The sequence below is a fragment of the Solanum lycopersicum genome, chromosome 7, assembly GCF_036512215.1.
Source record: "Solanum lycopersicum chromosome 7, SLM_r2.1".
NCBI classification, from domain to species: domain Eukaryota; kingdom Viridiplantae; phylum Streptophyta; class Magnoliopsida; order Solanales; family Solanaceae; genus Solanum; species Solanum lycopersicum.
Genome location: NC_090806.1, coordinates 3,595,339 through 3,667,316, shown reverse-complemented (window position 1 = coordinate 3,667,316; position 71,978 = coordinate 3,595,339). Strand labels below are relative to the sequence as shown.

Below are 71,978 nucleotides of genomic sequence, written 5' to 3'. Positions count from 1 at the left end.
CTTGTCTATGTATACGGTTGGCCATCACGGCTTGTCCGACCCATTTGGAAGGTCTAACGAGATCCGAAGCGAGCATACCCCTCATTTCGACGATTTTCGTGTGCTATAGCAGATTATTTTTTGGGTGATCCGGATTCTAATGTCAAAAATGCCAAATTTTTTTGTGGACGTCATTCAAGACCTTGTCTATGAATACGGTTGGCCATCACGGCTTGTCCGACCCATTTGGAAGGTCAAACAAGCCTCGAAGCGAGCATACCCCTCATTTTGACGATTTTCTTGTGCTATAAAACACCATTTTTTGGGTGATCCGGATTCCGACGTCAAAAATGCCAAATTTTTTCGTAGACGTCCGTCAACACCTTGTCTATGAAAACGGTTGGCGATCACGGCTTGTCTGATCCATTTGGAAGGTCAAACGAGCCCTGAAGCGAGCATACACCTCATTTCGATGATTTTCGTGTGCTATAGCACACCATTTTTTGGGTGATCCAGATTTCGATGTCAAAAATGCCAAATTTTTTCGTGGACGTCCGTCAAGACCTTGTCTATGTATACGGTATGCCATCACGGCTTGTCCGACCCATTTGGAAGGTCAAACGAGCCCCGAAGCGAGCATACCCCTCATTTCGACGATTTTCGTGTGCTATAGCCCACCATTTTTTGGGTGATCCGGATTCCGACGTCAAATATGTCAAATTTTTTAGTAGACGTCCGTCAAGACCTTGTCTATGCATACGGTTGGCCATCACGGCTTATACGACCCATTTGGAAGGTCAAACGAGCCCCGAAGCGAGCATACCCCTCATTTCGACGATTTTCGTGTGTTATAGCACACCATTTTTTGGGTGATTCGAATTCCGACATCAAATATGCCAAATTTTTTCGTGGACGACCGTATAGATATTGTCTATGCATACGGTTGTCCATCACCGCTTTTCTGTCACATTTGGAAGGTCAAACGAGCCCCGAAGCGAGCATACCCCTCATTTCGACGATTTTCGTGTGCTATAGCACACCATTTTTTGGGTGATCCGGATTCCGACGTCAAAAATGCCAATTTTTTTCGTGGACGTCCGTCAAGACCTTGTCTATGCATACGGTTGGCCATCAGGGCTTGTCCGACCCATTTGGAAGGTCAAACGAGCCCCGAAGTGAGCATACACCTCATTTCGACGATTTTCGTGTGCTACACACACCATTTTTTGGGTGATCCGGATTCTGACGTAAAAAATGCCAAAATTTTACGTGGATGTCCGTCAAGACCTTGTCTATGCATACGGTTGGCCATCACGGCTTGTCCGACCCATTTGGAAGGTCAAACGAGCCCCGAAGTGAGCATACCCCTCATTTCGACGATTTTCGTGTGCTATAGCACACCATTTTTGGGGTGATCCAGATTCGGACGTCAAAAATGCCAAATTTTTTCGTGGACGTCCGTCAAGACCTTGTCTATGCATACGATTGGCCATCACGGCTTGTCCGACCCATTTGGAAGGTCAAACGAGCCCCGAAGCAAGCATACCCCTCAATTCGACGATTTTCATGTGCTATAGCATACCATTTTTTGGGTGATCCGGATTCCGATGTAAAAAAAGCTATATTTTTTCGTGGACGTCCGTCAAGACCTTGTCTATGCATACGGTTGGCCATCACGGCTTGTCCGACCCATTTGGAAGGTCTAACGAGATCCGAAGCGAGCATACCCCTCATTTCGACGATTTTCGTGTGCTATAGCAGACCATTTTTTGGGTGATTCGGATTCCGATGTCAAAAATGCCAAATTTTTTCGTGGACGTCCATCAAGACCTTGTCTATGCATACGTTTGGCCATCACGGCTTGTCCGACCCATTTGGAAGGTCAAACGAGCCCCGAAGCGAGTGTACCCCTCATTTCGATGATTTTCGTGCGCTATGCACACCATTTTTTGGGTGATCCGGATTCCGACGTCAAAAATGCCAAATGTTTTCGTGGGCGTCCGTCAAGACCTTGTCTATGCATACGGTTGGCCATCACGGCTTGTCTGACCCATTTGGAAGGTCAAACGAGCCCCGAAGCGAGCATACCCCTCATTTCAACGATTTTCGTGTGCTATAGCACACCATTTTTTGGGTGATTCGGATTCCGACGTCAAAAATGCCAAATGTTTTCATGGACGTCCGTCAAGACCTTGCCTGTTCATACGGTTTGCCATCACGGCTTGTACGACCCATTTGGAAGGTCAAACCAGCCCCGAAGCGAGCATACCTCTCATTTCGACGATTTTCGTGTGCTATAGCACACCATTTTTTGGGTGATCCGGATTTCAACGTCAAAAATGTAAAATATTTTTTGGGACGTCTGTCAAGACCTTGCCTGTGAAAACGGTTGGCATTCACGGCTTGTCTGACCCATTTGGAAGGTATCACCAGCCCCGAAGCGAGCATACCCCTCATTTCGATGATTTTCGTGTGCTATAGCACACCATTTTCTTGGTGATCCGGATTTCGACGTCAAAAATGCCAAATTTTTTTGTGGACGTCCGTCAAGACCTTGTCTATGCATACGGTTGGCCATCACGGCTTGTCCGACCCATTTGGAAGGTCAAATGAGCCCCGAAGCGAGCATACCCATCATTTCGATGATTTTCGTGTACTATTGCACACCATTTTTTGGGTGATCCGGATTCCGACGTCAAAAATTCCAAATGTTTTCATGGACGTCCGTCAAGACCTTGCCTGTGAATACGGTTGGCCATCACGGCTTGTCCGACCCATTTGGAAGGTACCACCAGCCTCGAAGCGAGCATAACCCTCGTTTCGACGATTTTCGTATGCTATAGCACACCATTTTTTGGGTGATCCGGATTCCGACGTAAAAAATGCCAAATTTTTTCGTAGACATCCGTCAAGACCTTGTCTATGCATACGGTTTGCCATCACGGCTTGTCTGACCCATTTGGAAGGTCAAACGAGCCCCAAAGCGAGCATACCCCTCATTTCGACGATTTTCGTGTGCTATAGCACACCACTTTTTGGGTGATCCGGATTCCGATGTCAAAAATGCCCAATGTTTTCGTGGACGTCCGTCAAGACCTTGTCTATGCATACGGTTGGCCATCACGGCTTGTCAGACCCATTTGGAAGGTCAAACGAGCCCCGAAGCGAGCATACCCCTCATTTCGACGATTTTCGTGTGCTATAGCATACCATTTTTTGGGTGATCCAGATTCCGACGTTAAAAATGCCACATTTTTTCGTGGATGTCCGTCAAGAGCTTGTCTATGCATACGGTTGGCCATCACGGCTTGTCCGACCCATTTGGAAGGTCAAATGAGCCCCGAAGCGAGCATACCCCTCATTTCGACGATTTTCGTGTGCTATAGCATACCATTTTTTTGGGTGATCCGAATTCCGACGTTAAAAATGCCAAATTTTTTCATGGACGTCCGTCAAGACCTTGTCTATGCATACGGTTGGCCATCACGGCCTGTCCGACCCATTTGGAAGGTCAAACGAGCCCCGAAGCGAGCATACCCCTCATTTCGACTCTTTTCGTGTGCTATAGCACACCATTTTTTGGATGATCCGGATTTCGACGTCAAAAATGCCAAATTTTTTCGTGGACGTCCGTCAAGACCTTGACTGTGAATACGGTTGGCCATCACGGCTTGTCCGACCCATTTGGAAGGTACCACCAGCCTCGAAGCGAGCATAACCCTCGTTTCGATGATTTTCGTATGCTATAGCACACCATTTTTTGGGTGATCCGGATTCCGACGTCAAAAATGCCAAATTTTTTCGTAGACATCCGTCAAGACCTTGTCTATGCATACGGTTGGCCATCACGGCTTGTCTGACCCATTTGTAAGGTCAAACGAGCCCCGAAGCGAGCATACCCCTCATTTCAACGATTTTCGTGTGCTATAGCACACCATTTTTTGGGTGATTCGGATTCCGACGTCAAAAATGCCAAATGTTTTCATGGACGTCCGTCAAGACCTTGCCTGTTCATACGGTTTGCCATCACGGCTTGTACGACCCATTTGGAAGGTCAAACCAGCCCCGAAGCGAGCATACCTCTCATTTCGACCATTTTCGTGTGCTATAGCACACCATTTTTTGGGTGATCCGGATTTCAACGTCAAAAATGTAAAATATTTTTTGGGACGTCTGTCAAGACCTTGCCTGTGAAAACGGTTGGCATTCACGGCTTGTCTGACCCATTTGGAAGGTATCACCAGCCCCGAAGCGAGCATACCCCTCATTTCGATGATTTTCGTGTGCTATAGCACACCATTTTCTTGGTGATCCGGATTCCGACGTCAAAAATGCCAAATTTTTTTGTGGACGTCCGTCAAGACCTTGTCTATGCATACGGTTGGCCATCACGGCTTGTCCGACCCATTTGGAAGGTCAAATGAGCCCCGAAGCGAGCATACCCATCATTTCGATGATTTTCGTGTACTATTGCACACCATTTTTTGGGTGATCCGGATTCCGACGTCAAAAATTCCAAATGTTTTCATGGACGTCCGTCAAGACCTTGCCTGTGAATACGGTTGGCCATAACGGCTTGTCCGACCCATTTGGAAGGTACCACCAGCCTCGAAGCGAGCATAACCCTCGTTTCGACGATTTTCGTATGCTATAGCACACCATTTTTTGGGTGATCCGGATTCCGACGTCAAAAATGCCAAATTTTTTCGTAGACATCCGTCAAGACCTTGTCTATGCATACGGTTTGCCATCACGGCTTGTCCGACCCATTTGGAAGGTCAAACGAGCCCCAAAGCGAGCATACCCTCATTTCGACTATTTTCGTGTGCTATAGCACACCATTTTTTGGGTGATCCGGATTTCGACGTCAAAAATGCCAAATTTTTTCGTGGACGTCCGTCAAGACCTTGTCTATGCATACGGTTGGCCATCACAGCTTGTCCGACCCATTTGGAAGGTCAAACGAGTCCCGAAGCGAGCATACCCCTTGTTTCGACGATTTTCGTGTGCTATAGCACACCATTTTTTGGGTGATACGGATTCCGACGTCAAAAATGCCAAATTTTTTCGTGGACGTCCGTCAAGACCTTGTCTATGCATACGGTTGGCCATCACGGCTTGTTCGACCCATTTGGAAAGTCAAACGAGCCCCGAAGCGAGCATACCCCTCGTTTCGACGATTTTCGTGTGCTATAACACACCATTTTTTGGGTGATCCTGATTCTGACGTCAAAAATGCCAAAATTTTTCGTGAACGTCCGTCAAGACCTTGTCTATGCATACGGTTGGCCATCACGGCTTGTTCGACCCATTTGGAAGGTCAAACGAGCCCCGAAGAAAGCATACCCCTCGTTTCGACGATTTTCGTGTGCTATAGAACACCATTTTTCAGGTGATCCAGATTCCGACGTCAAAAATGCAAAATGTTTTCCTGGACGTCTGTCAAGACCTTGTCTATGCATACGGTTGGCCATCACGGCTTGTCCGACCCATTTGGAAGGTCAAACGAGCCCCGAAGCGAGCATACCCCTTATTTCGACGATTTTCGTGGGCTATAGCACACCATTTTTTGGGTGATCCAGATTCGGACGTCAAAAATAACAATTTTTTTCGTGGACGTCCGTCAAGACCTTTTCTATGCATTCGGTTGGCCATCACAGCTTCTCTGACCCATTTGGAAGGTCAAACGAGCCCCGAAGCGAGCATACCCCTCATTTCGACGATTTTCGTGTGCTATAGTATACCATTTTTTGGGTGATCCAGATACCGACGTTAAAAATGCCACATTTTTTCGTGGACGTCCGTCAAGAGCTTGTCTATGCATACGGTTGGCCATCACGGCTTGTCCGACCCATTTGGAAGGTCAAACGAGCCCCGAAGCGAGCATAACCCTCATTTCGACGATTTTCGTGTGCTATAGTACACCACTTTTTGAGTGATCCGGATTCCGACGTCAAAAATACCAAACTTTTTTGTGGACGTCCGTCAAGACCTTGTCTATGCATACGGTTGTCCATCACGGCTTTTCCGACCCATTTGGAAGGTCAAACGAGCCCAAAGCGAGCATACCCCTTATTTCGACGATTTTCGTGCGCTATAACACACCATTTTTTGGGTGATCCGGATTCCAACGTCTAAAATACAAAAAAATTTTGTAGACGTCCGTCAAGACCTTGTCTATGCATACGGTTAGCCATCACGGCTTGTCCGACCCATTTGGAAGGTCAAACGAGCCCCAAAGCGAGCATACCCCTCATTTCGACGATTTTCGTGTGCTATAGCACACCATTTTTTGGGTGATCCAGATTCCGACGTCAAAAATGCCAAATTTTTTCGTGGACGTCCATCAAGACCTTGTCTATGCATACATTTCGCCATTTCGTCTTGTCCGACCCATTTGGAAGGTCAAACGAGCTCCGAAGCGAGCATACCCCTCATTTCGACAATTTTTGTGTGCTATAGCACACCATTTTTTGGGTGATCCGGATTCCGACGTCAAAAATGCCAAATTTTTTCGTGGACGTCCGTCAAGACCTTGTCTATGCATACGGTTGGCCATCACGGCTTGTCCGACCCATTTGGAAGGTCAAACGAGCCCCGAAGTGAGCATACCCCTAATTTCGACAATTTTAGTGTGCTATAGCACACTATTTTTTGGGTGATCCGGATTTCGATGTCAAAAATGCCAAATTTTTTCGTGGACGTCCGTCATGACCTTGTCTATGCATACGGTTGGCTATCACGGCTTGTCGACCCATTTGGAAGGTCAAACGAGCCCCGAAGCGAGCATACCCCTCATTTCGACGATTTTCGTGTGCTATAGCACACCATTTTTTGGGTGATCCGAATTCCGACGTTAAAAATGCCAAATTTTTTCATGGACGTCCGTCAAGACCTTGTCTATGCATACGGTTGGCCATCACGGCTTGTCTGACCCATTTGGAAGGTCAAACGAGCCCCAAAGCGAGCATACCCTCATTTCGACTATTTTCGTGTGCTATAGCACACCATTTTTTGGGTGATCCGGATTTCGACGTCAAAAATGCCAAATTTTTTCGTGGACGTCCGTCAAGACCTTGTCTATGCATACGGTTGGCCATCACAGCTTGTCCGACCCATTTGGAAGGTCAAACGAGTCCCGAAGCGAGCATACCCCTTGTTTCGACGATTTTCGTGTGCTATAGCACACCATTTTTTGGGTGATACGGATTCCGACGTCAAAAATGCCAAATTTTTTCGTGGACGTCCGTCAAGACCTTGTCTATGCATACGGTTGGCCATCACGGCTTGTCCGACCCATTTGGAAGGTCAAACGAGCCCCGAAGCGAGCATACCCCTCATTTCGACGATTTTCGTGTGCTATAGCACACCACTTTTTGGGTGATCCGGATTCCGATGTCAAAAATGCCCAATATTTTCGTGGACGTCCGTCAAGACCTTGTCTATGCATACGGTTGGCCATCACGGCTTGTCAGACCCATTTGGAAGGTCAAACGAGCCCCGAAGCGAGCATACCCCTCATTTCGATGATTTTCGTGTGCTATAGCACACCATTTGTTGGGTGATCCGGATTCCAACGTCAAAAATGCCAAACTTATTCGTGGACGTCCGTCAAGACCTTGTCTATGCATACGGTTGGCCATCACGGCTTTTCCGACCCATTTGGAATGTCAAACAAGCCCCGAAGCGAGCATACCCCTAATTTCGATGATTTTCGTGTGCCATAGCACACCATTTTTTAGGTGATCCGGATTCCGACGTCAAAAATGCCAAATTTTTTTGCGGAAGTCCGTCAAGACGTTGTCTATGCATAAGGTTGGCCATTACGTCTTGTCCGACCCATTTGGAAGGTCAAACGAGCTCCGAAGCGAGCACACCCATCATTTCGATGATTTTCGTGTGCTATAGCACACCATTTTTTGGGTGATCCTGATACCGACGTCAGAAATGCCAAAATTTTTCGTGAACGTCCGTCAAGACCTTGTTAATGCATACGGTTGGCCATCACAGCTTGTCTGACCCATTTGGAAGGTCAAACGAGCCCCGAAGCGAGCATACACCTCGTTTCGACGATTTTCGTGTGCTATAGCACACCATTTTTTGGGTGATCCGGATTCCGACGTCAAAAATGCCAAATTTTTTCGTGGACGTCCGTCAAGACCTTGTCTATGCATACGGTTGGCCATCACGTTTTGTCCGACCCATTTGGAAGGTCAAACGAGCCCCGAAGCGAGCATACCCCTCATTTCGATGATTTTCGTATGCTATAGCACACCATTTTTTGGGTGATCCGGATTCCAACGTCAAAAATGCCAAACTTATTCGTGGACGTCCTTCAAGACCTTGTCTATGCATACGGTTGGCCATCATGGCTTGTCTGACCCATTTGGAAGGTCAAACGAGCCCCGAAGAGAGCATACCCCTTATTTCGACGATTTTCGTGTGCTATAGCAACCATTTTTTGGGTGATCCGGATTCCGACGTTAAAAATGCCAAATTTTTTCGTGGACGTCCGTCAAGACCTTGTCTATGCATACGGTTGGCCATCACGGCTTGTCTGACCCATTTGGAAGGCCAAACGAGCTCCGAAGCGAGCTTACCCCTCATTTCGACGATTTTCGTGTGCTATAGCATACCATTTTTTGGGTGATCCGGATTCCGACGTTAAAAATGCCAAATTTTTTCGTGGACGTCCGTCAAGACCTTGTCTATGCATACGGTTGGCCATCACGGCTTGTCAGACTCATTTGGAAGGTCAAACGAGGTCTAAAGCGAGCATACCCCTCATTTCGACGATTTTCATGTGCTATAGCACACCATTTTTTGGGTGATCCGGTTTTCGACGTCAAAAATGCCAAATTTTTTCGTGGACGTCCGTCAAGACCTTGTCTATGCATACGGTTGGCCATCACGGCTTGTCCGACCCATTTGGAAGGTCAAACAAGCCCCGAAGTGAGCATACCACTCATTTCAACGATTTTCGTGTGCTATAGCACACCATTTTTGGGTGATCCAGATTACGACGTCAAAAATGCCAAATTTTTTCGTGGACGTCTGTCAAGACCTTGTCTATGCATACGGTTGGCCATCACGGCTTGTTCGACCCATTTGGAAGGTCAAACGAGCCCCGAAGCGAGCCTACCTCTCATTTCGACGATTTTCGTGCGCTATAGCACATCATTTATTGGGTGATCTGGATTTCAACGTCAAAAATGCCTAATGTTTTCGTGGACGTCCGTCAAGCCCTTGTTTATGCATACGGTTGGACATCACGGCTTGTCCGACCCATTTGAAAGGTCAAACGAGCCCCGAAGCTAGCATACCCTTCATTTCGACGATTTTCGTGTGCTATAGCACACCAATTTTTGGGTGATCCGGATTCCGACGTCAAAAAAGCCAAATTTTTTCGTGGACGTCCATCAAGACCTTATCTATGCATATGGTTGGCCATCACGGCTTGTTCGATCCATTTGGATGGTCAAACGAGCCCCGAAGCGAGCATACCCCTCAATTCGACGATTTTCGTGTGCTATAGCACACCATTTTTTGGGTGATCAGGATTCCGACGTCAAAAATGCCAAATTTTTTCGTGGACGCCCGTCAAGACCTTGTCTATGAATATGGTTGGCCATCACGTCTTGTCCGACCCATTTGGAAGGTCAAACGAGCCCGAAGCGAGCATACCCCTCATTTCGACGATTTTCGTGTGCTATAGCACACTGTTTTTGGGGTGATCCGGATTCTGACGTCAAAAATGCCAAATTCTTTCGTGGACGTCCGTCAAGACCTTGTATATGCATAAGGTTGGCCATCACGGCTTGTCTGACCCATTTGGAAGGTCAAACGAGCCCGGAAGCGAGTATACCCCTCATTTCGACGATTTTTGTGTGCTATAGCACACCATTTTTTGGGTGATCCGGATTCCGACGTCAAAAATGCCAAATTTTTTCGACGTCCATCAAGACCTTGTCTATGCATATGGTTGGCCATCACGTCTTGTCCGACCCATTTGGAAGGTCAAACGAGTCCCGAAGCGAGCATACCCCTCATTTCGACGATTTTCGTATGCTATACCACACCATTTTTTGGGTGATCCGGATTCCGACGTCAAAAATGCCAAATTTTTTCGTGGACGTCCGTCAAGACCTTGTCAATGCCGACGGTTGGCCATCACGGCTTGTCCGACCCATTTGGAAGGTCAAACGAGCCCCGTAGCGAGCATACCCTTCATTTCGACGATTTTCGTGTGCTATAGCACACCATTTTTGGGTGATCCAGATTCCGACGTCAAAAATGCCAAATTTTTTTGTGGACGTCCGTCAAGACCTTGTCTATGCATACGGTTGGCCATCACGGCTTGTCTGACCCATTTGGAAGGTCAAACAAGCCCCGAAGCGAGCATACCCCTCATTTCGACGATTTTCGTGTGCTATAGCACACCATTTTTTGGGTGATCCGAATTCCGACGTCAAAAATGCCAAATTTTTTCGTGGACGTCCGTCAAGACCTTTTCTATGCATACGGTTGGCCATCACGGCTTGTCCGACCCATTTGGAAGGTCAAACGAGCCCCGAAGCGAGCATACCCCTTATTTCGACGATTTTCGTGTGCTATATCACACCATTTTTTGGGTGATCTGGATTCCAACGTCAAAAATGCCTAATTTTTTCGTGGACGTCCGTCAAGACCTTGTCTATGCATACGGTTGACCATTACGGCTTGTCCGACCCATTTGAAAGGTCAGACGAGCCCCGAAGCGAGCATATCCCTCATTTCGACGATTTTCGTGTGCTATAGCACACCATTTTTTGGGTGATCCGGATTCCGACGTCAAAAATGCCAAATTTTTTCGTGGACGTCCATCAAGACCTTGTCTATGCATACATTTCGCCATTTCGTCTTGTCCGACCCATTTGGAAGGTCAAACGAGCTCCGAAGCGAGCATACCCCTCATTTCGACAATTTTTGTGTGCTATAGCACACCATTTTTTGGGTGATCCGGATTCCGACGTCAAAAATGCCAAATTTTTTCGTGGACGTCCGTCAAGACCTTGTCTATGCATACGGTTGGCCATCACGGCTTGTCCGACCCATTTGGAAGGTCAAACGAGCCCCGAAGTGAGCATACCCCTAATTTCGACAATTTTAGTGTGCTATAGCACACTATTTTTTGGGTGATCCGGATTTCGATGTCAAAAATGCCAAATTTTTTCGTGGACGTCCGTCATGACCTTGTCTATGCATACGGTTGGCTATCACGGCTTGTCGACCCATTTGGAAGGTCAAACGAGCCCCGAAGCGAGCATACCCCTCATTTCGACGATTTTCGTGTGCTATAGCACACCATTTTTTGGGTGATCCGAATTCCGACGTTAAAAATGCCAAATTTTTTCATGGACGTCCGTCAAGACCTTGTCTATGCATACGGTTGGCCATCACGGCTTGTCTGACCCATTTGGAAGGTCAAACGAGCCCCAAGCGAGTATACCCCTCATTTCGACGATTTTCATGTGCTATAGCACACCATTTTTTGGGTGATCCGGATTCTGACGTCAAAAATGCCAAATTTTTTTGTGGTCGTCCATCAAGACCTTGTCTATGCATACGGTTGGCCATCACGGCTTGTCCGACCCATTTAAAAGGTCAAACAAGCCCCGAAGCGAGCATACCCCTCATTTCGACGATTTTCGTGTGTTATAGCACATCATTTTTTGGGTGATCCGGATTCCGACGTCAAAAATACCAAATTTTTTCGTGGACATCCGTCAAGACCTTATCTATGTATATGGTTGGTCATCACCGCTTGTCCGACCCATTTGGAAGGTCAAACGAGCCCCGAAGCGAGCATACCCCTCATTTCGATGATTTTCGTATGCTATAGCACACCATTTTTTGGGTGATCCGGATTCCGACGTCAAAAATGTTAAATTTTTTTGTGGACGTCCGTCAAGACCTTGTCTATGCATACGGTTGGCCATCACGGCTTGTCCGACCCATTTGGAAGGTCAAACGAGCCCCGAAGCGAGCATACCCCTCATTTCGATGATTTTCGTGTGCTATAGTACACTATTTTTTGGGTGATCCGGATTCCGACGTCAAAAATGTCAAATTTTTTCGTGGACGTCCGTCAAGACCTTTTCTATGCATACGGTTGGTCATCACGGCTTGTCTGACCCATTTGGAAGGTCAAACGAGCCCTGAAGCGAGCATACCACTTATTTCGACGATTTTCGTGTGCTATAAACTATCATTAAAACTTGTATTATATGTAAATGATAAATTGTTCTTTGTAATATGTATTAAACTTGTATTATAAATGAATTAAAAGTGATTAAATATAAAAAAAATTTATTGCTATAAATGATAAATATTTTTCATTAATAGCATATTTATGTAAATTTCCCGTTATATATATAGTCAGTGTATAATTCATGTATAAGTAAACTATATTGTATAGCCAATGCATATTTTTTATGACTTTTTGTGAGTTATATTAGTTATTATTTTGGATTTTTTTTATTTAAATAAAATATTATTATATCTATTGTAAATTGATTTTTATATATATATATATAAACTTATCCTTATTCCTTTTCTATATTTACCCTTTTATATGAGATTTTAACTAATTTAAATTCTCTAACAGATGAATTATATTTAAAAAAATTTCAAAAAGAAAAGCTTAGGAAGAAATTGGGCAAAATCCAATGACTAATAAAGGCAATAGTTGGGTTAACTTGTATGATGAAACAGAAATGATGATTTCTATCTTATTGTATATCATTAAAATCATCTTTGAAAAGAATAATTTTAGTTTAATAGATCATTTCTATGTTTAAATATATTTCCCTTACTTATATCATAGATGATATAATGTATATTATTTTAACTTATACATAATGAAATTTGAAACCAATGAATATCATTTATATTTTGTGACACATAAATTTCTAAAAAAATAATTTCTACCCTTCGAAAATATTAAATACCATTTATTAGATCGTTATTTTTGAACCCACAAAATTTAAAATGTTATTTTCTTAGAACAACAAGTAGTATCTAAATGTTATTCCTTCTAGTTTAATATATAGTTATCCATAAGAAGAAAATATCTTTATATATGAAAAAATGATTTTCAACTACCTTTGAAGATTTTTGATAGCTAATATTTGATTCGAAAGTTGATTTGACTTCTTATCTACTAGCCATTATTTCCACAAATTAAGTTGCATCCACTTAACAACTACTACCTCAAATTAATATGCTTTTTAAAAATAATACTAATTAATATAAATATTTTATCATAATATTCGTACTAATTGATATTCACTATTAAAAATAATTTGAGTAATAAATAGTTAATATTAAAGATAAAATATCTATAATTTTTTTGATATATTAAAAAAGTAATAAATGAAAATGAAAAACTACTTCTAAAACAATTGAAGTAAAAATAATCGAACAAATAGAGTAAAATGAATCCAAAAATAACTAGAGAAGAAAATACATTTTTCCTCTTTTAGTCCTTGACTCCTTGTTGAGGCCATGACTTCGATAAAAGAAAATGTCTGAAATTAATCTTGACAAGCTATTATATAACTAAAACTTTGCCAAAATCATAACTTTAATAAAAATATGTGTGAAATTTTGCTTGTCAAATTCATAATTTAAGTTTTAAAAAAAAGTGTTAAGTTGCCTTTGACAAGCCATTAGATATATATATATATATATTCAACTTCAATCGATACGTTTAAAGTTCTTCCCAAAGCAAGTAAAGTTATAAAAGTGATTATCTTTTAGTGATAATTTCTTCTCATGATAACTATCTTCCACCATCTTTGACAACATTCCCAAAATTACTCACAAGAAAGAATTGTTGTTTTCACTAGTGTCACTACTTTTTGATACATTTTCAAATTTGTATACATAATTCATAAAGTTCAACTTTGTACTTCCACTTCCCAATTGACTACTAGAAATTGAAAAGACACAACAAACAATAACAACTAATAAAATCAAAGACAAGACAAGGCAAATATTAAATTTCCTAGTTGTATTTACCAAGTTATAATGGAAAACCAGCTATATGTATAACATAGCTAGCCCACAATATATTTGATGGGACCTAATTTTAAACATTAGAAAACTTTATCCTTATCCCTTTTGCACCAAAAAAGTGAAACCTCTATTAAGAATCTTAGTTACTTGTACATTGGACATAACATTATCATTAGGTATTAGGTAGAGTGTTAGCGTTTTGTGCTCTTTCTGTTTCATTTTATTTGAAATTAGATAGTTGATATTGAAAGAATTAAGATATTAATTTCGGTGAAAGTGAATTTAATATTTGAAATATACACTTATAGCTTATATGATCATATGTTGTAAACCAAGATGGCTTCGTAGGGGATTATAGACAAAAAAGTGATTAATGAAACTGATTCAGTTATAACTATTGAGTTAAGTAAAATATCAGAGAGCTTTATTTGAAATTCGAGTCCAATGACTATTTGTTAAAAAGGACTAGGACTTAGAAAGAACGGTTATGCAAATTTTATCGAAATTTTAGGTATCAGTTATTTCTCATCGGATTCTAGTTACCTTCTTCTATGATAATCTCTCCGTAGTTGATGATTATTATTTTGTAGTGCATATTCTAATAGAAACTTATATTCGACAATAAATATATATAATACTGCTTGTGCTGAAATTAAATTTGTTTTATCTTACTTCCTAAATGACAAGGATATTATAATTTAGCTTGGGATTTTTGATTACTAGATTCAAAATATAATAAATCTTAATTTAATTCTCATTTTAACTAATTAGTTGAGATTTAAATATGTCTCGTTTCAATAGTAATTTTTTAAAATATATTAAGTTATTAATTATTATGCCTTTTGATATTTCTTACATAATTTTTTTATTTATAAATTTTATTTCAAAATAAATAAATTAAACCACCAAATTCATAGTCAAAACTAAATAGTTTCACTCTTGAAATTCAAAGGATACCACATATTAGAAAGAAGGAGAATTGTGTATCATTTTTAAAAAAAATTTAATCGTTTATCGCTTGTCGTTTTAATTTATTTGTTCTATTTTTTTAATCGTCTTAAAATAATATCTCTTTTCTTTTTGTACAAAATTTGATATACATTTAATCAAATAACATAAGATTCAAAATTCTTTTTTATTTTTCTTAAAATATGTATCAAATTAAATCAACCAAACAAATAAATAAATTGAATCGAAAAGATTATATTATTATTTAAGCATAATAAATAAATATAACTATGAATTTCACGTCAATTGACAATTATGGCCTTAACTGTGAATGTGCACAAGTAGACACTTAAACTTGTATAAGATTAAGCAAATTGCACATTTATCCTACACGGTACCCTACATAACAATTTTGTATTCTACATGTATTATGTCAAGCAGAACACTTGTGTCTACTTGTTCAATTTTATAATAGTTTAACACTATGTTTGGATCATTGTTATCCGCTGTATTGTATTATATCGTTACTATACCTACAATATTTGATTTGATTGTTCCTTAAAATGTATTGTATTGTATTGTTAAATTTCGTTGTTACGTAACAATGAAAACCACTATTTAATGGAACAACCAATTTGGTGCATTCCCATTGTTACTTAATTTCTTTTGCCAATTATATATTTACATAATATTTTAAAATACTATTTTATCTTAATTATTTAAATCTAATCAGACCTCATACCCTAGAATAATTAAGGATATTTTAGTAAATTTATAAATTGCAATACAGTACGATACAATCAAATCAAATAATTAAAATATTATTAAACAACAACAAACAATACAGTCTAGTCAAACATTGTACCTACCATACAATAGAGTACAATATAATATAATACATTATGAAACAATGGGTAACAATGATCCAAACAAAAAGTAAATGTCTACTTATGCACATTCAAAGCTGAAAGTTATAATTATTCGTTAATGCAAAGTTAAGAATTATATTTATATATCGTGCCTATTATTTATTATTACTATCATTATCTTCATTGCATCATTGTAGATAACCTTATCCATGTAGGCCATCCTTGAACGTAATCTCCAACTGAATTTCTTAAAGTAGTCAAATATAAAAGTGACAATACTATTTATTATTATGGGTCCTTTGCTTTTTGCCTAATTTCCAATCCATAGGGGCCACAATAATTATACTTGAGTGAAAATTTTCAAATTTATATTATCATAAATTATAATTTACTCAATGAAACGATAAGTTTAAATAATTACCCAAGTTATTCGAGATTAGTTCCGTATGCATGTATTATTGTATTTGATTCGTATGATTATAATATATCTTTTGATTTACGTGATTACAATACATCTAAAATATAAAAAAAAATAATGAAATTCACCATCTTTAAATAGAAGTGGTCATTTGAAAAAAAGTTGCTAATGTGAAAAAATAAAATTATACATAAGAGTTATAAGACAAAAACGAGTCTTTACCAGCAATTAATATTATATTATTTTCATATAATTCAACACGTGAATAACGTACCTTCTAACCAATTATAACAAAGACAAATAATATGTATCACGTTCAAACGCTTCCTTTTCTCCTTGTGGAAAAAAAAAAGTAGCCACAATAAAGAAAGCAAAATATTCTTTACATTATATATATATTATATATACATCCACAAAACCTTATTTTCAGAACCTTATCTTGATTCTTTGAATTTCATTTTTTTCATCCAAATTCCTACTCCATAAAATAAATAGATACAGAATTAATATAAGTAGATTTCTTTGATGTTGCCTATTTATTTAAGACTATTATGACATCTATTTTTTTGGATTTTATTTAAGAAAATACGGCATTATCTTGCATAAAAATTGTATCCATTTGTGTGGCTCCAACTTATTGCCAAAGGACACTATTTGTATAATAGGAAATAATTATTTTGTTGTTCTATATAATTTATTCTTCTATTTTAATTTATATAACATATTTTTAATGTCTTTATTTTTAAATATTATACGATTTAATTTAACTCAAGAAAAAACTTTGCAACATTTCAATTTCTGAATATATTTTTTACATTTTTATCGTTAACCATTATACGATTTAATTTAACTCAAAAAAAGAACTTTGCAATATTTAAATGCTAGTTCACGTCGACCTTCTGAATTTGTTAAAACAAAAAAAATTATTAAATAATAGAAATCACATAAACTATTGTTAACATAGTTGCAAATTATATATTATATAATTAGAAAGTCTACCAATTGGTTTAGCAACCTGTTTGACACTTGAAATGATGATAATGATAATATCAATTATATTTAAATTAGGAAGCAATACTATAATGAAGAATATTTGAGTAGAGTTTAAGTCGTTAAAAATTCGTTTCTATTTATATACTTACTATTTTTATTAATTTATGTAAATATAAATAACTTTTTTGTGTTAGAAATTAATTGTATATTTTAAATAGTACATATGCTAATTAAATATTAACACTATATATTGTTCAATATATTCTACATGTTATTAGCATGTATTGTTATTTTGTACATAATATATATTAATAATTATAACAAATTTAATATTCAATTGTTAAAATTTAAGTATTAAAATCCCTGCATAACTAAGTAGCACCTACGTAACTAATATTCACATTGCTAATATTAATAATGGATCAAAATTTTCAATAAAAAGATTCAAAAATTCATAAAAATAGACACACGAAAGAGTAAAGAGAGTTCCACATCTACTATATATTTATAAAATATTATTTTAACTATAAAATAGTATCATTTCCGTTAAAAAGGGTTAGAGTGAATCCCCTTATATCAAGGTGGCTATGCCCCTAGCTAATGCCCACTTAATTAAACTCAACTTAACTACTTTGCATAAGTAATATCTACATAACTTAACTCTACATAATTAAATACCGACAAAAATTAATCCTGTATAATTAAACCTACATAACTAAACTTTACATAACTAATACCTTCATAATTATACCTAATAACCAAACAACCCCTTAGTGTATATATTGGTAAACATATATATTTCTTTTATTTTTTCATTCAGATCATTAAACATATCAAAATCCGATTAATTTAAATTCACGCCAAATAAAATTTTACTCCTAAAATTTCGATTGATAACTTAATTCATATTCATGATTAGAATTTAAAACCTCTAATTAGTTTAATGGGTTTCAACTCATAGTTAGCTGTTATTGTGTACTCTCTTATACAATGGGTTGTTCCCAACTCTCAGCTAACTTTGCACTTAGTTCTCAGCGACTCTGTGGGCACTATCGCCAAATCAGATTATTATTTTTTTGTTAAAATATGAAAAAATTAAAAGAAATCAATATTTATTATATACTACATATTTTTTTAACTGATATTAAATTAGTTTTAACTTATCATAATTTACTGAAAAAAATATATGACAAAATTCATCCCCAGTGATTGATTCCTCCTTATATGTATTATCTATATCATTTATTTTTAAGTAAAATTTTATTGTTATCATTTTAATTCTAAGTTGTTTGTTTATAAAATCAATTTTATAGAATTTAATTCATTATATAATTTAATTCAAGTTATGTCCAAAATGGTCCCCAATAATGTCCTTAATTGATGTTTTAAGAGTCCCGCCAAACGAATTAAAAAGTACCTGCAAACATAAGAAACAATAAACAGAGTCAGTACCAGAAACTTCATTTAAATAAATAAATAAATGACAGACAATAATGGTTATAAAAAAAAAAAAAACGTATATTTTACTCTTCGTATACGGGAAAATAATACGTATACGTATAATACGGACGGATACGGGATACATCACGGCTAAAAAAGGAACAGGAAACGGGGAAGGCCAAAAAACTGCCGGAAAAACGTCGGTGAAATGGAGATGAACGGATGTGATAATTGGATGATGAATTGATGATAATCAAACACCTTGAAGAGACTAAATTCAGGTTTATCATGTTAATTAGATTCAGATCGATTTGAATTTGAGCCTCAGAAGGCTGTGTTTTTTAGAATGGAAGCTTCATGAACAGCAACGCCAAAATTTCATGAATTTAGTTTTATGTTATAGTAAAAAAAAATTAAAATATTTAACTATTAGAGTCTATACACAGTCGGATCTTAGGGTTTCGGCCACCGGAGTACACAAAAAACCGTTCCGTTCCGACCTCCACTTAGTCCTTCTCCAATCGAAATTATGCCTTACGAGTCATCAGCTTTGGACATGACGGAGAGCCGGCTAGGTCTACGCTGGAAATCAGCACGTCGGCGTTGTTGATGAGATGAAGGACGAATCAAAGCTGCCAAAGCTCTTTTGACCAAATCACCTTCTACCGTACCGATTCTCACGAGCGAGTTCGTCATAGCGGACCGCCTCAAAATCAACTGATTTGGACTGTAGGTAGCCGCCGTACCGCTACCAGTTGAACCTGAACCACTTTTATTCTTATGTAGACTACATCGGAACGAACCTGGATGTGTCGTCGGTGAGCACATACACGACTTCTTCTGACTCCGGTTCCGCACCACGTGGTTCCGGTTCACCGCAGCAATAGACCGGCTCGGTGAAGTTGAACGTTCCAAAGAGAACCGCACAGAGGACGCCGGAGACGACGACCTAGAGCTGTATAAATTCACACGATTCGGAGACGTAGATCTGTGGAGAATTGCATGTGAACCGGTAGAAAAACCGGAAGTTGATGAAGCAAAAGCAGAAGACGTCGACGAAAACGACGAGTTCCTCTGGCTAGGTGAATAGAACTTCCCGGCCGGTGAAAGTGAACGGATTACCGGTCCGCTTGACCTCCGAGTAGAAGCCGCCATTGTTGTTGTCAGAGTAAAATAAAACTGTAAAGAGCAGAGGAATCTAGAAGAAAGTGAGAGAGAAGGAAAAAAACCGGAAGATTTTTCTTCTTTTTCTTTAAACCCGGTTTGGGCTATTTGATTTGGCAAACCTTAGCACCACTCAAGGCATATATTTATAGGAGTCCAAATTTTTTCCCCTTTTCCCTTTATTATTATTAAATTGCATAAGCAAGCCCTTTAACTTTCTGGAATGTGCTTTTCTGGTCCAAAATGCATTTACTATGATTATTTTATAATAATAAAATACAAGTATTACTTGATAGTTAAGTAATGATAAACACCCCCTAGGCACATCATGTCAATTCTATTTGAGGATTTGAAAAAGGATTTAACTTACTGTAATTATTTTAAAGTATCACTACAATTAAAAGGAAAATAATTTAATATAGTTTTACAAATAAAGTAGTAAATTAAATATATGCAAGTTTACAATCTGATTTTTATAGATAGATAAATATTTACAATAAATTATTTATTTAAAATAAATGTTAACGAGATTAAATTGCAATAATAATACAACAAATTAAATACTAATATGCAAAGCAAACGAGACGATAAATAGTAATGCATGTTTACTTCTCTTATAAAAAGTGCAATAACACTCGATTACTTACTAATTTATTTCAAATAATTTTATTTATATATTATGTCTTATCTAATTATCTTCTATCATTTTCTAATTTTTTTATATTGAATTTCATTCAATTTATTATTATTATTATTATTATCTTTTTTAACTTCTATCATAATCAACCTCCCAAAATTTCATATTCAAACATCTAGAACCTTTTCAAAATATCTCAATTCATAGAGGCCCCAAAGTGCAAAAAGTGTAAAGTATAAAGGGTGAGTATGTAAATAAGACATTGTCAATTCCTTAGGAATTCAATTTTCTTGACTAAAAGCAAGTGGGCAAAATACAAATAGAGAAATTATTCTTTCCTCTACTTTTTTAAAAATTAATAAAATTAATTTTTAAAATTTTAAATTAAATTATATTAATTAAAAAATATTAAAAATATAAATATTTAAAAGCTATATAAAAAGTATCATAAATTATAATTTTTATATATTAATATAATAAATAATAAATTTTTTATCAATATTTTTATAATTTAATATTAAAAAATTATAACAATTAAAAATGAACGGAGAATAAATCTATAACCACAGTTTAAAAAGTATAGTCTAATAGGACCTAGAAATTAGGAAACCAGGGGCTGCTTCGAAATTATTTTTAAAAAAGGATCAAAACGACAAGGAAACATTGCCGTTTTGATTTAACCGCAACTGTATTGTAGGGACACTAAAAGACTGCCACGTACCCGTATCAACTTCAGTGACTCACATCCAGTGGGTTACACGTATACATACATGTTGTTTATTTTGTAATAAAATTATTTTATGTCTACTTCAAATATAAAAATCTTTCGATTTCAATTTGTTTGATATAATTTACTTATAAATTAAAAAATTTAACTTTCGTAAATATCATAATTTCATGTGGTTAAGAGTTTTATAATCTAAAATCAAAATAGGTACTTTTTTTGTTATAGTAATATATATGATATATTTAAAATAGGTATTATATATATATACACTTTTTAACATTAAATCACAATTAGATGTTACATCCACACTTGAGTTTAATTAGATGTTACTCTTATGGTTAATTATTTAATTAAGTATGAATAATTGATATATTTATGCATATATATTTATCTTTCGGAATGACTCAGTCAATTTGAAAGGTGGCTATTCAAAGATAATTTAAAATCAATTGTCTTTTAATGTCTTTTGAATTGAATTTGTCGCATAGAACTTCCCTAGTGTAGCTGCAATATCGCATGTGTGGTTAGCAGACTATTTCGCATTGAGGAGTTTACCTAGTGCACACAAAGTACTGCTCACCATAGACTGTTCATTCAAAACAAAGACTGTAGCAAAGATTGTAATGATGTGATTTGCATGCTAGTACACAATGAGGAGTTTACCTAATGCACACAAAAGTGCTCACCACAGAGTGCTAAGCACTCCAAAGGCAAAGTTTCACTCAAAGGCAAAGGTTGTGGCAGAGATAATAATGGCCGCATATTATCCCGACGTTTCAAAAAATTAAAAAATAAATATTTACCTCTTAATTAAGAATAGACTTCATTTTGAGAGAGTTGAAAAAACACTATCTTATTGAAAAATTCGTACATGTATGAATATGTTAAATATTTGTGACTCCATTATTGAAATAGTATCTCTCTTTCAAAAAATATGTTTTTTTTCACAGACGCACAAAGAAAATATTTTGTTGCGAATGAATAAAATATTGAAAAATTTACATAAAATCCGAGTTATTAATGCGAGCCTTTTCCAAAAAAAAAGGGAGAATCTCATGTTCCAACTTTCAATAAAAACAGACATGACGTGGATTATTCAAGAATCGAAGTTGATTTGCTTTTTAAATAAAAGATATCAATGAACTTGATTGTGAAATTTTTTTAATTAAAAGAATAAAATATATGTATTTTTTGAATCTTACTGATTTAGTGACTCACTCCCCGTGGATTACACATACACATGTTTTCTAAACTCAATCGGTATTAACTTATGTCAATCTTTTTAATCCCATTAGTTTTTAATTTATATTAATTTATTTTCTTTTAAGTTTCTTAAAATAAATTATTTCTATATTGAAAAACTCTAATAAATAGCCAATTATGTAAATTTGTTGGAATGTTCTTATTCAGATACATTCAAATTTAGTATAATTGACCATTTCAATTTCTAACAAAATATTTTAATTAAATGATTTCAAAATTTTGATGATTTTTTTTTGTCTGTATATAGTATTTGCACATTTAAAAATTGAGTTAACCATGTAAAATATATCAGCTTTTTTAATTATATGCGTTCAACCGAATAAATCTTAAAATCCTCAAACGTTGTCAACTTGAAATTGATCCATCTAATTAAAGCAGTTAAACCTAGTAGTTTAACAAAAAGATAAACATACAAATATGTTTTTTTTTTTCAAAATTGTTTAGTTGAAATATAAGTTAAGTTATTTAACTAAAACAAGGCTTAACGAAATATCCTAATAAACCTAAATGCTATAACTTTTTAGAACTTTTTTTTATAGCCACACTAATGATAAATATACTTAAATGATGTACATAATTAGAAAGTGAATACTGAATATTTATTAATTTAATATAAATTAGGTAGTTTTCTTGCGCTTCGTGCGGTCATGAATAATATTTGCATTGAACTTGAAAATAATTTTTTTCTAATATTCATACATTAAAAATAATTATAAAATAGATTCTTAAAAAATATTAGCAATATTCTAACATGAATTTAATCACACTTCCTAATAAAAAGAAACATTTAAGTTGCATAGATTATACATTGTGATGTATGTATTATAAGAAAAAAAATATGTTAACATACTTATAAAAGAAATTACGCTTGAACATGAAAGCAAATATAACTTTTGAACATGTATAATGAATTTCTTCAATCGATAAATGAGAAATTTCATATCTATGTAAAAATAAATAATATGTAAGGTTATATGTAGTAATTTTAAGTTATAGAATTTAATAAAAATATCACCCATGAATTGAATACAATAATTATTTATGCACAATGAATATATGTACGGTATGTGCATATGTTAAATCTAATCGGAGACAATAACTTGACAGAAACATAAACAATAGAGTTTAAATTATGTAGTAAAAAATAACAAGTAATATCATAAACATAAAATAATAAACGTAAAAAACATATCATGATATGAAAAATAAAATAAACTAAAAAAAATTAAGTTTACTTAATGCATAATGTCCCTTTTAAGAAAAATATTCCCCTTCAATACGAGAGTTAAATATAAATACTAAGCAAAATTTTAGAAGAAAAATACTTTTATTGGAAAGCATGGGAAGATCATAATCAAAGGGCGGTGGTCATGTGGGGTTTGTATTATGAAATTGTGACATTTCATAACTAAATTTGTGATAATAATTTAGTAAGACATGGCCTTTGGCATATTAATTATTAATTAAATAAGTAAATTACAATAATGTGTGTCTTACCTAAACAATATGTTTTAATCATTTTTGTAATGATATTAGGACACAAGTAGGAGGATAATAATATTTGGTCCATCGAATATTTTCTCTAAGAATTTGGGATTTGTTCAATTAAGTAGGCTTTTGTGCCAAATGCATTGGGGAATATCCAAACTACTTTATGAAATAATATTAGGTCTATGGAATAAAATCATTAGTACTTGACTACATGTTTTTGAATGTGAAAAATATATTTTGATTTGATACTTTTTAGTTTATTTAGCCAAATTTCTAGAAAGTTAACAGTTCTTGATATTTCGAGGTGTTCAACTAAATTTTTAGAAAGAATATAAAACTGTTAAATTAGTAGAGTATCAATCTATTTTTCAGAAACTTAATTTTTTGCTCTAATATATAAACATGTTTTTCAAAATGATTTAGCCAAACTTTTAGGGTGAATATAAAAGTATTAAATTAGTAGTGTACCAAATTATTTTTCAAAAACTCAATTTTTCGCTTTAATAGGTAAAGACGTTTTTCAAATTGATTTGCCTAATATAAAGAGAAAATGCATAAAAAAAAATACCCTTAAACTATACAGGTGTTTATATACCGCTTAACATGTTTTTATGTTTTTTTTTCTAATATAAATGATTATGTTAGGAAAATGTTTTTTTAGAAATACTTTTAACCAAAAAATCTATAAGCTTGACCAAGTCATCAAACAACCATTTATGATAATTTCATGTTTCTTTCCATTTCAATTATTCAACTCATCTATAGATTTTTCTTCCAAGAGGTTCTAATTAAATTAGTTTTCAAAATTAAAGAATCTCATGTTGAAATTCATTATTTTAGAAAAAAGAATCTCAAAGTTATTTTAGTCTATTGCATGTGTCACCATACTTTTTTCTTTCTTTTTGCAAAGAGTGGAAGAATCCAAAAACAACCTAATTAAAGTATTTTCATATTTTTAGTTTTATATTCTTTTAACGATCATTAAATATTTATCATAAAATATATTGATTATAAATTATTTATTTACTTTATTTAAAATAATTATTGATGTGCGTCTCATTAAAGATCGATCTGGTGGTATTTTAGAAAGAAAATTCACACATATTTATTTTAGATATAAAACTCAAAACTTTAAAATATTTTAAATGTGTCTTTTATCGTTAACTTTTTTGCAAATTTAGTTGATTTCTTTTTTCATTCAAATTATATTATTCCAAAAGGTGTGGATACACTACTTTTCTAATACTTTTTCCTTGAAAATTCGAATAAGTAAAGTCATTGCACATTATATTGTTTTGATATATATATATATATATATATATATATATATATATATATATATATATATATTTACACTATTATTTATATGGAATAATATAATTCATGCAATCCAAAAGATACGTCCACCATTCCCACTACAACTAATTGCTTAGAAGAGACGGCATTCATTAAAAAGCACTTTGAGTTTTAGTTGGCCACTATTCCACATTCAATCAACTTCAATATTCCCTCATGATATATACTTCAATTTTTATTTCGTCGCTGTGTTTGAGTCAGTTTACGTATAAAATAATCATATATTTAATATAATATTACAAATAAGGTTTAAGGTCTGGAGGTTAATATTATACATGTATAGATCTTATGTATTTTTATTCTGTAAAGGTTTAAGGATTGTTTCTGATAGATTATCTCGGTAGTAGGGAAGAGCATGGCCATATAAATAAGCTCCCCATCTTTTAAAATGTCTTTTTATTATACTACCTAATTGAAAAAAGGACCACAAAGACCAATAATTTAATTTATTAAATAAAAGTTTTGCAATGCACAAATTGAAAAAGAGATTCTCCTAAAGTCACACACATGAAAGATTGCTATCTTAAACCAAAAGAGATTGTATCATATTTATTCTTTTATTAATTTCTATTGCCTTTTAGAAAGAAAAAAAATTAGAAGAACAAAGGTGTTTTTGACATGTCACTTACAATTACTATTTTTTTTTAATGTTTAATTAATTAAAATTCTTAGAAAATATTCTCTATAAAAATATTATTAAAAAAATATCGAAGAAGAGACTTTTCTGCTTAAAAACAGAAAAAGTTGATTTCGTAGAACATAAATGGCATTTCATACTAACAAAATGCTAATTTCGAAACTTAAACACACTCCGACCCTACTCTATAGACTTCTTTTATCTTCCACGACAATGCAATTATAGTATTTATACAGATTATATATAACTATTTGAGACTATACGTTATGCATTTATTAAATATTAAACTATAAATAGAAGAGTTCTTTTTTTTTTTGAAAATGTACCAATTAGAAAACACAAAGAAAGTCTAGTTTGGTTTAAAATATTCATAAGAGAAAACAACTAAGTCAATGAAAAATATAGGGCCAAAATGGAGTGAATTATATGGTGTTCTTGAGAGTTGACCAAGTCTGGTCAACAATTGAAGCTAATTAATTAATTAGCCCTTGAAGAGGCAAATTATTGACATTTTTGCAACTTACTATTGAAGCTAATTAATTAATTAGCCCTTGAAGAGGCAAATTATTGACATTTTTGCAACTTCCTAACTAGTTGCACCCACTTCATTGAAATTTCATAAAATCTCAATAAAAAAATATTATTTTGTGTGAATCTAAATTAATTGTGTTTAAATATTGCGAAAAGAAAAACATTTTATGCATATGTTATATAGGAATTCGATGTGAAATATTTTTTTTGATTCTTCTTAGTGTATCAAAGAGAATACCTCATGAATAAAGTTGTATATTCCAAATGCCAAAATCTTTTATATACTTTCTTCCATCTTATTTGATACTTTAATTTTTTTATAAAAATAAATCTGAAGTTTTACTTTTTTTTACTAATATGAGTTACGGTAAGATATTGAAATAATTTTACTTTAATTAAAAATTTTAAATTTGAGCTATAAATATAAATAAAATTTTATTCAGAGCGAATCTTTAGTCTCATCGATAAAAGGAAGAAGAAAGAAGGATCAATTTATTATTTAAAGTATATAAAAAGCTATTTAACTTATTTATTAGTAGCTTGTTAGGAAGGTAGTTACTTTTTATATTATATTGTGTTATTAATTTTGAATATTTATGTATTTTAACTATTGTTTAGTGACTTAGTCATTAATTTAGAGAGTAGATTTTAAAAAAATTTATCTTTTTACATATTTATTTTTGAAGCTTTGGCTTACAAAACTTTAAAAAGAATTTAAGTATAGTACTTTCTCAAGAGACAATTTCAAGTTACAGATTACAATGTCTAAAGTTTATTTTCCTTTTAAGTTTCAAGTATAAAATCTATTATCGAACGAGATATGATCGAACACATGTACACCAGTTAGAGATGAATTTATATTTTAATAATCTTTTTGAAATTAAATATTTTATATCTATATTTATACTATAAAAAATAAAATGAAACACTTTATTAAATGTTGAATTACTAATTTATAAAATTAAAAATAAATTTCAAATACATAATTTTTTTTAAAAAACTATTATATTTATATTAAAAATTTTAAATTCAGAGGTCACACTTCAATATGCTGAGCTCACATGCATTGCCAGACCATTTGAGCTCAAAAAAATATATTGATATTTTCTTTTATTATAATATTAAATTAGTATTATATAATCAAAATTTTAAATCAGATATCACAATAATTACAATTATAAATAAATTCATGAATTATAATTATAGCAAGGTGATACACTTTGCTCTCTAGATTCTTATTTACTCAATTTCAACACTAAAGGTCATTATCACAATCATACCTCTTTTAACTATCTCAAAAATTTTCATCCATTTCATTTAACAAATAATAATTAATATAAATATTTTGCTATGTGTTTATATTAATTGATTTATAATATGAGAAATAATTTAACGAGCATGTAATGGATACATGAATAATATAGATTAAAGGTGACAATTAACAATGAATGTAAAAGAATTTTACCATTTAAAATGAGGCATTAATAAGTGTAACTTAGGAGCAATTAATTAATACACAAATATAATTGTTTCTTTATGTTTATCTCTAATAAGTGTAGCTTAGGGATTAGCACTAATAAGTGTAGATTAGGACCAAAGTAATTATTTCTCTTGATGTTTATCACCTTGTATAAACAAGTCAACTCTACTATCACTATGTAATACTTCCTCTGTTCCGATTTACTTGTTCATATTTTCTTTTATATTTGTCTCTATTTATTTATCCATTTTAACAAATATAAAAAGGATAAAAGTTTTTTTTTCTAATAGCCCTTATTTAATTCTAGAAAATTTCTAGTACTATTAAGTTGTAATACGTGCTTTTTGAAACCAAAAAATATATTTATTATACTTGGAGAGTTGCATAATCTTTTAAGTTAAAGATAAAATTGTAACTAAACTATGATAATAATTGGTGCCTTAATATGTGTGTCACTTCTAAAGTGGACAACTAAATAGGGATAGGAGGAATATTTATATTAGTGCTATATAAATAATTACGAAACTAATAAATATTATGTACTCCATCCGTTCATTTTTCACAGTTTATTGCAAAAAAAAAACAATTAAAAAAATTGAACACTTGCTAAAGATAACATTAATTTTGAAATAATTTTTTAAAATAAGGTGAGACTTATTTTTTATAGAGCTGTCAATATGTGCTAGCCTACTCATCCGGGCTAACCCATACAGGTTTCGATATTTTATGGGTCATGCCAGGCTAGCCCATTTTTGGTGTGGGTCAGAAAATGACCGGTCCAATTCACAAGTACGTGGGCTACATGCTTGCGGGGACAGCTCACTTTATTTCAAAATTATATTATATGTAGAATTATTAAATTAAATTATAAATTATAATTTAAAATATTATCATAATATCGACAAAATAATATTACATGATGTTAATGTTATTACTTTTTAATCAAATCTGCAAATAAAATTATCTTTATAATATTTATTAAGTTTTTTTTCAAGAAAAGTATAAATTTCTAAATAGAAATATTAACATAATTATTTCGAGTTTGAACTCTTTTAAATTTTAATATTATATTATATTTTGTAATTAATTCTTATTGGCCGATGGACCGTTCCTACCAATATTTCTCAAGCCCCACAAATCAGCAGACTTATTCAGGCCGGGTTAAAAAGTCCTTTTCTCAAATGGACTCCAAAAATCGTAGCTCAACCCTATAAAATCACGGGTCAAGCTAAGCCGGTTCAACATACCTAGTCCATATTAACGACTCTAATTTTTTGTAATGAAAAAAGTCCTATTAATCGTAAATAAATTATGATTAACGATTTTTATATTTATCTTTGAAAAAGTTAAAAAAACATTACATAAATTAAATTATTATATAAATAAGAAACAATTTGTTATTACATTCATGATAGCAATTACTTGTCAAACACACCTAAAACGTACTATTAAAATTTAAACATTTATATTAAATTATTCAAATTCTTTTTTCAAATATTATATTGCTTGAATGTAGGGGTCTTAATGATCCCAACTTAAATTGAAGTTTGACTATATGAATTTTTATTAGTCATGTTACTTCAATTTATTATAAATAATCAATGGTGTTAGGTTACTATAACCCTATCTAATTTTAAAAAATTGAAAAAAGATTTAAAATGAATTTAATTTTTTCGGATGGAACATAAATACTTTTTGTCAGTAGTATGGTCTAAAGAGTTCATGTTATTAACTTTTTTATTCAAAAATATATTTGATATGATTATTATTATTTTTTAAATCAGAAATATCTTTTTTTCTGATAAACATATTGTTTCTCTTTAACTTTTAGTTATTTTTTCAAAGAATCTTTTTTTTTTTTGTTAGGAAAAGTGTGTTTATAAGGAAAAGAAACAATTTGTTTATTAAAAATATATATGATATTTTTGACTTAAAAAGAGACAATATTTTTGGATCAAACTATTATTTATAGACGGTATTTTTATTTAAATTTCCATAATTTTAACAATATTTTGGACCCATTTTCAATTTTTTTTAGAAAAAATTATTTATGGAATACACGTGTAGAGGAAGAAAAATATATATTCACTTTTTAACTAAATTATTAATAAATTCAATGAATACATATACTGAAATGACCATATTGTATACGTGTAGAAGTAGTAGAACAATTAATAATTTTTAAATAAACTATATATATATATATTTTATATATATATAAAGAAAAAGTTCGATTAAATTTACATCATATACGCTAGCTTCGCTCCAGATATTAAAATGTTTGGTCAATTTGGTACACCGAAAAGAATATTCAAATAGCTATTCACATGCGATGTTATACTACTTTGTAAACAAAGCATGAGAAATCCATTAAATATATGTCCATGAATTTAGTTTTATTTAAAAGAGTTACATCACTAGTTAATAAATGTAAAATTATACAATCTAAAGTATATACATCACTAGTTAATAAATGTAAAATTATACAATCTAAAGTATGTATATGTATATATATATATATATATATATATATATATATATATATATATATATATATATATATATATATACACACATTTTCTATGCCTTCGTATCAATTAATCTAATAGGACTACAATATTTCACTACTAAAAATTTTACAATCCTATTGAAACTTCTCGATAAAAACAAGTTTTTGCGATTAATTTTACTTATATTTTGATCGAAGTAAAAAGAAAAAAAATGAAAACATTTTCACATCAAAAGTAAAAGAACTTCTTAAAACTAGTTGATTAGAATTTGGTTCCCAACTTTCTATTACATGTTTTAAAATATTGAATTGATTCGGTAAACATAACGATGCATAAATTTTTACATAAATTGGGGTAGAAAAATTTACATAAACAACTTCTAATATTATTTGTTGAGCTGCTTTTTTGTATCTAGCTTTGATATATTAGTGAAACTATAATATGTGATGAACAAAGATTTTGATGAAACGGTAAATATTTTTTCAGTTTTAATTAGAAATCTCGCTTTGGAGTTTTCTTGAGTTTGGAATCATCTTTATTAGAAAATATTTTATCATTTGATGTGAAATTTTTCAATGCGAATTTAAATTTACTAAAGCTCTAATATGATGTACGAGGCGAGAAACTTGAAAAAAAAAAATATCGGTGATGCAAATAAGAGTTAGTATAATTAAATAAAGGGATAATGTACAAATACCTCTTCAATCTATGTCCGAAATCTCAGAGACACACTTATACTATACGGAGGTTCTATTATCCTTTGAACTTATTTTATTAATAATTTTTTACCCTTTTTCGTTCATGTAAGTCAAAAAGGAGTACAAAATTAATAAAATAAATTCAGAGATAATAAAACATTAATATAATATACGTGTGTCTCTAAAATTTCAAACATAAAATGAGAGGTATTTATATCTTTTCCCTTAAATAAATAAACCTATAAAATTACAAGGGACTTTTCCATTTAACTAACGGTCACTTTTGTTGAGGGGTGGGGGTCATTATAAAGATAATCTTTTTGCACTCCCTAAAGTTGCCACGTACACACATACGTCCTATTAATTTATTTTATGATTTTCAAATAAAATATGATGAATTAGTTTATTGAAAAAAATATATAAAAATAGTGGCCAATTATTGGTGTGTCATAACATTAGGCATATACACATGTGGGGTTGTGTGAATGAATGTCTATCTAAAATTATTGTTACGAATTCAAAATTTAAATTTCATGAAATTGAATCTATGAATTTTTTTTATTATTTCATCATAGATTTCAATTTAATCATCTAGATTTAATTTAATATAAAATTTATGTAAATTTACAATTTTTAAAAATTATGATCATAAATTTAAAATATAGTGAATGTATCACAATTTCTTCTAATATTATAATCTCAAATATATTACGTAAAACATGAAATTAAAAAATTAAAAAATTATTTATTTATTTTTTTAGAACGGACTAGAAAGTAAAGTAATACGATAAATTGAAATGAAATAAAAATATGCATATATATATGTTACATTGATTATAAGAAGGAGGTTGCTTTAGTTATCTTTAGGTTAAACCCCAATAATAATGTTTAATTAATTACTCTAGAGAATAAGTTTATATATTCTTAGCTTTTATGTAAACACATATTTTTGCATGTTGATTTAATATATAGTTAGGGATTTGTCTTATACTAGATAGAGTTGGCTATTACACTAAAAGGTGTTGATAATAAACTAGTACTTTCCAAATAAAATTTATCTAATTTAAAGTTCGTATCTTAATTTATGCGTTTGAGTCGTGAAAATAAATATCAATATAATATTTGTATCAGAATGAAAAATTTACATCACACTCTTTGAGTTGCAATCAATTTTTTTTTAGAATTCGGACTTTGCATAAACGTGAAATATTTGTTCAATGAATAATGCTTTTTAGTTAAAAGCCGCAACACATTATTATTTCGACACATATATTACATTCCAATAATATAATTAACAAGATCCAAAGATACATCCCCCCTAAACCTAACAAACTATAATTAGCTTAGAAGAAACGGCATACATGCATATGGATTAAGAAAAGTATTTTGAGATTAGGATGCTAATTACTCCTTCACGTATACGCCAATTTCAATTAATTACTCCATAATCCATCATGATAGATGTTTAGTTTTTTTAGAACAATAAATGCATCTATATTTTATTTTGTTTTTGTAACAATAATATCATATTTTAAAATGTATGTTGTATTATAAAGGTCCATGAAGATCCCCTTTTCTACTAAAATTAAAAAATAAAAATATAATTGACCAATTGCAATAAATAAATAAATAAATAAATAATTCACCTCTCCCATGAGGCCATAGGCATATATAAAAGACTGCTCCCATACACTTGTGATTCATAAAAAAATGATAACATAATTATACATACACTATTACTAATATATATATATATATATATATATATATATATATTCAAAATATTGCGTATTTTATCATTAATTAAGAGTTTCCTACTATATAATGAAAAAAATACACTTAAATATATGTATTTTTGCTACCAAATACACAAAAATGGAGAGAGAGAGGCGAGCGAGATTTGTATGTATCCGAGATTGTTAAAGAATGACAAAAGTCCTATATCGGTGGTTAATGAGATGGGTGGACTCCTTGTAGGGCTTGGATAATCCTCCTCCCTTTGAGCTAGCTTTTGAGGTGCGAGTTAGGCCTAAGACCTAATTTAACATGGTATCAGAGCAGGGCCCGTCTCACTCGATGTTGGGGTCCTCCAAAATCAAAATTGCCCACGCACCAGATGCTAAGCACCGGGCGTAAGGTGGGATGTTAAAGAATGACAAAAGTCTCACACCGGTGGTTAATGAGATGGGTGGATTCCTTGTAAAGCTTGGACAATCCTCCTCCCTTTGAGCTAGCTTTTGGGGTGTGAGTTAGACCTAAGACCTAATTTCAACAGGTGAATTACACCAAATACATGTATATGTTTGTATCTGGAGTGATTCAAAGAGAGAAGAGCGAAATTTGTTATACATCACAAATACATGCAAAACCACTTAAATGTGATGTATCTCAAACAAATTAATTACACCTAATTTGATCTCATATATCTGAATTATGTATATTTGGACATATATAAAATCTGATAAGATATATATATTGCAAACCAGAGCTAACATTCCTCTAGGGAATGGAGAAATGAAATGGTAAAAGTTCTACTATGTTTTTCCTTTTTACTTGAAGCAATGAAATAAAACAAAATATAAATATGAAAGAAGATTCTTGGGTGGATGTCTTATAGGTTGAGAGTTGACCAAGTTGGGTCAACAATTGAAGCTTTAATTTTTTGGCATATATATTAAAATAATGTTAGAGGTAATTTTGTTTCAAAGAGTCAAATCAAGTACAATTTGAAGATGCATTAGAAAATAAATATTGCATATTCCAAGCTAGTTCAACCATATAGTACACACATCCATGGATTCAAATTTATTTTAAGACTTCGTAAAAAGTATTTTTAAATTAAAAAAAATTGTTGAACCTAAATTGTTATATTATGTTAATCTATCAAATTCACAATATTGGCTATTGAGATCATAAGTAATACAATTATTTCAAACTTTGGTTGAGCCTTTGATAGTGTGAATATATTAGAAACTCAATAAACAAGATAGACTACTCTAAATATACAAAACATGTACACCATTTATGTATATTATATGTATGTTATATATGATTTTAGTATGTATATTTATGTTTAAACAACACTAAATTTATATATTTGCTGACTATTCTCTAAATTAGTCCATTAATCAATTGTTTGTTACTTCAATTAGTGTGTGTATTAGTTAACAAGTCTTCTTAAGCGTAGAGAAATTAAGCAGCCAATTGGACCTTAGTAAGGGAGAAGTATTAAAAACGCTTCTAAATTTGATGCGAATAATTATTTTTTAACTAGGAAGATGTATTAAAAATACTTTTAAATTTGACACGGTAATTAATTTTCCTCTCTGAACTATTAATAGTCTTAAAAACACTCTTTTACTTGACTAACTGAACATAAATACATCACTCACCCTACAATCTGAGTAAAATACACCCCAAAATTTTCGTCAAGTTTAGGGTGTTTTCAACACTTTTCAAGGTTTTTTTTTAATTAAGAACCCCATGTTTCTAAAAGAGCTTAAGACTACTTGCTATACTATGTGACAAATTGATGGTGTATTCATGTTCAATCAGTTAAGTAGATGAGTGTTTTTAAGACTTTTCGTAATTTATGCCAAGTTCAAGAGTGTTTCAATACTTCTCTATACTAATGATAATTGCGGTGAGACAAATAGAATGGTACTTCTTTTGGTTTGAATAGGGGGTCGCCCTTTTTTTGGTTGAAGTAGATTTGGGGTTCAAATCTTTAATATGAAACTATAAAATTCTATTAGCGAACATTTCCTCCTTATATTTGTTTTACGCTATGCACATCCAAATTAATCGTAACCTCACTAATTTAGGTTGGGAGGGGGGTTTGGGGGGGGGGGGGGGGTTGTTTCAAAGTATGACAAGAACCTTTGAAAGAATATGTGGACCAATTAGGGCATAACAAGTTACTAACAATATTTAGAGTCTTTGGTCATGAATTTGGACATTTGGTCAAAAAAACAAAAAGGAACTCCTTTCACATGGGTTGCCACTACTTTGAAAACAAGCCATGAGAGAAATTCATGGCTCCCAATACATTGGGACAATTTAATCAAATGCATTGTCAAAGAATAAATCACTTGTCATGAACTTGAGTTTTTGGCAATAGGTTTGTTAAAACAATAACAAAAAAGTTATTCATTTTTTATTGTTCTTTTACATTAATCCTTTAGTACGTAGAAAAAGTTGAGTTTATGCCTTTGTGTGGCTCTTATTCATGGTTGGGAATATTGAGAAATTTTCACATTCATGTGAAGAGATATGATATTAAAAATATAAAATAGTGTGTATTCGGTTCTAATTCTAAGTAGGTTATTTCATGTCAGTTGATAATTTGATTGGAATATTCTTATTTCAATATATTAAGAAGATAGCGAATCGTTTTCATATATTATATAACAGGAAAAAACATATTTTTTTTTTACAATTTTTATTGATATAAAATATATAATTATGATCAAAATTTCGGTGATACACTCTCTATATCATGTGATTCATTTTCTCTTTCATTAATTTCCCCTAGCCTTTAGTAATGTGTGGCCTTATCTTTCTACTTTTTGACAAAAGTGCATGGGTTCTACTTGTCACAAGACTAAGAAGATTAAAGCATTATTGAAGCTAACAAATTTGTCAATCATTGTGATAATGTTAACCACTAGAATTTGCCTAAAACCTTGTACTACCATGTAAGTTGTGGGTTTCTTTATTTTGAGTGCCATATATATCTATATCGACACGATATGATATGGGTGTGGAATTTATATCTTGATTGATCAATTAATTTTAAATATTTTAATTAAAATAATAGATAAAAGTTATAAAATGAATTATTCAAATCAAAACAAAAGTTATAATGGTGATATCATAGAAAGGTATTTGGATGTAATGTATCAAAAAAGTAAGCAAGATACATCATTTATCAAAAAAGTATCACGATACCATCAATTACTTAATCTATGCAATTGTTCTTTGCGTTTTAGATCTCAAAAATGAGAACATATATACCCTTTATACTAACGGGTATACATATGTCATAATTTTATCCACTCACCGACATTTTATTAAAATCAAATCGACGGATTAGATTGTGTCATGTGTCCCTATTTAGTCTTCCTTTAGAGTGACGGACATAATTGTTCTAGTTTTTAGACGACAGAAGCACCAATATTCCGAATACAATTTACGATAATTCAAGAATTTATTTGTCCTTTTTCCCTAAGAAAAATAAAACTTGAGGTAACTAAAAATCATCAGACGTAATTTTTTTCTATCTTGAAGATAGATTGTTACTCATATCTCATTTACAATTCTACGACAAACCAACAACATAAATTTTATAAATTAATATAATTAGTCACATTGTTACATTAATTACTCACATTAATTAACGAGTTGTACATTTAATGATAACAAGCCCATGTATAATTTTTTTCATTTTTCATGATTTTGTTTATTTAAAATGTAATTTTTGAAAGAAGTATTTTGTTTATGCTATTAAAGTTAATAAAGTTACTATGGTAAATATCCATTTAAAACTTAAGAAGTTGCTACATATGTCTTTTCAAGTATAGGTCTTAGATTTTGAATCTGAACATAAAGAAGAAAATATATGTTAAGGAACTCTTCATTCGTGAAAAAGTCTTACACGGTGCAAATTCGAATTTGCGTTATCGTTATGAGGAATATGATGCTAAAATTGATTTTTTCTCCCCATATTTTTAAAAGTAAAAAAAAAAAAGTGGAATGGTTTTTTTTTTTTTTGCTTCCTTTTCTTTTTTAATAGCAAAATATGATGCTAAAATTAATCTTCTTTTTACATATAAATCCATTATTTAGTTGTTAAATATATTAAGCCATATATCGACTCGTGAAATAAACTTTTAATTAGTTATGCCTCAAATTATGTGCTCCATTCATTTTCTCATTCATTAATCAATGTGTAGTTTCCCCTAGATTTAATAATGTGTCGACTTAGCTCTCTACATTTGACAAAAATGCATGATTGAAGGTAACAAATTTGTCAAATATGTTGTTAATGATCGGAGCTAATAAGTTGCACAAATTCTTCACTTCTACTAATGTTGTATCTGTATCGACACGAAACACTTTAATCACAATAGATAGAGAAATTCAAGACAGATACAATAATTTTTGAAATCAAAAGAAAAGTTATAATGAAATCAATACTTTAGGCATGTATTTTTCTTATTGTTGAAAGATATATGTATTATAATTTCAACAATTAAAAGATATTTTAAAAATATTTACATATATCAACGTCACGACTGAATATGTAATGAACTCAAGAAGTCTATCGTGAGTAGAGCTCAATGTTTTGATGGCCCAAAAATCTTAGCCCAACAACCTAAATCATATGGGAAGAAACAAGCCAATATAGAAAAAAGTCCCACATCAATAAGTTTAGTGAAGAAGTTAGCATTTGGAACTTTGTATATATTAAGCTCAAGCGCCATCATCAAAAACCACGCAGCCACGCAATGAACACATAGCGAACTATTCTTTCGCCTTTTACTAAAGAATACCGTGTGTTCATTGTAAATAGTGACATACGCTAATTTTTGGAGGGATTCCATCAACGGAAACCCCAACAATACGAGTACATAAGTTTATATAATTTTCTCATTGAACTTTCACATAGCCGCTCAAAAATAAATAATCTAATTATTTTTATAGTTGTATAGATTGACAATTTCAATTTGTAGTTATATATAATAGGGAGAAGAGAGGCAATGGAAAGACTGGGGGAGAGAGAGGAGAGTGAGACAGGGCAAAGAGTGGGAGACGAATTATCTATAGTTCGACAATTCGTAGCTATATGTTATAGGGAGGAAAGATACGAGTAAGATTGGGAGAGAGAGAAAATGGCGAGCGAAAAAGACAAATAGTGGTGAATTGCATAGATAATTGTATATTATATTTGTATAATTTGATTGAGACATTCTTCTCTTAGTATATATACTAATTAGATAGAAGATGATGATTCATTTTCATACGTTACTAATTTTAATTTTTTTTTTCATATTTCGTGAAGTAAATAAAATAAGTGGAATGGTTTCTTTGTTTCCTTTTCCTTTTCCTTTTTAATAGCAAAATATGATGCCAATTAATCTTCTTTTACATATAAATCCATTATTTAGTTGTTAAATATATTAAGCCGTTTTAGAGAATCGTGAAATAAACTTTTAAATAGTTATGTCTCTAATTATGTACTCCATTCATTTTCTCTTCATTAGTCAATATGTAGTTTCCCCTAGATTTAATAATGTGTCGACTTAGCTCTCTACATTTGACAAAAATGCATGATTGAAGGTAACAAATTTGTCAAATATGTTGTTAATGATCGGAGCTAATAAGTTGCACAAATTCTTCACTTCTACTAATGTTGTATCTGTATCGATACGAAACACTTTAATCACAATTGATAGAGAAATTCGAGGTAGATACAATAATTTTTTAAATCAAAATAAAAGTTATGATGAAATCATACTTTAGGAATGTGTTTTTATTATCGTTGAAAGATATATGAATAAAAATGTCAATAACCAAAAGGTGTTTTAAAGATATTACAAATCAACGTCATAACCAAATATGTAATGAACTCAAGAAGTCTATCGTGAGTAGAGCTCAATATTTTGATGGCCCAAAAATCTTAGTCCAACATCCTAAATCATATAGGAAGAAACAAGCCCATATAACAAAAGTCCCACATCAATAAGTTAAGTGAAGGAGTTAGCATTTGGAAGTTGTATATAAGAAGCTCAAGCGCTATTAATGAAACCCACGCAGCCACGCAGTGGACACATAGCGAACTATTCTTTCGCCTTTTACTAAAGAATACCGTGTGTTCGTTGCAAATAGTGGCATAAGCTAATTTTTGGAGGGATTCCATCAATGGAAGCCCCAACAATACGAGTGTTAAGTTTATATAATTTTCTCTTTTAGAGGAACTTTCATGTAGCTTTTCAAAAATAACTTAATTATTTTATAGTTATTAATTGACCAATTTCAATTCGTAGCTATATGTAACAGGGAGGAGAAAGGCGAGGAGAGATTGGGAGAGAGAGAGGAGAGTGAGAGAGGGCAAAGGGTGGGAGATAGATTACATCTAGGGAGGAAAGATGCGAGAGAGACAGAGACGCGCGAGAAAGGACAAATAGCGGTTAGATAATTGTATATTGAGAGGGCAGAGAGTGGGAGAGAAGTGAATTGTATATGTAATATCAGTTAGATAAATTATATATTATACATATGTATTTGTACATTATACAAATTAAGTACATACAAATGTGACTAATCATATAAACTCGAAGTCAGTCCATATAATTAATTTATAATGTTAATCGCAAATGATAATTATAACAAATTATGATAAATAACTAAGTAGTATAAATTTACTTAACCGCGTAAGTTTCCCTTTTATTTATTCATATGTGTAAACCATTTAAAGACATTGAACTATATTTATCCTAAAAAAATATCTTGAATCACTCGATGTTAGTTTGCTCTCAAAAAATAAAACATGACAAGTACGAATCACCATCTTAAACTTGAATATTTCTGTTTCTTTCTTTCTTGCCATACTACATCAAAATTACATATGTAATCTCCCATATACACATCCTTAATCTAATATAAGTTTTTTTTTTCTCTTTCCTACCAAAAAATAATATTCTAAATTACATTTAAAAATTCTGAATTAGACCAAACATTTAATTGACAAAGAACGTGGGAGCATAGAGTATGTGAAAATAGAAAAAAAAAAGAAAAAAAAGAAGAAAAGAGAATAACAAAAATTATAAAGAGAAAAGCACAAACCAAAATTCACTAATGACCCTTTCATCATAATTAAGGAGTAAACTTCTATGACAATCATCCTATATATGATATTTCAATGTAATAATCAAGATTTTAAGAATCAATTTTTCATATTTTATCATATTATATATATATATTTATAACACCATTTCATTATAGCAATCAAAAAAATATCTGAACAAACAATCATTATAAAATTTGATAAAAACATAAAGAAAATCCTCATATATATATATACATATTAGTGACATAGTCCATGACTCCATGTACCACTTTTATGAGAGTTTAAACATTCTAATAATTAACAAAAATTAATTTTTTTTTAAAAAAAAAATTCAAGAAACAATAACCCCATGATCTTGATTAGTATTATTAATTGATCCAATAAACCTGGATGGTTTAGGCTGAAAATTTCTTCTCCTTTGAAGATCATGACTTGAAGGCTTGATTATTTGAAGTAAAAATACTTTTAAAGATTTAGCTTTTGCAATTTTAGCTAATTCCCAATAACTTGATGATGATCTTCTTGAATATGATGATTTTTGTCCATTTTTGTGAAATTTACACCTAAATGAACCAGGATGAGTAGTAGGAGAACAATAACAAATTCTTTTTGGTGATTGAGATTTTGATGAAGCCATGGAGATTTGTATTTTAAGAAAATAAAAATAATTTTTTCTTCTTTTTTTTTTGGTTTAAGAATGTGAAATGAAATTGAAAGAGGAAAAAATAGGTGGTTTGATCTTGTTATTCAAGCAAACAAGTTCAATGATTCTAGAGGTTAAAGGTTATATAGAAATCTTTTTTGGTTTAGTTAATTACATTGGTAACCTTTGTTATCTTCATTATTAACAAGTATGACTAATTTCAACCCCCCCCCCTCCACCCCACCTAGGGGCGGACCCACCCTAAAACATCCTTGATCCGAAAATTATATGGTATATACATGTCAAATTTTAATTTAATAAATATATATATAAAGTATTGACACTTTTTAACAGAAGAAGACGTTTAGAAAATTCTTTAAGGCTATGTATTCGAGTTCCAAAACCCTATAATATAGTAATAAGAAAATAACATGCTTAATTGAACTACTACAAAATTAAAATGAGTGTAGCTTTAAAAAATTAGGAAGGAATAATTTTTTTCATACATAACCTTGCTCCATTAAATGATCTATAGAGTTCTCTAAGAAATCTATAATTAAATATTCATTACTCGTTTTTAATATATATATATATATATATACACATATATACACTTTTATAAGTGGAGTTAAAAATGAGTGATGTGCGAGTCTTATTTTTATCTTGTAAAAGTTAAAATATTATTTTAAATAGACTCATAATTAAAATTAAAAAAATATAAAAATAAATATAAAAAACGTATATAATAATGAAAAAATCATACTTTGATAAAGTTTTTAAAAGATTATTAATGACATTATTTGAAAGATTAATTAAAGTTTTGAAATATGGGGACTTCATAATTCATAAAGGGTTGATTATTGGATGCTTCTTAGCTTAAAGTTTGAAAAAGTTCGACTCAATTATTTATATTTACTAAAAGAGAAATGATTTAATCCTTGTAGTCCCCTTTAGCATTGACAATTTATTTATTTATTTTTTCAATTTTGAAACTTTCTAATTTTTTGAAGTATATATAAATCTAATGAACATATGAGTCATTATGACTCATTGTAGTGGATAGTTATGCTCATGATATAAAGTTATATAATTTGGAATAGGTTTACTTTTTCGAAGGTCTTTAGAAAGTTTTTATCAAATTTATTGCATGTATTTTATGATCGAAGACAGATAGTTAAGGATGATATATGAGTTAAAATTTAAATTTGATAGTAGCATGTATCAGACGATGACAATCGAAAATTGAAGACAAATCAAATATGTCATAACAAAAGTGGTATCAAATTTCAATATATGAGCTTGTCTGATCAAATGAACCATGCGATATGCAAATTCAAAATTTATTCCTTTTTTTAAGGATAATAAAACTCTTAAATTTATTATTTGAATATTAAATATACTTAATCAAATATCACAGTTCAAAATAAAAATATATACTTAATTTGATATCACAAAACTCTAAATTAGAATTTACCAAGAATCAAGTGATAAAAAATGCAATTACTCAATTTAAATATCTATCTCCCAATAAATATAACAAGTGTCCTTTTAGAGTAAAATAGGTTAATTAATTTGGAGTTTAATTAGTTGATAAAAAAATGGATTGATTTTGACTAATGATAGGGACTTCAATAATTACTTATTAGTCCACAAGCCACTACAAGTCTTCCACGATTAACCTAGAAGTATCGTATAACCTAAGAAAATGTCTTAATTATGATCGATGATATGATAAATTAAGGTTGAGAATTCGATGTGAAATCAATATGATAGTAATTTAATTTTTCGATCATTCAATTAATAATATTCTATTCGTTTTAAATAGAATGATCTATTTTCTTTTTTAGTTTGTTTCAAAAAGAATCTCTTTCATTTTTTGATAACAACTTTTCACGTGACATGTTTAAGGTAATAAGATTAAAGGACAATTTTGTACATTTGATATAAATTTAAATTTACGACAACGTGATCAAAAGTCTTTTGTATTTTCTTAAGTTCCGTGCTTAGTCAAACTAGATCATTCTTTGTGAAACGGAGAGAGTAATTATTATCACAGAAATTCAAATTTATTCTTGATTTTGAATAATTTCAACAACAAACGTAAACTTTCTGAGATAATACCTAACTGAGTTATTATTACACGAAAAATCGAGTTCGTTGCATTTTAGCATTCTCAATATGTGTTTTATTTTGTGATTTTATATATATATATATATATATATATATATATATATATATATATATATATATATAAAATAGAAGATAAACTGCAAATAAAGTAGTCTTCAATGAATGAATGGCCTGCACGTCAAATAATTCCATGTACGATATATATATATATATATATATATATATATATATATTTCAAGCTTCATCAATAATCAATTTTATTTAAATTGTATGTGTTAAATCTTCACAAAATAAATAAGCATAACTAATGGGTATTGAAATCAATACATTAGAAGAACTGTGGTACAATCTTGAAAAGGTTAATAAAGAATTTGACGATATTCATATTCTGAATTCGTCTCTGTAAACCTTTTTTTTGAGGATTTAGAGGTTATTCCTATTTTCTAACGCCCGTAAGTCTCCCGCCTTTTAGATGGGCCATTTTCATTATGGACTTACGACCGCTTGTGTTGGACCTACATTAGAATGTGGCCCAAGGTTCACTAATAAATGGGCCTAAAAAGCAAGCTCGGCCCATTAAATGTTTTCCAGGCCCAACTAGGTTTCATTCAGATCTAGGCCCAACTAGAGAAAGCTATTTTCTCCACATCGGCTTAAGAAAACTTTTTCATTTTATTTATATTGCGTAACACTTGTATATATAAACGTCCCTTCGGGGACATCCGATAAAATTGGAACGATACAGAGAAGATTAGCATGGCCCCTGCGCAAGGATGACACGCACAAATCGAGAAATGGTCCAAATTTTTTTCTCAACCAAATTCCCCCCCTTTTTTTTATTTTCTTTTCTTTTTACTCCTTTTCGTATGTACAAGTCCAAATATCTCTTGTAAGAACAATTAAATGACTTATTGAAAACATGTATTATTAGATCTCATGTAAGTAGATACAATAAGCTTAAACCTGAGACTGATCGGATCTGCCGTAGACACCCGAGAGATTTTCACAAGACAGGCTAAATAAAAGACTAAGAGGCGTTGCAAGCGAGCAAAGAGTTATGCTTTCATTTCTTTGTTGAGATTGAAATCAAGTGAAAAGGTTAGGTATGAATGCCCTGTTTTCTGGAGCTGTGATGGAAGGAACTGTGGCACTTTCGGAAGGGGGAATCAGACTAGACGTTGAAGTTCAATATGCATCATCAACTGGAGAAGAAAGATAGGGTCGAATATGATTAAGACGAATACGTCGAGTTAGAGCACATAATATTTATTTTCTCACAATAATATAATTTTCTATAAGATGATTGGACCATATATAAATAGTGGTTGTGTTCAGTTGACTGGTCAATAATAAACACTAATGTAAAATATTAACTTTTTAACCCTTCTTCTTTATAATTTAATTAAATATATAATCATATTTAATAGCGGACTCAAAATTTTACATTAAAAAGATTAGATCTATAAAAATAAACATATGATTATTAATTAGTTGAAGGAAGTTTATTATCTATTATATTTACATAACAAATAATTTTAATCATATATAATTTTTTTTTTTGTCAATCGAAGAAGGTTCGAATGAATACCTACGCAACTTGTGTTAAGATACATAATTTGTTATTCTTGCTCCACGATTTAAGCTAATTACACTTATATTATAGTCCCTACGCTATATTTTATGAGATATTATTTATAGTAAAAACACTTGACAAGATAATTTTGTTTGCTGTTTAATTTTTTTTTTTATATAGTAGGGTAATAATTACACGTAAAATAAAATAGTGAGTCTGTTAATTTTTGTAGGGTCAAAGTCAAACAAATGATGCTACAATTGAAAAATATTATTCTTCAATTTTCAAACTTTAGCACGAGAGGGTGACAAAGATCATATGTTGAAATGATAATTTTGCAAATTTTTAAGTTATCTACAATTATCTTTTTTAAATCAAATTCTATCTTCTTTTTTTTTTTTCATTCTCAATGACGTTTCATATTCTGAAATAAAATTTTAGTTAAGTCGAGCTCATACGATTCGAAATTATTATAAAAAAAAAAAATTTCTATTAATTTTTATTTTTTATATTCGAATTCGAACTCGAACTCAAGCACGATTCTTAGTGGTGATCAACAAATAACTATTTAAATGGTGCCTTTCATGTGGTACTAGTACAACAACTTGCATGTAAATAAATCAAAATTTAACAAAAGAATCCCTTCGAATTCCTAAACTTAGCACTATTATTATGTCATTGTAGAAATATAAAAATCATCTTATACAAAATTATAAAAATAAAAACCATATAATAACCTAGAGTCACGTGATGCCATTAAGACAAAACACCCCGACCAAGTAATTAATTAATCCCAAAAATTGTGTGTGTGTGTGTATGTGTGATATGGGGGGGTGGGGTGTCATGAGCAGTGAGCCAAGAAATAATTAAAAATTTCTAAATTTTTGAAAGTTGGTCAAAGTAAAAATATGAAATAATTCTAGTAAAATTATTAAATTTTCTAACATAAAGGTGACCTATGAGGAATCCCTTTTCTTCTACTCATGCTAGTAGCCATGTCTTCATCACTTATGTTTTTATTATAACTATTGATTGTAATTCTTCCACACACATATAATCCACTTCTTTTCTTCCTCACACATGGAAAATTATTAGTAGTACTCATCAACATCATGTTCTCCGATCCCGACGACGATCCAGACGTCAACGATGAGCCCCAGGGCTCATCGTTGTCCACGATCGTCGATTGGGCCGTCTCGTTAGCCGTGTCATAATCAGCCATGTCATGAGGGATAAAAAAGTCCGGACCAAGTTGTAATGTTGTACATCTCCTTAAGAATGGAGAAATGTCATTGTAGTGGTGTAGCACAAAATCCACCTAAAATCATCAATGAAATTAACAAAAAAAAAGTTAATTAATATTGTCAATAGAATTTTGGTATGATTATTGAATATGTGAAGATAGTAACAAGTGTAATTGAGCACATGAACTATCATGAGACTTATTGTACAACTTTTCTACTTTTAAGTTCGACTGTTTTTTCTCGTAAAAAAATTATGTGATTTTACTGTTTTACCCTTTACTTGCACGAACTAATCAGAAACGTATGTTTCATCGACTAGTTTGTGCAAGTTGAGTAAAAGATTAGACAAACTTTAGTGGTTCACGAATATTATATATAATTAACTCGATTTACCTCCTTTTGTATATAGTATAGGTGCATAAAACACAATTCAATTATGAGATATGAATTATGGTTTTGTAATAGAAAATATATAAAGTTTAAAGAGAATGTTATATTAATTACCTTGCATCCTAGAGAGCAATGAATAAAGGGTTCTTGAAGGCTTCTATCACAAGAAGTGCAATAATTTCCAGATCCTTTGAATTGCCTATTTTGAGGTCTTTTCTTGATGAAAATCACCTTAGCACTATTTATTGTGTAGGCCTAATAGAATTATGAACCAAATTAAAACGAAATGAACGAATATATATATTCTTTCATCTAAACTGATATGATTACAGACTTTTATATTTACCTGAACGTTTGAGCAATCTATGAGCTTCTCTAGGTCCTCAAGTCGAACAACATCATGGTAAACGTAACGTCGAATTTGAAGAAGTCTATGGAAACGATGTGCCATAACACAATGAGGGCAAATACTTGTGCAACAATCTAAACAACATATATTCTTCTCATTCTTCTTTGCACTCTCATGAATTGAACATGGAGCAAAGAATTTCTCTCTATATAGAGCTTCCAACCATGTAGGCTTTTGAATTCCCTAAATATCAACATACCATAACACAACTTAGGTTTTATCGCGATATAAAAAAATAACATTTACTTAATCCAATCGATCACTTATAAGGTAACAACACAACAATTTCTATGTTAAGAAGAACATAGAAATGTCTAACTAACAACACATAAAAGTAGAATTGATGAATGAAATAGAAGAAGAACTTACCATGATCACATAAAAAAACCACAACCTTCAAGACTCACAAAGTACTAAAGAAAAGCTAAGCAATGAGACAATGGGTTGATTGGAGAAAGAGAGGGACTAGGGTATTGATGTTAGTGTATTTATGGAGAATCACAAGAGAGGAAAGTATATTTTATATTCCTCGATTGCATACACAAAACATTTTGTCAAGAGGCTCACTTGCAATACATACATACGTATTTACGAGCAGAGTCAGATTTTTAAGTTTATAATATTGTATGAATTCTTAGATATCTCATCTGAATAAAGTATTTATACATATTAAGTAAATTTCTATAACACACATATATCATGTGTCACGACATTATTAAGTTTCATTAAATATATTTTGAACTTATGAATTCTGAATTCTAAAAACACAAATAGTATATTTTAACTAAAACAATTGAGGTCACATAATTGTTTTGAGTTAATCAGTTCTATACATAAGATTTTAAATCAAAATTATTAAATTTTACTGAACATTTAACTTTTTCATAATTCCGTTTATATATATATATGAAATTAAATAAAGAGAAAAAGAGTAAGATATGAGGAGAACGTGGGCACTGTTCCCATGTCTCCCATATAATTTTCTTCCCACATAAACTAATTTTCTCTATCTCCTTGTGTTGAGAGCTTAAACCCTAAACAAAAATGAGTTGGCTAGAAAAAAGTATTTTTTATTTGTTTACCAATTTAAAATTTAAAATTTAAGTTTGATGTATGTGGTAGTTTTAAAATAAAAAAAATACTTACATCACTTAAAAGATATTTAAATTATACTCGTGAAATTATACTGAACATGTTATAGTTATGTCACTTTTTTTTGAAAAAAAAGTAATTGCAAATAATTCAATAATTTTCAACCTTAGAAAAAGTAATAAATAATATAGTATAACATACTAAAAAATATAAAAATTGATAGTTCTATCAATGTTAATAATTAACTTTTCCTATTAATTTTTATTCTCATATATCGGTAAGTTATATTGGAGCTATTTAGCTTCTTGTGTTCAATTAGGCAAGTACTCGAACAATATTAAAATCTTAGTCAATTTTTTTCATTTTTCTTTTTTGTATAATCCCAATTCACAGCTGTTGGTTCAAACCTTTTTTTTTTTTAACTAAGAAAATGTTTTCGTATTTCAGTTCTGGAGAAAATTTTGTTCGAAACATCATTTTTTGATGGATCCTGCAATGTACAATCTGAATTTCATCGAAATTTCAATATGGACATTAAATATTGGGCTAAAAAAATATTAACAGAAAAACTTTGTGCAATTGTGTGATGAAATTGTTCAAAATATATTTGATATGAAAAAATTGTTTTGTTTACTCACTTCTATTGATATTCATAAAGTAAAAGCTTTTTATACATATTATCATGCTAACTAAATAATAACTACATATAACAATTCATTAAAGGAGGATTAGAACCTGAAAAATAAGTATTTAACTTTGATAATATAAGGTCTTAAATTTATTTTAATTAATAGAATTTTTATACATAATCAACATTATGTTTTACTTGTACTATTTATTATAGGGTGTTATGTTCTTGTAAGACATTTAATTCTTCAAATTTATATGTATAGTGCTAATATTTTTTATTTATTGATATAGTATAATAATATGATTTGTATAGTTTAATTTTAAAAAAAATTATTGTTAAAAAGTATATAAACCTCTTTCTCTTTTCATAGAGATTTTGTACATTTTTCCTATAAATTTTAATATCATTTAATAAATATAAAATTAGTCATTATTAATTTTTGTTTTAGCTTCAAGGGACAAAAATGATTTTATTTACATTCTCTTTGATCTGTCCATATATCTATACAATATAACAGTAAAAGATAATTACAAGTAGTTGAATATACTTATAATAAGTGCAAATATGTTAAAGAATTTAATTATAAAAGTAATAAAACCTTAAAAGTGATCTCTTTTTAGATAAAGAATATATCCTCTTTTCTCTATTTTTTCTAACACTATGTCAATTCATTTCATATTGAATAAAATATGAGCTTATTTGATCTAAATATTAAGTATTTTAATTTTAAAAATTTTGATGCATGATATTCATTTTAAATAAGAAGAAGTCAATCACTAATATTGTGTAGCTTTTTATTTTTTAATTTTTGATCCATCCATTTTTCAAAAAAAAAACTTATAATTTTAATGCCTTTCATAAAATTTTTAAATACTCCATAGATAATCATATAAAGACTGATAAGTGAGATCTCGAGTAAGTGTTTACATAATCTTCTTCTGTCCGAAGAAATGATTCATCGAAATAATGAGTCACCATTAATATCGACACATCTGAATCGCCAAATGCTCGGGAGTTCCTCTATTCAATCCTTTTCCTTCTTCTTGTTACTGGATATTTCATTCGTACACATCTTCTCTTTGTTTTCCGGGCCTCTAGTGAGTTACAGACAAAGTAAATTATGTTCATAATTTCAAATTATATAATTTCAAATTCTTAGCTAATTACAGTCCATGTAATTCGTTTGAATAATAGAACTGAAGATAAAGTATTTGGGAAAAATATAAAATATTTTTTTTTATATATTTTAAAGTATTTGCAAAAATTTAGTTATTTAAGAAACATCATATACTCCTTTCATCCATTTTTAATTATCATATTTTTTTAAAATTAAACTATAAGAATTTTGATTAAGATTTTAAGATGTATTTTTTTGTCATATTGAAATATAAAAATTACAATTTATAGTAATTTTTGAATATCAAAGTTTTTTTGTTAAAAATATCAGATTAATTTAGTCTAATTTAACTTTAAAAATTAATCAAATTAACTTTTAAAAAGCGCAGCAAGATAACTAAAAATGAACCGAGGAAATAGTTATGATTTTTCTGAGTAAATATTTCAAGCATCTTACTTTATGCGATAAATCTTTTAAAGGGTAAGAATTTATATAGCCGATCTCAATTATTATTATTATCTCATTTTCACTTTATTTGGAATGGTTCGAAGTATGAGACTTAAAATATTTTAATTTTTAATGTAAGTAAGATAAAATAAAATGTATATATTCGAAAATTATATAAAAAATACTGAAAATTAAAATAATTAATAATTTAAAACATAATTTATTTATTTTTTAACTTTAATACCACTTCATTATTAGCACTCATAAAAGCTAAGACAAGACATTAAACATGTACGAGGAAACTCGGATTCTAGGTAACTAAAAATATGGCAAACAACAATTCTTAACTACTCCACTTATGAAAAAAACAAATTATAATAATGTAAATAAAATTAATTAATTTTTTTTAAAAAACACATAATAGTCTTTCTATTTTAAATTGTTCGTCTGATTTTAATTTTATACTGATTTAAAAAAATTATAATTAGAAAGGAGTTTTTACTATTTTACCTTTGTTTATATCTTATGTAATCTCGCTTAATCAAATATTTACTTTTTTTTATGTGTTTATATTCTTCAAGAACAATAACTACTATGGATATAAAAAAAAATCATTTTGAATTTTTAAAATTTACGATAAATATTTTTAAGAATTAGGACAGATAATTTGAAATAGAGAAAACAATGGTTATGGGCTTAATTAGAGATTTTGTTGGGCAGACAAAAGACAACTCATTAAGCACTATAGCAAATTAATGACTTGATTAATTATTTTAATGTGTACTCTAATTTGCTAGTTTTGAGGAAAGCCCTTGTTTCTTGCACCCTAATGCTTTAACCCATAGATGATCTTGGAATTTGAAATTTTTGACAAAAAAAATAAAATAAATAAAACAAAAAATTATCTAATGTAACATATATAAATTTAAAACTTTGTTTTTAGGTATTTGTCTCTAATTAAGCTGGTGATTAGTGAAGATTGCTCGTTTAGATGACTGTTAGATATTGTTTCTTAATGTATCATATTGTATTACATTTTGCTATTGTAATAATATTTTTATAAATATAATTTTTTGATTAATTGACTGTATCATTTTCCTTCGTTTTATAAATCCAGATACTATATTATCAAACAAATTAGAAGTTTGAAAGGCTAAAGGTTCTAAAGACAAAATGTGGCATTACCATTTAAATAGATTTGCTTAACGACTTAATCATCATGATGATCATCATTTGCAATTGTTAAATTATTGTTGCTTAACGGTTTAACTAAGGGTGTGTTTGGTACTAGGAAAATTAATATTATTCATAAAAGTATTTTTCTAGAAAATAAGTGTTTTTGTATACTTATTTTCTACTGTTTGGTAACTAACAGAAATTATTATCTCAGAAATATTATATATAATCTAACAAAGTATTACTGAGAGAAAGCGGGGATTCGGAGGTTGGCAAGGGGAGGAATATTCAAGGGACGGGGATTGGAACGGTGGGGAGGAGACAAGGATTTATAAAACTTATTTTTCTACTACTGTTATTAAAGTCATTTTCTTCATTTTTAAGGAAACTTGCTAATTTAGAGAAATATTTTTGCAATTACGAATAAAAATATGAAAAACATTTTCCTTTCATACTAGACACCCCTTTAATTCTGCAATATATTCTTCATTATTGATTAATTTCAGTGCTCCACCAAATACAAAAACGCCATTTGATATTTTAGCAAATATTATTAATTAATTTCAAATGATAGGGAAATTCTTAATGAAATATTCTTTAAGAAAATCATGTTCTTAGCTAGCCTCAAATTAATAATTTTCTAACCCCAAGTAGATACATTTCTGTCATATTTGTTTTTAATTTATAACAAGAAAAAATATATTAAATACTCAAGAGTATGTTATTTTTTACAAAATATTTTAAAATTTGAATAATTATACGGAATGACAAACTAATAATATAAAATAAATAGAATAGTTATCGTTTGATTTATTTGTGTTTCATAGTAAACTATTTGTCAGTCACTCTCTTACTCATATTCTCACTCGCCACTCTCCCTCTCTCACTCGCTTCTTCGCTCGACTCTCTCTCTTTATACAATAGAATTGTATAAATTTTGTTTCTAATTGTATAAAGCGAGAGAAAATTGTATATATACAAATGCAAATACATATATCTCCGTCTTATATACTTATAATTATACAATAAAAGTACTTCCCTACCCAAGTCTCTTTTGTCTTTCTCTCTTTCTCTTTTTATACAAATTCAAATTATATATAATTTCTCTCTTTCTCGTTTAATACAATTCGATTCAATTGTATATTCCCCGTCCAAGTCTCTTTTGCCTTTCTCCCTTTCTCGTTTTATACAAATTCAAATTGTATATAATCGTCCTATACACTTGTAATTATACAATTCGTTTTATACAATTCTCTGCCAAGTCTCTTTTTCTTTCTCGTTTTATACACCCGCTTCAATCCTATACGTATAGCGAATTATACATATATATATTTGCTATAGATCACAATTATACAAACTCTACTATAACATACAAATATAAATTTTATATTTGTTATACGTAAAAGTTACCCTTTAATAAATAATGTTCTTTTAACACGCCTCAAATTACTTTTAATTTTCCAACACCAACCTACTCAATACATGATTAAGCAAAGAATTAAAAAAAAAAGGCCACTTACCATAGAAATCTCAATAATTTAGATTCATATATACAATTTTAATAATAAATTTTGTATGTTTTTTCTTTTTTTTCCCTCCCTCAACATTTGAACCCATGTTGACTTAAAAGTGTGATTTTGCTAATATTTAGAAATTAAAAGTTTACATCATATTTTTTTAAAAATACATAACACAATTCAAATTCTGTTTTAAAAAATTTCAAAAAATTATGAATAATATTTTTAATTTTTATAGCCAAATGCCTAACAAGTACCTCATAATTTTTTTTTCTTTTTCTGAAGTCTTAACCAGCTTTTTTTTTTTTTTTTAGCCTTTTGCTTTCTACAAACGTACGGTTTCTGAATTTACACATAGGAAGCTACAAAAGTTAAAAAGAAAATAAAATCTAAGACTTTCTTGTCTATTAGGAAATATCTCGAAAATCAAAAGTCATTTATAATTTTTTTATTTTTAATCGAAAATTTTCAGCTCGAGTCTTTGAAATGAAAGACATTCTAGTCTAGGGTTTGGGGATCGTTTCCTTCTTTAACAGGTTTTACATGCTACGAGTACAAATTATTTCAATAATTCAAAACCTAAAACCCTATTTTGAGTACGCTTAAATAACTGAAATGGTAAAATCACTATCCCTAAAAAAAGAGAAAGTAAGCATTAGCTACCCAAATTCTTCTCTTATTTATCGCTAAATACTTTCAAAAGTTAATTGAATTTTTAATAATTCATCGTCAGAAAGATTAGTAATCGATTTTTATTATTTAGTAACAGAAGTAATTCGTAACTAATTCTAATTTTTACCAAATAATTTAATTATTTTTTTTTGTCTAAATTCTGGCTTAACTTAAAAGGTTATGTCGTACTAGATCCAAACACATGACAAAGGATTTCTGATCATAAGTAAGAACTTTTATAAATAAAAAATAAAAAAAAATAATTTTTGAAAGAAAATATATTTGTATTTATAAAATTATCTCACATGCAAAGGATCCAATGACTGACTTACCACAAATGTAATCCATAATTATTCCATTTGTCAAATTGCCTCTCAAAACTCTTTTGTTGCTGACACACAAACATGTTACTCCCCCTCCGTCTCATTTTACGTGACATTTTTTTTAAAAAAATATCATCTTATAAATTTTAAAATTTTCTTACAATTATAGGAATATCCAAAAGTTATTTTAGACTACAACTTTAAAGAGTTCATCTTTTTTCTTAAAACACGATATCAAATCAAAAGATATCATGTAACATGAGACGAGAGGAAAACTATTTTATTGAAGAAAGGAAATTAAATTGAGTTTATTTATAATATATGTTCTTTTATACTCTCGATTTATGTTATACTCTCAATTTTTTCTAGAGAATTAATGCTTTTGAAAAAGGTAAACCCCTATAACGAGTATAGTAATTTTGAAATCCTATCAATTAATAAAGATAAAATGGTAAATTTTATCATGTTAATTATTAGTTTCGTAATAAGTACGTCAAGTCAAAAACAGAAATAAATAGAAACAGAGGAAATACTAATTGTATCGGAAGGATTTTTTTTATTTGAATTTTTATGAAATTAAAACGACAGTTAAAATGAGATATCGAATATATATATAAGATAGTCAAAGGTCAAAGATGGAGAAGTTGCACGAGGGGAGATCTATTTCTCTGCTATAAGATAAAGTTTTACTTCACTTTGTTCTGTTCAAAAAACCTTATTCATATTGTATTACCTTCTTCCACATGGTCTGTGTGTATAAGAGGCTCTTTTTTTTTAATACATTTTATTATTATTATTATACAATATGCTTTCTTCATCATATACATATATATATATATTAATAATAATCTTACCTAAAAGTACAACAAATATTAGATTTGATGAAATATAAACATTGTTAAAACAAGATGTTTCGTAAAGAAATTGATATTAGATCTAGTTCAACCTTATCGATCTTTTTTACGTTTAGGGTTGAATATCAAAAGTATGGATGATATAAGTAGAGGGTGAATATTGAAATTGAAATGTTTAGAGATGTGCTTGACTGTGATATCATGATAAAGTATGGATGATCTAAGTAGAGGAATTAATATTGGCCTTATTCTATATTGTATGGTGAATTTAGTTATCCTAATTACAATTTGATTATCATAGTGTACTAAATACATTAATAATAGTTTGTGTTCTAATCAACTTGCGTGCGCTTTAACTTTTCTTCGGGATACTCATTTTCTACCACCAGCATTTGTTTAAGGGAATTCCGTCACACTTTAGGGACATTGGTGCCCCTGTCGTTCAAAAACTAGAGCGTATATACCCTTTCTAGTTTTTGGACGGCGGGTGCACCAATATCCCAAAAGTATAACGGAGGGTATTTACGTACCATTTACGATATATATTTGTCCTTTTTCACAAAATATACAGGTAGATCCCAATAAATAGATGAGAGCAAGTAGCAAATGTATATGACACTCCAGTGTCCAGTTACATTTGTCTTTTAACATCAATTTTATTGCACAATTGCCTGAATCTACAGGGTTGACATACATTGCAAATCTGAGTACAAGAATATACAGTAAACATGGAAGATGATGAACTTCAACAAGACAAAAATCAGCGTTTTTGCGCGGAAAATATGATAAAACCACCCTGAACTTTACTTGTATAGTTGATGAGACCACAGGTTGTAACCAAGTCTTCGATCTCCTCTCGAGTAAAAAAACTGTAGGTCCGTGTAGCACTCTGCGTTCAAAAGGAAATTTACTTTCATATCTCTGGCAGAAACGGTTATCATTACGAGCTCTTTTCCAAGATCATCTAGACTTAGAGGACTACATCGGTGTTCTTCGGTAAATGTCAAGCAGATTCTAATATAAGTCAGCATTCTAGCATGACGAAAGGAAGCCTTTGCTTAACTGGTAAAGTTGTTGCCATGTGATTCGGTGGTCACAGGTTCAAGCTGTGGAAACAATCTCTAATAGAAAACGCAGGGTAAGACTGTGTACAATAGATCCTCGTGGTGTTGAGCCTGGACCTCGCACTAAGCGAGACCTTAGTGCACCGGACTTCCCTTTTGTTCGAGCGGGGAGAAAGTCGATGAATTTTAGGTTGTCTTATGTGTTGGTAGTTAACTAGTTTGTATTCTTTGACCACTATAATCTATCAAGTTCATGTTAAGTCTATAATGGAGAAAATTTTGAGAATAAGTACGAGAAGGAAAATGAAATTTACCTGCTGCAAAGCCCTAAAAATCGGAGGAGTTGAAGGATTAACTCGAAGAAATGTAGTACCAACAAATACACCCCCACTACGCAAAATCCGGTTAATTTCAGCAATCTGACAGACAAACAGACAACGGCATCATTAGTTCAAAGCCCGACTTCGTTCAATGATTTTGGGAATGCCATAAAATCATTTAGACTTCAGTAAACAGCAAAGGTTTTAGATTAAAACTGAGACACGCAACAAAATTTGGACGTTACAACCAAAAGGCAAAGTTTGTTCATGCAGATTAAAAGTGACCCTATGAGTACAATTATTTTCTTTATGAAAATAGGCATTATTACTGTTGTCAAAGGTGCACTTAAGCCCTGAAGCGCGGCGAAAAAACATGTTGAGCGCTTAATGTTCGCTTCAGTGTCGTCATCAAGGGTTCTAAGACATACTTTTCCTAGCCAATGAAAGCCTCTCCACAAGAGGTGACATTAAACAATTGATATTTCACTTTATCATTATTTTTGAAATGAACATTCTTTGTCCATATATTTGTTATGCATGGTTATTATTATTAGTCTTAGACTAAACATGTATATTTGTATTTTTTTCCCCTCCATTTGAACATTTTTGTATTAAAGCCACACTTCATTTGCACTTGAGGCTCCAGCAGACCTGAAAACTTTTTTCCGCTTTACAATTTTATGTTGCAGTTTCGACTGAAATAGATATATACCAATTAAATCCCAATTCAGAAGGTTAAGTCACCATAAAGTCAAATCCCCAGTTGAAACAGACCCAAAGTGTAAGACTCGTGTGATCAAAATTTTACAAGTGCAAGAACTTGCAACTTATTTATATAAACACTTATTTTTCACTTTTATTTTATTCGATGATGATGATATGAGATTAAATGAAAAAATGAGGATATAGAGGATTGATATAGCTGAACTTGACTAGTTCGGGATTGAGAAGTAGTTCATTTGATTAAGTCAAAGATGGTTTTTTCTGGGAAAGATTAAAATTTAAATAACTTACTGCATTGGACGGAGATGGCCAGCAATGCAAGGCAGCACCTGCGTGTACAGCATCAACTGATCCAGAAAAGAAAGGTAATCTGGAAACATCTGCCCTTACAAGAGCTAGATTGCTGCAAATTTTCACACGAAGAGTTCAATTATATCTTTCTTGAAAGACAACTCCTAATTAATGAGAATTTCAATGACCTCATATCTTAAATTAGGTAGCAAAATCACTTACGAGCTTAAGATACTTTCATCCGTCTTGATGAAATCATAACACTGGCGAAGCATGTTTTCAGAGAAATCAAGGGCAATGACTTTTGAATAGACCCCAGATTTGGCAAATTTCCTGGAAAATAATCCGCTGCCGCAGCTAACATCTACAAGAACTCCACCTTCAGCCACTTTAAAGTAGTCTTGAGCCATATTAAACTGCATATATATATCGAAAGAAAGATCATAAGCTAAGTAACCTTAACCCATCAAGATGGACTTTAAATTCAATTAAATAGATGAATTTACGGGTTAATATATAGTAGAAATAGGTCTGAGAAGCTCTACAAGGAGAGAGGAGTAACTTCACATAGCTAGCCTTCCGAAACTCACAACAACAGCATACCCAGTAAAACTCCACAACTGGTGTTTGGGAAGGATAGAGTGTGCGCAAACCATATCCTACTTCGAGGAGGTGAAGATGTTGTTTGCGGAGAACATGCAATTAGAACTTTTATGACTAAATGCAGCAATAAAATTTACTCCACCTGATTGTTTGCTTAAATTCTAGTCTTTAGACATGACACATCAATATGAGAGAAATAAGAGTTGATTTGGTGGCCATACTTTAAACCTCCCGTGCCTGACATGTCTGAACTGAAAGGGCATTTTAGCTAAGTGAGCCATGTTCTGTTTCACTAAGCCCCTGATATACTACTCCAACGAGGAGAAACAAATGGATAGGTGAAAACTCTTTTATCTATTGTTGTTGTTATTTTCCTTTTATCTATTGAGCACACTTCTTTTGAGCCGATGGTCTATCGGAAACAACCTCTTTACCTCGCAAAAGTAAGAATAAGGTCCGTGTACATCCTACCCTTCCCAAACTCCACTGATGATATTATACTGGGTATGTTGTTGTTGTTTTTGGTCACAATCTCTTTTATACTCACTCCGCTTAATTTACACGAAAGGTGTTTGACTGGGCTTGAATTTAAAAATGAAAGGAGACCACTGAAACTAGTGGTTCAAAATAGGTCATAGATCTTTGTGTGGTTAGAAATCATCTCATTATGGGTAAAATGAGAAATTTAAGCTAATCTTTTACTAAATAACAAGGTGTCATTCTTTTTAGGACCGACCAAGAAGGACCTAATGTCGCATAAATTGGTACCGAGGAAATATGTAGGAAGGTCAATGTTTAGTTATCCAACCCATAAAGTTACTAAGATAAATTTAAGTATAGCAATATAAAAATTTACCTCTTCATCAGGACCAGGAAAACCACCTCTATTAAAACTTTGACGCCAGCCTCTCTCATACAAGAATGAAACAACTGGGCTCCTTGGAAAGTTAATAGCACCAGACATTAGAAATAAATATCGAAAATCCAAAATCTCAAAACTCTCTATTACAAGCTTTTACTAGAAATATCAGGAGCCCAATAAAAAGAAGCACGGGAAAGACAACATAAAATTACATGAAGAAAATTCCAGCATTGTTTCTGTTTCATAGTTTCCACTTCAGTTATTATATTAAAGATTACAGGATTATGATTTCAAGCATTAAACGTAAATGTCTAACAGCCTAAGGTGCATGCCTAAAAATTGGAGAGCTATTAAGTATGTAAAAGAAGTAAAACTTCAGAACAAAACAAATACTTCTGCTTATATGTGTGGTGTCCACCCGAACAAAACAATACTTATGTGAGGGAAGAGGGATGAAAAGATATTGACTTCAAACTAGAGTCAACATTTTAGGAAAACAATTTCAGAGCCCAAAAACTAATCGGAGATAATTTAATCAAACCAGTATTGTCGAAGGCATGCTTAAGCCTTGAAGAGAGGCTCAAAATGCTTTGAGGTTTTGCCTCACTTAATATGCACTTCAGTCTCGTCATCAAGGTCCGAAGACATACTTTTCCTTGACAGTGAGCCTATTCTGAAGAGGCGACACTAAACAATTCATAGTTCAATTTATTGTAAAAGGAAATTAAATTTCTTTGCTCATATCATATGTCTGTCGTTCATGCTTATAATTATTAGTCTTGGACTAAACATTTGTATTTGTATTTCTTCTCCCTTCACACCTTTTATTCATTAAAGCCTACTCTTTGTTTGCGCTTAAGGCCCTAACAGACCTTAGAGTTTTTTCTTTTGTGTGTTTTTTGTGTTTGATAACACTGAATCACATAAACGAGAAACCTTAAACAGCCCTATGATACCTGAATAGCTCAGTCCCAGTTGGCTTAGATTCATTGTATTCTTTTGTTCCGGAAGTAACAGTGAGGTCAAGGTAGATATTTTTGCTTGAATATGACTTGTTACATTTTCTGCATTTGAAGCCCGATCTGTAGACTGCAGGTCTGCAAGTTTTAAATTCTAAGTGAAATAGCAATTAGGCCACACCTCGACTCACTGTTATTGTTCTACCTGAAAGACTAAACCTTACACGTTAAAGCCTGAAGGGCCTTTTCTTATAAGTGGTTCATAACAAATTGGACAAGCAAACAATTCCGCTTCCGCAACATCCTGAGCTGGAGTTCTCAATTCCTGAACAAGACAGGAGAAAAGATTATACATAAACTGAAAACGAAAGGTAATACATCACTTAACCACATTAAGTTTTAAACTTTAAGGGAAAGAAAAGAGGCGACAATTATGTGGCGAAAAAAACTCATCAATGTGACATTTGAACACGATCCTATGCATCAACATGGATTCAACACACTCATCATAAAACTTAGCTCAGCAGCAATAAACCAAACCATTTCATACATTCTCCGTCTATGGTCGGACAACTTCACTAGAACAATAAGTCCAAAAATTAAAGACTTGATGGTCAAAACCAGTAAACCACCACCTGAATTATCACTTCTTCACGAGTTTCACACCTCAACTATCATTTACTCTCTTTTTCAACCTAAACTAACTCCGTCTATGTATTAAAACACACCTCGAACGTTGATTAAACCAACTATCGATTGTTTTTTCTTCCTACCTAAACTATCGCCATCTACTCAACTAAGGCATAAAATGTTGATACATCAGCTAGGAAAATGGAACAAGCTGTAATAGTTTGAAACTTGCAAAGAAGTAGTTTTTGACCAATAAAACATCTGATGCTCAAAAAGATACTCATAATCATAAATCCAAGTTCCAATTTTTTTGGGTTTTCTCAATTTTATCAAACAACAGAGAGACAAAAAAAAAGAAGTTTCAAACTTTCCCCAATTCCAAAGATTACCGGTTCTACAGCAACAGCAGAGGTAGCCCTGATTCTTGAAGTGAACCCATTTGAGGAAAACCTTGTAGGAACACGAATTCTTGATTTCAAAGAAACCCCACCTTGTATTTGAACCAAATAACGATGATGATTCAAAGAAAGTGAAGATGAAGCAGTAGCCATTGATGAACTTCAGCTAATACTGATGAGGGTTTTCTTGTAGAGATAAATAAACAAGATTTTTTTTTTTTTTTTTTGTGATTTTGATTCATTTTTGTAGTCATTTTATTATTCCTCTTTTTGGTGGTTGTTGTTTATGTGTAATCAAAATCAAATGTTTGTAAACAAATCATTTATTTTATAAAATTTTCATTCTATAACAACTATATAGTGACTAGTGACCTAATTAGTTAATTGTTTATTATTACTCCTCACGTTTAAAAAAAAAATGACTCAATTTCCTTTTTAGTATGTTAAAAAGGAATGATCCTTTATTCATTTTGGCAATATTTCAAAAAATTTCACGTTATATGTTTAAGGTTATAAGATTAAAGTGCATTTTGATACATTTGACATAACTTTAAATTAAGACCACAAGATTAAAACTTTTCCTAAAATTTATTTTAAGTCAAACCAGATTAATTTTTTTTGTATTATTTTTCACTTAATTTCTTCTTTCGAATGACATGATTTAAATAAGGAAAAAGACTCAAATATGCCATCGAACTTTCAGAAAAGACTCATTTGTGCCATCAATTAAAAGTTTGACTTATTTATGTCATTACTGTTAAAGAAAAGGCTCATTCATACCATTATTTTTAACGGTGGTTTTGCAAAACCATTTTTGACACGTGGCCAATCATTATTCGGCCACTTCATCAATTTTCTTTTTAAAAAAATCAATTTTTGTTCAAAATTTTAATTTTTTTATTAAAAAATTTGATGACGTGGACGAATTATAATTGGCCACATCATCAATTTATTTAATAAAGTAAATCAAAAAAATTAATTCAATTTTTTTTCAGAATTATAATTTTTTTTATTTAAAAAATTATTTACGTGACCGAATTATAATTGATCATGTGTCAAAAATAATTCTGCAAAATCGTTGTTAAAAAATAATGACATGAATGAGCCTTTTCTTTAATGGTAATGACATAAAAAAGTCAAACTTTTAACTGATGACATAAATGGGTCTTTTCTGAAAGTTTGATGACATATGAGTCTTTTCCCTTTGAATAATAATTTCAAATCTCAAGTTCTTCCCAAAAAAAATAATTAAATATATAAGTTAATTTCAAACCATAAATTTAATTATTTTTAGAGGTAAAACCCGATTCAATATCTTGTTTATGAATTATGATTTGTTCATTCGAGTGGATTTTCATGTGTATGAGAGAAACATACAACTTAAAAGAAGTTGAAATTGCATGTGCAAATAAAATCACAATTTCATATCAATCTGATTTTATGTCATAGTTTCATATAGCACGTCCAAACATGCCCTAAGGGATCGTTTGGTTCGTGGGACATTACCCCACCTTATCTCATCAAGCTTCGCGTTATTTTATCCCGCCTTCCATGTGAGATAAATTAGTCCAAGAAATACAATCCCGAAATAACTTGGTCCATATATTATTACCTGAGCTGATATATGCTACTATAGAGTTCAGTTACACTCTCTTTACACCAGCAGTGTATTATTCACAAGAAAGAATGTTCTTTAATTGGCTGAAATAACTTCTATGTACTGTATATACTATTTTTTACAGGGTTGAGATAGATTGCACATCGAAACGAGTGCTATCATATACCAAAACAGGAAAAATAACGCGTTTATACCAGCCAAACGATCATTGTTTTTGAGCGGAAAACATGATAAAAGAGCTCTGAACTTTACTGGTATAGTTGATAAGACCACAGCTTGTCACCAAGTCTTCAATCTCCTCTTGAGTAAAATAGCTGTATGTCCGTAGAGCACTCTGCGATCAAAAAGGAAGTTTACTTCCATATCTATTTCACAGAAACGATTATCTATCTATCAGATACGAGCCTTTTTTCCGATATCCTCATGACCATAGGTTTTTTCGTGGCTTTCTTTCATGTTGACGGTTAGACTGGTATGATGACTATATTGGCGTTCTTCAGTTCGTGTCCAAGAATTTTATGTTTTCTCATGTGTTGGTAGCTATTCATTTACCACTATGATCGATTAATTTCATGTGACACAAAAAAATGGAGAGAATTTAGAGTATTGAGAGTACAATCGTGAGATGGAAAATGAAATTTACCTGCTCCAAAGCCCTGAATATCGTAGGAGCTGAAGGATTGACTCGAAGAAATGTAGTACCAACGAATACACCTCCACTACGCAAAATCCGGTTAATTTCAGCAATCTGGCGAAAAAATAACAGCATCATCAATTGTAAACTCAATTTCATTCATTGACCTTGAGAGTGCCACAAGTCATCAAACTTTAGCAAGCAGCAAAGAATTCAAATAAAATCACACGGCAGTATTGATATAGGTAGCTCGTTAAGATCTTTCTGTGAGACCTTTTAGTGTGGTAAGAGACGTAAATGTTAGTGTAGGGATACGTGTTTGATCCAGAGAACCTAGAGTCTTAGAGAACGCCTAATTAACCTAAAAAGACAAAGTATTAACCATTATTGGGATGGAACGGTCCGGATAGAGCAGAATGGATATAGAGAACTTGTACGGCTGACCTCGACTAGTTTGGAATTGATAAATAGCTCACTGTAAAGTCATGAATTAAAGGATCATTTGCGCATGAAAGATTACAATTTGAAGAACTTACTGCATTGGACGGAGATGGCCAACAATGCAAGGCAGCACCAGCATGCACAGCATCAATAGATCCAGATGGAAAAGGTAATCTGGAAACGTCTGCCCTTACAAGAGCTAGATTGCTGCAAATTTATATAGACAGAGAAATTCAAATCTTTCTCGTCTAAAAAGACAATTTCCGACAAATGAGATTTCAATGACTTGATATCCTATATTAGACAGAAAATCACGTACGAGCCTATGATACTCTCGTCATTCTTGATGAAATCATAACATTGGCGAAGCATGTTTTCAGAAAAGTCAAGTGCAACGACTCTTGAGTACGCCCCAGATTTGGCAAATTTCCTGGAAAACAATCCACTACCGCAGCTTACGTCAACAAGAACACCACCTTCAGCAACTTTAAAGTATTCTTGAGCCATCTTAAACTGCATTTAATTTCAAAAGGACAATCACGCAGCCATGAACCATCACTGGACTATAACTAGCCACGAAACTTCAAATACAGGATAAATTTTAAGTTACTCTTTTCCTTGATGTCATGGTTATATAGTAAAGGAGGTTCTCCATATAATGAAATCAATTGAGCTTCCATATTTTGAATCAATGAACAAATTCTTTAATTATCATATATTGACATATTAGGTGGTCAGAGTATGGCTATGGTAAGTGGTTTTCAGTTAGTTTATACATTAGAAAGGAACCACAGTTTTACTTTATCAGTGTGAAAATGTGTCTATGATATGCCCCTTCACCGTTCAAGAAATCACCATATGCTTGGTGACCTTGCACCATATGTTTTAGTCTGCGGCAGAGATGCAGAGTACGTTGGCGCGTTGCATTCTTACCACTAGATCAAGGTACTACGGAGATACTTTCAAAAACTATTTGAATATTAATCCGAGTTCCATAATTTTGCACAATTACTTTAAAGTTTTTACTCTATGAGTACCACACTATAGCTACATATTCTTAATCTCTGAATAAGTCAAACTAAATGGGGATGAAAGATGAAAATATAAAAACTATATAGATATTACATAATTCTTTGAGAGAAGTGGCCTTGATTAAGTGGCACACACCTTAATAAGTAAGTAACAACGATTATACATGTAGGAAGATGAAAGAGCATAGCCACTATTAGATTTATATTTCGTTTTCAAACCCATAAAGCTACTAAGATACATCTAATGAGCAATCAAAAATTTTACCTCTTCATCAGGACCAGGAAAACCACTTAGGTTAAAATTTTGACGCCAGCCTCTCTCGTACAAGAATGAAACAATTGGACTCCTAGGAAAGGGTAAGAGCAGCAGCAATTAGAAATAAACATCTGGGAAATCAAAAACAATAGATGACGCCTAAAAGTCCTTTGTTACAAGCTTTTACTTGATGAATCAGGAGTCCAACGAAAACGAAAGCCAGGGAAAAAAACAGCTCGAAAACAGATCAAGAATTTTCAGCACTTTATTTGGAGAGCTACTTACAGGTGAAAAGAAGAAATGCTTAATTTATTCAAGCAATGACATGAATGTTAAAACAACGCTAATACCTGAATAGTTCACTCCGAGCTGGTTTAACTTCATTGTATTGTTTTGTTCCAGAAGTAACAGTGAGATCAAGGTAGATATCTTTGCTTGAATATGACTTGTTACATTTTCTGCATTTGAAGCCTGATCTGTAGATTGCAGGTCTGCAAATTTAAAATTCAAAGTTAAACAACAATAACGCCACACCTCGACTCACTTTTAATATGCATTTTCTATCAGAAAAAAAATAAACTCACACATTAAATCCTGAAGGCCCTTTTCTTGTAAGAGGTTCATAACAAATTGGGCAAGCAAACAATTCAGCTTCCATAGCATCCTGAGCTGGAGTTCTCAATTCCTGAACAAGACATGAGTGAAAACTATACATAAACTGAAAACAAAAGGTAATGCATCACCTAAGTTAAACTTTAAGGGAACAACAAAGGAGAAAACGAAAAAGGCAATTATTCGGCAAAACACTCATTGATTGTAACACTTCATCACGATCCTATGCATCAACGACGAAGAGCAAAGAAATATAGCTATAACCAGCTTTCTTGATTTAATAAATGTTGAGCCATAAAACAAGATAAATACTTCAATTTAAAGGCTTATACACATTACAATCTAACATTACCTAGCATCCTATTGGAGTCAACATACTCATCAAAGAAACTTAGCTCCCATATTCAAATTATGGTTATGATTAGCTAATGATTACATCTATATAGCAGCAACAGCCGAAAATCATTTAGTACAGCGTCAACTATCTATGATCCCACAATTTAAGCAGAACAACAACAACAACAACCCAGTGTAATCCCAAGTAGAACAGTAAAACCAAAATTAAACCAGAACCCCACAAATATAACAAACATCAATGCACCCAAGGTGTGGCCTGATGCAGCAATACTCAATGAAATGGTTGAGAATCATGAGGTCTCACGAACACTAGGTGATTTCTTCCATGTGTTCTAGCCTTGGTGGATAGAATTACTTGCTGCCAATTACTGTCAAATATCTCGTGGAATAGCCAAGGTGCGAAAAGGCTGACTGGACACCAATAAAATATGTGATGCTCAAAAAGAGACTTATATTAATAAATTAAAGTTTCAATTTTTGACTCACAAGAACATCAAAATAGAATCACTACACTGAAAACAAAAGAAAAAAGTTCGAAACTTTTCCAATTCCAAAAATTACCGGCTCTGCAACAACAGCAGAGGTAGCCCTGATTCTTGAAGTGAACCCATTTGAGGAAAACCTTGTAGGAACACGAATTCTTGAATTCAAAGAAACCCCACCTCGTATTTGAACCAAATAACGATGATGATTCAAAGAAAGTGAAGCAGTAGCCATTGATGAACTCTTCAGCTAAAACTCACGAGGGCTTTCTTGTCTTTTTCCCTTTCGATTTGATTCTCTGTGAGTGTAGTAGAGATATATAAACAAGCCTATATATATGGGTGATTTCACAATGGAGAGAAGAAAAGTTTTGTGATTTTGATTCATTTTTGTCATCCCCAAAGTTAGCTTTTTTGTTTGAGGATCAATATTGGCCACATCATGTTTGATAAATATCGAATTTTTTTTCCGTAAATTTAACTTTAATCACATTTCAATATGAATATTCTAACATTTAAAATAACACAAATTCTACGAATAACTAAAATATTTATTTATGTTAGACCCAATCCAATATATGTTAGAACTGTTTGTTTTCTTCATTTTCGATATCATCGATGCATATATATCACTCTAATGGTATCAAGCAGTAATTGAGCAGTATTTATCCTTGTTGTAATCAAAAATTCAAAGTATGTGTTTATATATATTCTAATGGTATTATGGAGTAACTGAATAATATTTTCACTGGAATTAGTATTGCTTCTTTTTTTTTGATAATATCAAAATCAAAATATATAGTTTTATACAATTGAGTTCGTAAAAGTAAGACATACCAAGAACACATATGATAATAGAATATTATTATAGATATATAGTTGTAACTAGACATTCAAACAACATAAAATTTACTAATAAAATATCTCAAAAAATGTTGTCTCACCAAAATGTACAAATTAAAATACTTAATAGGGTTATGGAAAATCAAAAATATATAATTGTTACTTTCACAAACAAATGAGGAAAGTCAGTTTTTCAATATTTTCATATAACTTAACAACAAAAAGAGAGTTACTATTAAAAAAAAATTATAAAACAATTTTTATCGCAAGAATACATGTAGAATTCTCAATAGGACTATCGACTAAGGAAAGTCAAAGATATATAATTTTAACTTCGGATCATTACTGTGGAAAGTCCAGTTCACCATTTGATGTAATTTTCTTTTCCAGATAAGTCGATAAAAATAATGATTTACTATATAAAAAAACACTTCTATTACATCAAAATATCTGAATACTTTATAGAACTAAGAAAAGTCAAAGATATATAGTTGTAACTTCGACTCACAACTGAGGAAAGTCAAATCTCCCCATCTGGTAAAAAATATTTTCCGATAACCAAACAATGAAAAGCGACTTACTAATAACTTTTTGTCGTCGCAACAAAAATATAGGAAATACTTAATAGGACTAATTATTAGGACTTAGCCTAACATAATCTGATTGCAAGTAGGGTTGAAACCATTCTTCATAGAAAGTCTTCTTTCTTTTATTTTTGCACCCAATGTCTTTGCACAATTGATCATTGTACCATATGTGTAGGGCTGCAATACAAGTCCTTTTGTACTCTTTTCCAGCATATGTTTTCATGTATTCTTCCCACTCTTGTATATCATTTTCCATCTCTTTTATGCTTGGCAACTTGAATGTTCCATCAAGAAAATGTGCTAACCATTGGCACCTCATCTCAGATGTGTGGAGATTTGTTATGCTCCCTGAGTATCCAATTATTGCTAGGTTTGGTATTCTTGGATGTATTATGTGCCTGTCAAACATATTCAGTGTTATTCTACAAGTAGAGTCTCGAGAGGACAGAATGTACGTACGTGAACCTTAAACTCGGCTTAAAAGTAATAAGATGTGAACAAACAACAGAAACGACAAGTAGTATTGGAAGTTGAAGAATAATAAACTACTACGCGAATATTAACATAAATGCCAAGATTTTGCAAAAAGAAAAAAAAAGAAAGGGAAATCATATCATGAACATGGATCTAATTACTATTATTATAACAACATAATCAGTATAATTTTGTAAGTAGGGTTTAGGGAGAACAGAGATCAGGTTATGACCATCGGCTCAAAAGAAGTGAAATCATACATGACTGAAAAGAAAATAACGATAACAAAAACATTATCAATAGCCCCAAAGTATAACTAGGGATACAACAACAAGGGGTGATTTTATAATTTTAAAACATTTTCAATAATGTAGGGGTAAATTTGGGGGGGAAAATCAACTTTATTATCCCTATTTTCTCCTTATGGGAATGTGTATATGTTTTTTTTTTCAATAACAATAAGCTAGTAACTTATTAAACTATTCTAGACCTCATTACACGATTTGAAAAGCATTCTGGTGATACAAGTGAACGTCTACGAAAAGACAAAGAGATAGTACTAGAAGTAATGTGTACCTGTAAAGAGGAATAACTGAGTTTGGTGATCCCACTATGTGATTTTGAAACTTTTTTGAGGAAAACATATTCTTCAATTTTTCTTGACCTTTATATCCAGTAGCAAATATAACAAGGTCAGCTTTTATTGGCTTATCAACTTCTCCATCAAGAATTAAGCCTTGTTTGATGAATGAAAAATGTTGTATTTTCTTGAGAACAATGCTTCCTTCTTCAACTTTGCCATAGAAATTATCAGGCAATAAAAAGGACTTGCAAGAAGACATGTCTTGAAGAAAGCTTTGTTTTGGCACCATGTTGTATTTCTTCAATGGGAGGGTCCATGTAATATAACTCTCCACAAATTTTGAGAAACCCCATCTCTGAAATAAATAATAATATATTGTTCAATAAAATAAATAACATCATACGAACACATAATTACTTCTGCTGTTTCAATTTATGTGACTATACACATATCAAACTAATGAATGACACATGTTGAAATAGACACGAACGTTATTGATTAATCACTTTATCATGATAATATTTCATTTGTTTGAAGTAAACACTCAGTTTAATTTGAGTAAGTATTTAGTACCCTTTTGACTAGGCTTTTAAAAGAAAAATTGTGATCTAATAAAATTCATAGATATTTGTGTAAGTGTAAAAAATTTCAAACGGAGATAAAATGAGAAGTTTTACATCCATTTTTTTTAAAAATATAAGAAGATATCAATTTTTGGGGTAAATGCTAAAAAGAAAAATATATAATATACATTGAAACAAAAAAATAATTTTTTATGTCAATTGGTGTTTCTATATAAAAAGATAAAAACCACAAAATTCAATAAAGGCATTCTGAAACAGTATAAATATCTTTAGTTTAAGATACGTCACATTAAATCAAAAGTTTCTTAATTTTTTAAAACTTGTTATCAAATCAGATAAAGATGTATAAAATAAAATTTTACCAGAGGAGCAAGTAGAGAGGCCACCACACTATAAATAATATTTTGACCAGGCTTGTGAACCAAGAGCTCTGAAAATCGACTTCCATATAAATTTCCAAGAGTAACTCCCCACCAAAAGCATCCACTAGGGAGTGCCCATGGTATTGTTCTTTGTACCAATGTACAAGGAAATTCATGACCTAAGTCATAAAATATATAACCACATCAAAAAAATTATTCGATATTATCAGTATACATAACTTAAATGTTACGATCAAACTATAGTTATGTTATTTCTTACCATTAACATTCGCGCATTCAGCCGCGATATCTATAGCTGATTTTTGAGAACCAATAACTGCAACTCTCTTCCCTTTGATAAGTTCTCTTGCACTTTCATTGTCCATGGCTGAGAAATCCATAGAATGTATCACTTTTCCGGCGAAAATGTCCGGTCCTTCACCGAGAGGAAACTCCGGCATGTTTGCTAAACCACTATACCTTCCAATGCATAGAATCAAAAACTCGACTTCATATTCCTGAAACGAACACAACAAAATAAAAATTTAATTTCTATATATTAACAGTAATAGAAAATAAAAATATTTTTTATATAATTTTCATGATAGTAACGATCGATCGTAATAAATGGTGCTAGATGATGGGAATGGCAACAACTATAACAAATTATGTATATTAACTAGAAAATAAATAAATATTGAATTTGATCATACATGAATGGTGAAGTCTTTATGTTTGTACTAAAAATATATAATTCATGTACAATATATATGATCATATACATTAATATTATATTTACACCAATTATGGGAAAAGTATATAGCAAATCTGATCGTACCTGAATGGTGAAATTCTTATATTATATTAAAAATAACTGATTATATATATAATCATATAAAAATATTATTTTATATGATTTTCATGATGTTAATGATCGATCGTAATAATTGTCTGGTATGATTATAAATGGCGCTAGATGATGGGAATGGCAACAACTATAACAAATTATGTATATTAACTAGAAAAAAAAATATTGAATTTGATCATACCTGAATGGTAAAGTCTTTATGTTTATGTTTATACTAAATATATATAATACATATATGATCATATACATTAATATTAATATAGTAATCTATTTACACTAATTACGAAAAAAGTATATAACAAATCTGATCATACCTGAATGGTATATATATATATATTAATTATGAAAAAGATAAACAGTAAATCTGATCGTACCTGAGTGGTGAAGTCCTCATGTTGCACCAAGATTTGCCATTTCCCCTTAGAGCCAAATGCATTGCCATTTCCACTCCAAAACTCCCAAGAATCCATTTCATCACCACAAACTCCAACATAATCAATCCCAATAACTTTAGTATTCAATTGAATATATCTCATTAACCCAAAATGTTTTGCATAATCCTCAACATACTTCAAAACTTCTTTGTTATGAGGGTACCTTCCTCTAACACTTTTAGGCCATGGAAAATCAGTAAATTCAAATGTCCTTTTTGGACTTTGTAACCTTGTTGATTCAATTGTTTGTGTCCAAACACCACCAATTGCATTTGAAGCTTCAAAAACTAGAGGAATTAAACCTTTTTCTAATGTATATTTGCATGCTAAAAGACCACTAATTCCACCTCCAATAATTCCTACTCTTTTTTCCTCCATCATGAAATTTTTTTATTTTTGTTGTTGATCTTCAAGAAACTGAAAATAAAAAGGATATGAAAAAATTAATTAAAGATTATAAATACAATTAATTAGTAGAAGAATATTAGTGTTGTTTTTTTTTTATAAAAAAAAATAAATTAATTTGATTGTTGTTTGACTACATCATGATGTGTTGGAATGCAAGAAAACGTGAAATAAAATATTTGCACGATTTTTAAGTTCATATATGTCCATCTATACAATTTAATAAATATAATGTCATATGTTTATGTAGTTGTCATTTTTTATATTAAAAAAAAACACAATAAAGTTGAAAAGAAAAATGTGAATTGAAAATTTTTCACGGTTTTAAATTTTTTATATGTACATGTTCATCTATATTATTAAAAAAATATTATGTTACCGTCATTTTCTATAAAGGCATTTAACTATAGCAATCTAAGTTTCAAAAAGAAAATGTGAAAATAGAAAAATTTGTAGGTAGCTTAAAGTTCATACATATGTCCATCTATATCACTAATAAAATAAAATAAAATAAAAAATTGAACGATTTTTTAAAGACAGAATGATTTGGGAGACCTTAACATTTGATTCCGCAGTTGAATTGAACGATTTATCAACTAAATCTTTAAACTCACTAAAACTCAATATTTATCTTTTTTTTCTTGTCAATTAACTAATCAACCTAGTCCACCAATTTTTATAGATCGAATCGATTTTTTGTATCCATCGGGACATTTTCGCTACATCGATTTTCATAGATCTTTTATACCATCCTTTCGGTTTGATTTTTTTGTTAGTTATCCTTTAAAATCCTTTTCATGCAACTTTGATTAGTTATCTTTTAAAAACTCTCAACATTAAAATCGATCGGATATCGATCGATCAATTTCTTCAATTGATAATAGTCATGTTTTTTAGCAATATATAGGAAATAAAGAATGAACATGAAAACAATTTAACAAAAATAAATTTTTAACAAAATTAAAGAGCAAAAATGAAAATAAAAAGGCATGGGATAAAAGATTTACCTGGTTAACTTCTTGAAAGAAAATAAATTTAAACATAAAACTTTATATTAAGAACCAATAGACATTTATATAAATTTACAAAATTTAGATATTAGGAGTTACAAACAATGTGGTACAAAGAACCAATTAAAAAGACAAAATTTGAATATATGGTCCAATTAGTTAATAAAGTTAAAGTATTATTTGAATATATGGTCAAATTAGTTAATAAATTTAAGTATAATGCAAACTTGATTGGAGTAAGTATCTAATTAATAATTTTAACCAAAAAAAAAAAAAAGA

At 31.1% G+C, this 71,978-nt stretch overlaps 5 protein-coding genes and 3 non-coding genes across 9 annotated transcripts; 3 read left to right on the top strand and 5 right to left on the bottom strand.

The window, feature by feature from the left end:
• Nucleotides 1-17,736: 17,736 nt before the first annotated feature.
• LOC101254911 (uncharacterized) lies at nucleotides 17,737-20,000 on the bottom strand. 2 transcript variants are annotated; one of them, XM_069299870.1, is made up of 2 exons: nucleotides 19,509-20,000; nucleotides 17,737-18,682 (listed from the first exon to the last, which is right to left on the bottom strand). In XM_069299870.1, the coding sequence occupies exons 1-2, from the start codon at nucleotides 19,858-19,860 to the stop codon at nucleotides 18,672-18,674; spliced, it is 363 nt and encodes a 120-aa protein (XP_069155971.1). In that variant the 5' UTR covers nucleotides 19,861-20,000; the 3' UTR covers nucleotides 17,737-18,671. The 2 variants fall into 2 exon arrangements, with proteins under 2 accessions (XP_069155971.1, XP_010323270.2); XM_010324968.4 differs by lacking the exon at nucleotides 17,737-18,682 and having other exon boundaries at nucleotides 19,082-20,000.
• A 17,699-nt stretch (nucleotides 20,001-37,699) lies between these two features.
• Nucleotides 37,700-37,815, top strand: LOC112941942 (U5 spliceosomal RNA). Its single transcript, XR_003247591.2, has one exon. It is a non-coding gene; the product is annotated as a U5 spliceosomal RNA (small nuclear RNA).
• Nucleotides 37,816-39,015: 1,200 nt separating this feature from the next.
• On the top strand, nucleotides 39,016-39,132 carry LOC112941943 (U5 spliceosomal RNA). Its single transcript, XR_003247592.2, has one exon. It is a non-coding gene; the product is annotated as a U5 spliceosomal RNA (small nuclear RNA).
• Nucleotides 39,133-43,529: 4,397 nt separating this feature from the next.
• On the top strand, nucleotides 43,530-43,632 carry LOC112939984 (U6 spliceosomal RNA). The gene has a single exon (XR_003247596.1). It is a non-coding gene; the product is annotated as a U6 spliceosomal RNA (small nuclear RNA).
• A 1,413-nt stretch (nucleotides 43,633-45,045) lies between these two features.
• Nucleotides 45,046-46,931, bottom strand: LOC101257679 (protein RGF1 INDUCIBLE TRANSCRIPTION FACTOR 1). Its single transcript, XM_010324966.4, has 4 exons — nucleotides 46,809-46,931; nucleotides 46,377-46,622; nucleotides 46,145-46,285; nucleotides 45,046-45,714 (listed from the first exon to the last, which is right to left on the bottom strand). The coding sequence occupies exons 1-4, from the start codon at nucleotides 46,809-46,811 to the stop codon at nucleotides 45,337-45,339; spliced, it is 768 nt and encodes a 255-aa protein (XP_010323268.1). The 5' UTR covers nucleotides 46,812-46,931; the 3' UTR covers nucleotides 45,046-45,336.
• Nucleotides 46,932-54,903: 7,972 nt separating this feature from the next.
• LOC101254605 (uncharacterized methyltransferase At2g41040, chloroplastic) lies at nucleotides 54,904-60,448 on the bottom strand. Its single transcript, XM_004242671.5, has 8 exons — nucleotides 60,110-60,448; nucleotides 59,315-59,415; nucleotides 59,088-59,228; nucleotides 58,126-58,207; nucleotides 56,889-57,082; nucleotides 56,667-56,778; nucleotides 55,647-55,751; nucleotides 54,904-55,157 (listed from the first exon to the last, which is right to left on the bottom strand). The coding sequence occupies exons 1-8, from the start codon at nucleotides 60,269-60,271 to the stop codon at nucleotides 55,029-55,031; spliced, it is 1,026 nt and encodes a 341-aa protein (XP_004242719.1). The 5' UTR covers nucleotides 60,272-60,448; the 3' UTR covers nucleotides 54,904-55,028.
• A 1,249-nt stretch (nucleotides 60,449-61,697) lies between these two features.
• LOC101254310 (uncharacterized methyltransferase At2g41040, chloroplastic) lies at nucleotides 61,698-66,059 on the bottom strand. Its single transcript, XM_004242670.3, has 8 exons — nucleotides 65,629-66,059; nucleotides 64,683-64,783; nucleotides 64,449-64,589; nucleotides 64,108-64,189; nucleotides 63,131-63,324; nucleotides 62,907-63,018; nucleotides 62,380-62,484; nucleotides 61,698-62,070 (listed from the first exon to the last, which is right to left on the bottom strand). The coding sequence occupies exons 1-8, from the start codon at nucleotides 65,782-65,784 to the stop codon at nucleotides 61,942-61,944; spliced, it is 1,020 nt and encodes a 339-aa protein (XP_004242718.2). The 5' UTR covers nucleotides 65,785-66,059; the 3' UTR covers nucleotides 61,698-61,941.
• Nucleotides 66,060-66,792: 733 nt separating this feature from the next.
• Nucleotides 66,793-70,761, bottom strand: LOC101257385 (probable flavin-containing monooxygenase 1). The gene is made up of 5 exons (XM_026032198.2): nucleotides 70,225-70,761; nucleotides 69,263-69,500; nucleotides 68,983-69,161; nucleotides 68,030-68,391; nucleotides 66,793-67,377 (listed from the first exon to the last, which is right to left on the bottom strand). The coding sequence occupies exons 1-5, from the start codon at nucleotides 70,663-70,665 to the stop codon at nucleotides 67,023-67,025; spliced, it is 1,575 nt and encodes a 524-aa protein (XP_025887983.2). The 5' UTR covers nucleotides 70,666-70,761; the 3' UTR covers nucleotides 66,793-67,022.
• Nucleotides 70,762-71,978: the final 1,217 nt, after the last annotated feature.

Excerpts from the sequence above, each read along its gene's own strand:
- LOC101254911 (XM_010324968.4), bottom strand. The coding sequence starts at position 19,860 with ATGGCGGCTTCTACTCGGAGGTCAAGCGGACCGGTAATCCGTTCACTT.
- LOC101257679 (XM_010324966.4), bottom strand. Across the intron at positions 46,286-46,376 it reads TAGATTGCTCAAACGTTCAG|GCCTACACAATAAATAGTGC; the intron begins GTAAATATAAAA and ends TAATTCTATTAG. Across the intron at positions 45,715-46,144 it reads ATTGCTCTCTAGGATGCAAG|GTGGATTTTGTGCTACACCA; the intron begins GTAATTAATATA and ends TGATGATTTTAG.
- LOC101254605 (XM_004242671.5), bottom strand. The coding sequence starts at position 60,271 with ATGGCTACTGCTTCATCTTCACTTTCTTTGAATCATCATCGTTATTTG. Across the intron at positions 58,208-59,087 it reads ACTGGGACTGAGCTATTCAG|GAGCCCAGTTGTTTCATTCT; the intron begins GTATCATAGGGC and ends TAACTTTCCAAG. Across the intron at positions 55,752-56,666 it reads GGCCATCTCCGTCCAATGCA|ATTGCTGAAATTAACCGGAT; the intron begins GTAAGTTATTTA and ends TTTGTCTGTCAG.
- LOC101254310 (XM_004242670.3), bottom strand. The coding sequence starts at position 65,784 with ATGGCTACTGCTTCACTTTCTTTGAATCATCATCGTTATTTGGTTCAA. Across the intron at positions 64,590-64,682 it reads GGGCCTTCAGGATTTAATGT|ACCTGCAATCTACAGATCAG; the intron begins GTGAGTTTATTT and ends TTAAATTTGCAG. Across the intron at positions 62,071-62,379 it reads TATTCAGGGCTTTGGAGCAG|AGTGCTCTACGGACATACAG; the intron begins GTAAATTTCATT and ends TTTTGATCGCAG.
- LOC101257385 (XM_026032198.2), bottom strand. The coding sequence starts at position 70,665 with ATGATGGAGGAAAAAAGAGTAGGAATTATTGGAGGTGGAATTAGTGGT. Across the intron at positions 69,162-69,262 it reads TGAATGCGCGAATGTTAATG|GTCATGAATTTCCTTGTACA; the intron begins GTAAGAAATAAC and ends TTTATGACTTAG. Across the intron at positions 68,392-68,982 it reads CCTCTCTACTTGCTCCTCTG|AGATGGGGTTTCTCAAAATT; the intron begins GTAAAATTTTAT and ends TATTTATTTCAG.